The sequence below is a fragment of the Bubalus kerabau genome, chromosome 2, assembly GCF_029407905.1.
Source record: "Bubalus kerabau isolate K-KA32 ecotype Philippines breed swamp buffalo chromosome 2, PCC_UOA_SB_1v2, whole genome shotgun sequence".
Classification (NCBI taxonomy): Eukaryota; Metazoa; Chordata; class Mammalia; order Artiodactyla; family Bovidae; genus Bubalus; species Bubalus kerabau.
This window is the reverse complement of record NC_073625.1, coordinates 162,223,696-162,295,784: the sequence shown is the minus strand read 5'-3', so window position 1 is coordinate 162,295,784 and position 72,089 is coordinate 162,223,696. Positions and strand designations below refer to the sequence as shown.

Genomic DNA, 72,089 nt, shown 5'->3' with positions numbered 1-72,089 from the left:
CTGCAGGTTACATAAGTATGCAATTCATATATAATAAAAGATACTTTAACAAGGTTTATGAGGAGGGTACTGATTATTTTTGTTTTGAAAATTTAAATTTAGTTTATGGGCATCTACTACTAAAATTTACTTAATATTAATATTTTTATTCTTTTACCAACTGTGCAAATTATGTTATATATTTAAGGATTTTTAAATTTAAGAATGACTTTTTCGTTTTGATGTTTGGCAAAACTAATACAGTGTTTCAGGTTTAAAAATAAAATAAAATGAAAAAGAATGCCTTTTTTGCATTGTGTTTTTTTTCCATTAAAATGACTTATACAGTCAACATATCCTAATATTTTTCAGCTCTTAGACGATCCAAATGTAAAGATCAAACTCAAGGTTTGATCTTTATTTTTTTTTAATTTTATTTTATTTTTAAACTTTACATAACTGTATTAGTTTTGCCAAATATCAAAATGAATCCACCACAGGTATACATGTGTTCCCCATCCTGAACCCTCCTCCCTCCTCCCTCCCCATTCCATCCCTCTGGGTCGTCCCAGTGCACCAGCCCCAACTTTAATATATCCCGTTCTTCAGAATTTTCATTTCGATTTACCATTATATTGAGAAAATGCACCTTAACCAGTTCTGTCAAAATCATTCATGTCAGATTCTGGAGTGAATATATTACTACAGATAGATCAGTTAAGAAAGCAATGCTTTCCAAACAACTCATTCCTCTGGAAGCAAGCAATCTGTTCAAATTTGTTAATTGGAGTTCTTTGCTCTCTGAGACGTTTAAGAAAGGTCACATTTATAAGACTCCAACTCATGGTAATTCAGAGCTGGCTAAAAAATATCCAGGGATTCTAGATGTGACACTTCACCTTCGCTAGCTGATAACCACCAGTTGTGTGGTCTACCTCTGACTTATGTTACCACTTGTCAATATGATGTCTTAAGAGATTATGGCCTCATGTATGTTACTCAACTTCAGAATTCTGGAGTTCAAGTGGTCCATAACCACATAGAGGGTGCATTCCATGGAATACTTTCTTTTCTTTTTACTAAAATTGGTTACACTGCAGTCAATCAGTATATTAATTGGCTACATGAAAACCTGTAGTAAAAATCTGATCAATATAAAAAATGTAAACCCTAGCGTTGTAGGAAAAGCCTGCAAAGAATTCACATTAAGAATGTGTGTTTTATAGATCAGTCTTCCTAAATCCACATGCATGTAATTGTTGTTATTGTCAATGAATGTTTTTTATACATTAGTCTCAGAGTGGATTCACTCACTTTTGTTTCTCAGAATATATTATTTTCTTTTTCTGTTATTTTTTTTTTTTAGGCCATGCCACATGGCATGTGGGATTTAGTTCCCTTAGTCCCAACCAGGGATCGAACACACATCCCCTGCATTAAAATTGTGGAGTGTTATCCACTAGACTGCCAGGGAAATGAAGTGAAGTTGCTCAGTCATGTCCAACTCTTTGCAACCCCATGGACTGTAGCCTACAAGGCTCCTCTGTCCATGGAATTTTCCAGGCAAGAGTACTGGAGTGGGTTGCTATTTCCTTCTCCAGTCTGTTATTTTTATCATTTTTAAAAGGCTAGGTTTCTTACATTCCTTTCATTTTCCTTGCTTGATAAATGTTATTTCAGCTAGAAGAAATATGTGCTAGTTTATTACAAAGGATTTACTCAGCATGATTTCAGGTCCTTGGAGAAGATCCATTTATTGCTAGCATGAATGAAGTTGTTGCTGCTGTTGCTGTTTAGTCACTAAGTCATGTCTGACTCTTGTGACCCCATGGATGGTAGCCTGCCAGACTCCTCTGACCATGGGGTTTCCAAGGCAAAAATTTCTGGAGTGGGTTGCCATTTCCTTCTCCAGGGTATCATCCTGGCTCAGGAATCGAATCTCCATCTCCTGCATCGTCAAGCAGATCCTTCACCCTGAGCAACCAGGGAAGCCCAAACACTGTCATTGGATTTCCCTTTGCTGGTGGTCAAGTGGTTAAGAATCTGCCTGCCAGTGCAGGGAACACGAGCTTGGTCCCTGGTCCTGGATGATTCCACATGCTGCCAAGAAACTAAGCTCGTACACTAAAACTATTGAGCCCAAAACAGCAAAGTTAGCTGAGGATGTTTATATAAAACAAGCAAAATCATTGCTAAATAAGTGAATGGATATGACTCTGACAAGAACAGTAGCCCAGAAGCATAATTTATGTATTATTTTTATGTATATTCTCTAAAATTTTTACCTCAGCTCAGTCACTCAGTCGTGTCTGACTCTTTGTGACCCCCATGGACTGCCACATGCCAGGCTTCCCTGTCCATCACCAACTGCCGGAGCTTACTCAAACTTATGTCCATGGAGCTGGTGATGCCAGCCAACCATCTTATCCTCTGTCATCCCCTTCTTCTCCCGCCTTCACTCTTTCCAAGCATCAGGGTCTTTTCCAATGAGTCAGTTCTTTGCATCAAGTGGCCAAAGTATTGGAGCTTCAGCATTGGTCCTTCCAATGAATATTCAGGACTGATTTCCTTTACATTTCACTGACTGGATCTCCTTGCAGTCCAAGGAACTCTCAAGGATCTTCCCCAACACCACAGTTCAAAAGCATCAATTCCTCGGCACTCAGCTTTCTTTATAGTCCAAATCTCATATCCATTACTACTAGAAAAACCATAGCTTTGACTAGATGGACCTTTGTTGGCAAGTATGTCTCTGCTTTTTCATATGCTGTCTAGGTTGGTCATAACTTTTCTTCCAAGGAGCAAGTATCTTTTAATTTCATGGCTGCAGTTATGATCTGCAGTGATTTTGGGGTCCAAAAAAAGTCTGTCACTGTTTCCATTGTTTCCCCATCTATTTGCCATGAAATGATGGGAAAAGATGCCATGATCTTAGTTTTCTGAATGTTGAGTTTTAAGCCAACTTTTTCACTCTCTTTCACTTTCATCAAGAGGCTCTTTAGTTATTCTTCACTTTCTGCCATGAGGATAATGTCATCTGAATATCTGAGGTTATTGATATTTTTCCCCACAATCTTGATTCCAGCTTGTGCTTCATCCAGCCTGGCATTGCACATGATATACTCTCATGTAAGTTAGATAAGCAAGGTGACTATATACAGCCTTGACATACTCCTTCCCTAATTTGAAACCAGTCTGTTGTTCCATGTCCATGTCCATGTTGCTTCTTGACCTACATACAGATTTCTCAGGAGGCAGGTAAGGTGGTCTGGTATTCCCACCTCTTGAAGAATTTTCCACAGTTTTTTGTGGTCCACACAGTCAAAGGCTTTGGTGTACTCAATAAAGCAGAAGTATATGCTTTTCTGGAACTCTCTTGCTTTTTCCATGATCCAGCAGATGTTGGCAATTTGATCTCTGGTTCCTCTGCCTTTTCTAAATCCAGCTTGAACATCTGGAAGTTCCTGGTTCATGTACTGTCAAAGCCTGGCTTGGAGGATTTTGAGCATTACTGTTCTAGCATGTGAGATGAGTGTAACTGTGTGGTAGTTTGAACATTCTAACAGAAGCAGAAGATATTAAGAGCAGGTGTCAAGAATACACAGAAGAACTATACAAAAAAGATATTGACCCAGATAATCACAATGATATGATCACTCACCTAGGCCAGACATCCTGGACTGCGAAGACAAGTGGGTCTTAAGAAGCATCTCTACGAACAAAGCTAGAGGAGGTGACGGAGTTCCAGTTGATCTATTTCAAATCCTGAAAGATGATGCCGTGAAAATGCTGTACTCAATATGCCAGCAAATTTGGAACACTCAGCACTGGCCACAGGACTGGGAAAGGTCAGTTTTCATTCCAGTCCCAAAGAAAGGCAATGCCAAAAAATGCTCAAACTACCACACAATTGCACTCATCTCACATGCTAGTAAAGTAATGCTCAAAATTCTCCAAGCCAGGCTTCAACAGTACATGAACCGTGAAATTCTAGATGTTCAAAAACTGGTTTTAGAAAAGGCAGAGGAACTAGAGATCAAATTTCCAACATTCATTGGATCACTGAAAAATCAAGAGAGTTCCAGAAAAACATCTATTTCTGCTTTATTGACTACTCCAAAGCCTTTGACTGTGTGGATCACAACAAATTGTGGAAAATTCTGAAAGAGATGGGAATACCAGACCACCTGACTGGCCTCTTGAAAAATCTGTATGCAGCTCAGGAAGTGACAGTTAGAACTGGACATGGAACAGCACACTGGTTCCAAATAGGAAAAGGAGTATTTCAAGGCTGTATATTGTCACCCTGCTTATTTAACTTCTATGCAGAGTACATCATGAGAAACACTGGGCTGGAGGAAGCACAAGCTGGAATCAAGATTGCCAGGAGAAATATCAATAACCTCAGATATGCAGATGACACCACCCATATGGCATAAAGCAAAGAATAACTAAAGCGCCTCTTGATGAAAGTGAAAAAGGAGAGTGAAAAGTTGACTTAAAGCTCAACATTCAGAAAACTAAGATCATGGCATCCAGTCCCATCACTTCATGGCAAATAGATGGGAAACAGTGGAAAGAGAAAGAGACTTTATTTTGGGGGGCTCCAAAATCACTGCAGATGGTACCTGCAGCCATGAAATTAAAAGACACTTGCTCCTTGGAAGAAAAGTTATGACCAACATAGATAGCATATTCAAAAGCAGAGACATTACTTTACCAACAAAGATCTGTCTAGTCAAGGCTATAGCTTTTTCAGCAGTCATGTATGGATGTGAGAGCTGGACTATAAAGAAAGCTGAGCACCAAAGAATTGATACTTTTGAACTGTGGTGTTGGAGAAGACCTTTGAGAGTCACTTGGACTGTGAGGAGATCAAACCAGTCCATTCTAAAGGAAATCAGTGCTGAATATTCATTGGAAGAACTGATGCTGAAGCTGAAACTCCAATACTCTGGCCACCTGATGCGAAGAACTGACTCATTTGAAAAGACCCTGGTGCTGGGAAAGACTGAAGGCGGGAGAGAAGGGGACAACAGAGGATGAGATGGTTGGATGGCATCTCTAACTCAATGGGCATGAGTTTGAGTAAACTCTGGGCGTTGGTGATGGACATGGAGGCCTGACATGCTGTAATCCATGGGGTCGCATAGAGTCGTACACGACTGAGTGACTGAACTGAACTGAAGTGATTTCATATTCCCTGGTTCCCTGGTGGCTCAGATGGTGAAGAGTCTGCCTGCAGTGCGGGAGAATGGGGTTCATTCCCTGTGTTGGAAAGATCCTCTGGAGAAGGAAATAGCAACACACTCCAGTATTCTTGCCTGGAAAATCCCGTGGACAGAGGAGCCTGACAGGCTACCATCCATGGGGTCGCAAAATGTCAGACACGACTGAGAGACTTCACTTTCTTCTTTTCTTCTTATTTTGTATTTAAGGCTGTTACAAATTGCAATAATTTATTTGTAATTTTCATTTTCTTATTATTGATATCAGGAATATAGAAGCACAATTGCTTTTATATATATATAGATAGATAGATAGATCTTATATCTCAATACCTTGCTTTAATTTGCTTAGTAGTCCTAAAACTTCTCAATGAAATATTTATGACTTTCTATGTAGATAATCCTGCCATCTGTGAATAATTATCCTTAAAAATCTGCTTACTTTTTATGCATCTTTCTTGTCTTATTGCACTGCCTAGGACCTCCAGTATAATGTTAGGGAAAGAAAGAGTGGCGAGAAAGGATATTTTTTTTGTTTTTTCCAGTGTTCAGATTTTAATTATTTGATATCAAGTTTACTATTTAAGTGTTTGATATTAGGTCTGTACTTTGGAGTTGCTTTTTACCAGTGTGTATATTCTCTTCTCCTTCAAGTTTCACTGGGACAAGAAAATAATTGCTGAATTTTGTCTAATATGGATGCTACATAAATTGATATGATTGTAAGCTTTTTTTCCCCTTTATTCAGTTTATCTGGTTGTTTAATCTGCAAGGTTAATTTTTGTACTCCAGAGATGAAGTCCATAATGGCATGCAATACTTTATTACTTTCTTTTACTTTTTATTACTTTTATTACTTTTTCTTTCTTTCTTTGTTAAGAACAGATTTTTATTCCAATTAGAGACTCTTAATTGTGTTCCACAAGCATCAGGGTACATAACAGTCAGTAAATGACTTTGTAAATAAAACTCCTCATTTTTATCAACTGCCATCATGACGCCTCTGCTCTCTGCTGAAAAGGAGAAAGCATCAATGCAAAGTTCTGTCAGGTGGGGTAGAAATGCACAACAAAGAACACAGCACAAAGTCCTTTCATATGTGAATTCCCCCCCAGCCCACAAGACCAACACTGTATCATCCCGTTCAATCTATTACCAAGCCTATTATATTGATAAAGGTCTTTGAGAACCTTTGTTTGCAGGGCAGGAATAGAGATTCAGACATAGAGAATGCACACGTGGACACAGAGGAAGGGAGGGAAGGGTGAGACAAAGTGGGAGAATAGGACTGACATACACATGTGGGAACCTCCTGTATAGCACAGGGAACTTAGCTTGGTCACTACTTAGCTTGTAGTGACCTAGAGGGGTCAGATGAGGGTGGGTGGTAGGGAAATTCAAGAGGGAGAGGATATGTGTATACATATAGATGATTCACTTAGTTTTACAACAGAAATTAACACAATGTTGTAAAGCAATTATACTCCAATTTTCAAAAGGTAATGATTTGGAAAATGTGAACATGTAGCAACTAAGAACAGCTATTGGGCCAGAAACTAGTAACATTTTAGAAAATAGATCAGCCATACAGCAGGGATATAGAACATGATAACATGCCTCCCAGAACATGATAACCCTGTCTGAAACACATTTCTAAGTTGCTTTTTTAAAAATATGTGTGTATTTATTTGGTTGCACCAGGGTTAAGAAACAGCACATGGGCTCTAGTTCCCTGAGTAGATTGAACCTGGGTGCCCAGTGTTGGGAGCACAGAGTCTTATTAGACCATGGACCCCAGGAAAGTTCCTCCTAAATTGTTTTTACAGACACCAAACTCCAACACTAGAAAACTGTTAACCACAAGTACATAAACCTCAGACTGGTTGGTACCACAAGGTTGATGATGTTGATCCAAGTATCTCCCTCAGCCAGCAACCAATCAGAAAAAAGATCCAGTCTTATCAGGCACCCTGCAACCCATACCACTAATGTTGCCTTTAAAAACCCTTCCCTGAAAGTCACTGGGGATTTCACGTATTTTGAGCACTGACTGCTCATTCTCCTTGCTTCAATTCAGTTCAGTCACTCAGTCATGTCCCACTCTTTGTGACCCCATGGACTGTAGCACATCAGGCTTCCCTGTCCATCACCAACTCCTGGAATTTATTCAAACTCATGTCCATTGAGTCAGTGATGACATCCAACCATCTCACCCTCTGTCATCCCTTTTTCCTCCCACCTTCAATCTTTCCCAGCATCGGGGTCTTTTCAAATGAGTCAGTTCTTCACATCAGGTGACCAGAGTATTGGAGTTTCAACTTCAACATCAGTCCTTCCAATGAACATTCAGGGCTGATTTCATTTAGGATAGACTGGTTTGATCTCCTTGCAGTCCAAGGGACTCTCAAGAGTCTTCTCCAACAACACAGTTCAAAAGCATCAATTCTTCTGTGCTCAGCTTTCTTTATAGTGCAACTCACATCCTTACATGACTACTGGAAAAATCACAACCTTGATTAGATGGATCTTTGTTAGTCAAGTAATGTCTCTGCTTTTTAATATGCTGTCTAGGTTGGTCATTACTTTTCTTCCAAGAAGCAAGCTTCTTTTAAGGCAAACCATTCAATATCACAGTAATCCAAGTCTATGCCCCAGCCAGTAATGCTGAAGAAGCAGAAATTGAATGGTTTTATGAAGACCTATAAGACCTTTTAGAACTAACACCCCCCCCCCCCCACAAAAAGATGTCCTTTTCATTACAGGAGACTGAAATGCAAAAGTAGGAAGTCAAGAAACACCTGGACTAACAACAAATCTGGCTTTGGAGTACAGAATGAAGCTGGGCAAAGGCAACTAGAATTTTTCTAAGAGAACTCACTGGTCAAAGCAAACAACTTCTTCCAACAACAACAGAGAAGGCTCTACACATGGACTTCATCAGATGATCAACACTGAAACCAGATTGATTATATTCTTTGCAGCCAAAGATGGAAAAGCTGTATAGAGTCAGCGAAAATAAGACCGGGAGCTGACTGTGGCTCAGATCATGAACTCCTTATTGTAAAATTCAGGCTTAAATTGAAGAAAGTAGGGAAAACCACTAGGCCATTCAGGTATGACCTAAATTAAATCCCTTATGATTATACAGTAGAAGTGACAAATAGATTCAAGGGACTAGATCTGATAGACAGAATGCCTGATGAACTATGGATGGAAGTTTGTGACATTGTACAGGAGACAGGGATCAAGACCATCTCCAAGAAAAAGAAATTCAAAAAAGCAAAATGGCTCTCTGAGGAGGCCTTACAAATAGCTTTGAAAAGAAGAGAAGTGAAAAGTAAAGGAAAAAAGGAACAATATACCCATTTGAATGCAGAGTTCCAAAGAACAGCAAGGAGAGATAAGAAAGTCTTCCTCAGTGATCAGTGCAAAGAAATAGAGGAAAACAATAGAATGAGAAAGAGTAGAGATCTCCTTGCTTGGCACCATGCAATAAATGCTGTACTTTCCTTTACCACAATCCAGGGTCAGTTTATTGACTTTGCTATGTGTTGTGTAAGCAGACCCCAATCTATGTTCAGTAACACTAGCAGATGATGTTCTGAGGATGACTAGTGTTGTCCTTTAATTTTATATAGTTCAGTAAGTTCAACTTTTCAATGATGCAGGAACATGTCCAAAACCACATGTACAGTGGCCACCTGGCCCCATTTTGGATGCCTGAACCACAGTTTTATATCTTGTCAAGACAAAGAACAGACATCAAACATGACTCGTACATTCCTTCAAGGTTTCAAAAGAGACAGAATAGCATGTACATAGTAAGACAGCACAACATTTGGGAAGAAAACCTCATCTTCAGTAGTACTAGCATTAGCAAAATAGGAAGGGGAGCATTTATCTCTACCTTCAAATTTGGACATCCTAAACAATCTGGTGACTTCATTCTTTTTTTAAATTGGTTAAAACAGATGGATGTTTGACAGGCCATAAGACAGATTGTTCTATTTGGCAGAAAGTTCAAGCCAAACCATGTATAATCCAGTATGACTTCCGCATATCACAGTATATGAAAATTTCTTCCATCAAAATGATCAACAAGTACATGAAAAGGTACTCAATATGACTAATCATCAGGGAAAGAACAATTCAAGTAATGAGATATCACCGCACACCAGTTTGGATGGTGATTTTTTTAAAAACCATGAGAGGAAGGTGAAGATGTTGAGAAAAGGGAAACCCAATCCCATGTTGGAAGGAATGTAAACTGGTTCCTCCAAGAAAAATGTTATGCATTTTCCTCAAGAATTTATTTTTAATTAGTAGCATGTTAATGTAGAAGTTTAGTTTTCATGTTTCTGTTTTAATCTGAGAAAGGTTTGCTTTTGATAGGCAAGATATTTCTCACAAATTTTATTACTTATACTATTACTACTTCACCTGAATGTCTTTAAAATTAAAGTATGTATTTTAAGAGAGAAACTGTTGAACAAAGCAAGAAGAAAGAGACAGAGGCAGATAGAGAAGTGTAATAGTTGATCTTTAAACATTTCACCCTGAGTCTTAACCTGCTCTTTCATCCTGTCCTATGCCTTTTCCCTGTTGTCAAATAATAAAACAACTATATGAAAATTTGTTTCTTTTTGTTTTAACACTGAGTTAATTGCCAGGCAGAGAACACCTACCAGGTAAGAAATTCAGTGAGTCTTTTTCAGAGGAGGAAAAGCAGACGTTTTTAAGAACTAAAGAGTGAAAGGGCATACTCCACAATGATAATGGTCATTAAGAACTGAAATGCAGCTGTTTATGTAGTACTGATGACTCCATAGGTCAGTATACAAGGCCCCTTGATCAATTGTCAGGAAAGAATTTCTAGTTAAATTCAGGTCAGTCAGTCAGTTCAGTTCAGTCGCTCAGTCATGTCTGACTCTGTGACCCCATGAATTGCAGCATGCGAGGCCTCCCTGTCCATCACCAACTCCTGGAGTTCACTCAAACTTACGTCCATGAAGTCGATGATGTCATCCAGCCATCTCATCCTCTTTCGTCCCCTTCTCCTCCTGCCCCCAATCCCTCCCAGCATCAGAGTCTTTTCCAATGAGTCAACTCTTCACATCAGGTGGCCAACATATTGGAGTTACAGCTTTAGCATCAGTCCTTCCAATGAACACACAGGACTGATCTCCTTTAGAATGGACTGGTTGGACCTCCTTGCAGTCCAAGGGACTCTCAAGAGTCATCTCCAACACCACAGTTCAAAAGCATCAATTCTTCAGTGTTCAGCTTTCTTCACAGTTGAACTCTCTCATCCATACACGACCACTGGAAAAACCATAGCCTTGACTAGACAGACCTTTGTTAGCAAAGTAATGTCTCTGCTTTTGAATATGCTATCTATGTTGGTTATAACTTTCCTTCCAAGGAGTAAGTATCTTTTAATTTCATGGCTGCCATCACCGTCTACAGTGATTTTGGAGCAGAAAAAAATAAAGTCTGCAACTGTTTCCACTGTTTCCCCATCTATTTCCCATGAAGTGATGGGACTGGATGCCATGATCTTAGTTTTCTGAATGTTGAGCTTTAAGCCAACTTTTTCACTCTCCTCTTTTACTTTCATCAAGAAGCTTTTTAGTTCCTCTTCACTTTCTGCCATAAGGGTGGTGTCATCTGCATATCTGAGGTTATTGATATTTCTCCCAGCAATCTTGATTCCAGCTTGTGCTTCTTCCAGCCCAGCGCTTCTCATGATGCACTCTGCAGAGAAGTTAAATAAGCAGGGTGACAAGATACAGCCTTGAAATACTCCTTTTCCTATTTGGAACCAGTCTGTTGTTCCATGTCCAGATCTAACTGTTGCTTCCTGACCTGCATATAGGTTTCTCAAGAGGCAGGTCAGGTGGTCTGGTATTCCCATCTCTTGCAGAATTTTCCACAGTTTATTGTGATCTACATAGTCAACGGCTTTGGCATAGTCAATAAAGAGGAAATAGATGTTTTTCTGGAACTCTCTTGCTTTTTCGATGATCCAGCGCATGTTGGCAATTTGATCTCTGGTTCCTCTGCCTTTTCTAAAACCAGCTTGAACATCTGGACGTTCACAGTTCATGTATTGCTGAAGCCTGGCTTGGAGAATTTTGAGCATTACTTTACTAGTGTGTGAGATGAGTGCAATTGTGCAATAGTTTGAGCATTCTTTGGCATTGCCTTTCTTTGGGATTGGAATGAAAACTGACCTTTTCCAGTCCTGTGGCCACTGCTGAGTTTTCCAAATGTGCTGGCATATTGAGTGCAGCACTTTCACAGCATCATCTTTCAGGATTTGAAATAGCTCAACTGGAATTCCATCACCTCCACTAGCTTTGTTCATAGTGATGCTTTCTAAGGCCCACTTGACTTCACATTCCAGGATGTCTGGCTCTAGGTGAGTGATCACACCATCGTGATTATCTGGGTCGTGAAGATTTTTTTTGTACAGTTCTTCTGTGTATTCTTGCCACCTCTTCTTAATATCTTCTGCTTCTGTTAGGTTCATACCATTTCTGTCCTTTATCGAGCCCATCTTTGCATGAAATGTTCCGTTTATATCTCTAATTTTCTTGAAAAGATCTCTAGTCTTTCCCATTCTGTTGTTTTCCTCTATTTCTTTGCATTGATCGCTGAGGAAGGCTTTCTTATCTCTCCTTGCTATTCTTTGGAACTCTGCATTCAGATGCTTATATCTACTTTGCTTTTCACTTCTCTTCTTTTCACAGCTATTTGTAAGGCCTCCCCAGACAGCCATTTTGCTTTTTTGCATTTCTTTTCCATGGGGATGGTCTTGATCCCTGTCTTCTGTACAATGTCACGAACCTCAGTCCATAGTTCATCAGGCACCCTATCTATCAGATCTAGTCCCTTAAATCTATTTCTCACTTCCACTGTATAATCGTAAGGGGTTTGATTTAGGTCATACCTGAATGGTCTAGTGGTTTTCCCTACTTTCTTCAATTTAAATCTGATTTTGGCAATAAGGAGTTCATGATCTGAGCCACAGTCAGCTCCCGGTCTTGTTTTTGCTGACTCTATAGCACTTCTCCATCTTTGGCTGCAAAGAATATAATCAGTCTGATATTGGTGTTGACCATATGGCGATGTCCATGTATAGAGTCTTCTCTTGTGTTGTTGGAAGAGGGTGTTTGCTATGACCAGTGTGTTCTCTTGGCAAAACTCTATTAGCGTTTGCCCTGCTTCATTCTGTATTCCAAGGCCAAATTTGCCTGTTACCCCAGGTGACTTCCTACTTTTGCATTCCAGTCCCCTTTAAAGAAAAAGACATCTTTTTTTTGGGTGTGAGTTCTAAAAGGTGTTGTAGGTCTTCATAGAACAGTTGAACTTCAGCTTCTTCAGCGTTACTGGTTGGGGCATAGACTTGGATTACTGTGATATTGAATGGTTTGCCTTGGAAATGAACAGAGATCATTCTGTCATTTTTGAGATTGCATCCAAGTACTGCATTTCAGACTCTTTTGTTGACCATGATGGCTACTCCATTTCTTCAAGGGATTCCTGCCCACAGTAGTAGATTCAATGGTCATCTGAGTTAAATTCACCCATTCCAGTTCATTTTAGTTTTCTGATTCCTAGAATGTCGATGCTCACTCTTGCCATCTCTTGTTTGACCACTTCCAATTTGCCTTGATTCATGGCCCTAGCATTCCAGATTCCTATGCAATATTGCTCTTTACAGCATTGGACCTTGCTTTTATCACCAGTCACATCCACAACTGGGTTTTTTTTCTTTCTTTGACTCCATCCCTTCATTCTTTCTGGAGTTATTTCTCCACTGATCTCCAATAGCATATTGGGCACCTACCAACCTGGGCAGTTCCTCTTTCAGTATCCTATCATTTTGCCTTTTCATACTGTTCATGGGGTTCTCAAGGCAAGAATACTGAAGTGGTTTGCCATTCCCTTCTCCAGTGGACCACATTTTGTCAGGGCTACTTAAATTCATGGTTCTTTAAGAAAATTAGCCTCAGAAGTGTTAAACAGAGCATTAAGTTTTGATTCTCTCCTGTAAAAATAGTTCTGAAATTAAAAATTTTTCCTTTTATACTATCCACGGTCTATGCAGAAATTCCCTTAACAACACATAACAGTGTAGTTATCCAAGTTCTTTTTCTTCCTTTCTAGAAAGTGGAACAGTGACAGAATCACACATTTTACATAAATCATCAGAATTAGCTTGGGTGCACATGTATGACATCTTCATTTCCAATATTATTTAGTGGAGTTATGTAACAATTGAGGTTATATATTATCAATCAAGGTTATATATTAACCAAATAGAATTTGAAATAGCAAGTTAATAATAAGCTGAGAAATGCACTTTTAAAATTGGACTTACAAAGTCTACATCAGTGCCTTTCATTTCACAAAGTTCATTATCTTTCCTGGGTTACCCAACAGTGGACCTAAGTCTTGGCTTAGGCTTAGGTGCTGGAAAGTTTTCCATTATTCACTCCAAAACTACTCCAGTCACTACATAGCCATTAAGATGATCAATTTGTATATGACTGACTTTTAATAAAGCTATAATAAAGATATCATTAAAGGTATATCAAACTTTTTTATGGATCTCTTTGTTTTCTTCTCTTTCCTGGTGGCTCAAATGGTAAAGAAACTGCCCACAATGGAGGAGAACCCGGTTCAACCCTTGGGTCAAAAGATCCCCTGTAAAAGATCCCCTGGAATACCCACTCCAGTACTCTCCTGGAGAATTCCATGGACAGTGGAGCCTGGTGGGCTACAGTCCATGAAGTCAAAAAAGTCAGACACAACTGAGCAACTAAGGCACATACACAGAGGGAGTATGTGTCTGTTCTATTTTACAGAATCTTTGAGAATATTATTCTCTAAATTGGTGTTCTATAATTATTTTTCTCATATGTTAATGCAGGGAGATTTGATATGAACTGTCAAAAATGTGAGTGTTATCCTTTACAAACTGCACACTGGAACTTCAGCTGTTATCCTTAGCACTAGCCTTCTGTACCTGCCATGTAACAACCTATTGTGCCAATGAGTGAACTCAATGGCCCAGAAGTTACATAGTAACTAGGTGGTGTTTGCCTCTATTTAGTTTCAGGCACTGAAATGTTGTCTAATACTGTCTTGCTTAAGAAACAGAACAGTTACAACATGGGGAAAAAATATTTTGGCTTTCTGATATTGGGAGTCCTCTTAGCAGGTTATATTTATGTACCTCTTCCAGATAATGTTGAAGAACCATGGAAAATAATGCTGTTAAATACTTTTTTAAAAACTTCATCATATTTGGTAAGTGAAATTATTTATTAATCAAGAAAGTCAAGTTTTATAATATTCTAGCTTTGTTTCATTTTGTTTTTACAAGTTCTTCATAATCTTGGCTTCCTGTTGTCAAATTCTCCTGACTGCTATACTGCTGAGTGATCTCAGAGCAAACTGTAACCAGATGACCAAGGAGGCATTCAGGTTGTATTTCTAAAGTGATCTATTCTGCTAGCAGTAAAAATGTGTGTGTGTGTGCATATGTGTGTGTGACAATCTTGTTTTATTTTTTCTACTCTTGTGTGCTTTTGAGAGGGTAACAGGCAGGAAGGCCAGGGGTCTCCAAATGGAGAAAACAGGCTGCATCTGTCAGACATTTGTGTCTCTCTTAAGCTGCAGGAGGAAACAAACTAGCATATTTTTTTTTCCTTCTCTATACAAATTTAAAAGAAGGTTTCCCTTAAAATACTGTGTTGCCATAATGACACCTGGTCTCACCTGAAGTTCAGATCAGATCAGATCAGATCAGTCGCTCAGTCGTGTCTGACTTTTTGTGACCCCATGAATCACAGCACGCCAGGTCTCCCTGCCCATCACCAACTCCCATAGAAAAGAAACGCAAAAAAGCAAAATGGCTGTCTGGGGAGGCCTTACAAATAGCTGTGAAAAGAAGAAAAGCGAACAGCAAAGGAGAAAAGGAAAGATATAAACATCTGAATGCAGAGTTCCAAAGAATAGCAAGAAGAGATAAGAAAGCCTTCTTCAGCAAAGATATAGAGGAAAACAACAGAATGGGAAAGACTAGGGATCTCTTCAAGAAAATCAGAGATACCAAAGGAACATTTCATGCAAAGATGGGCTCGATAAAGGACAGAAATGGTATGAACCTAACACAAGCAGAAGATATTAAGAAGAGGTGGCAAGAATACACAGAAGAACTACACAAAAAAGATCTTCACGACCCAGATAATCACGATGGTGTGATCACTCACCTAGAGCCAGACATCCTGGAATGTGAAGTCAAGTGGGCCTTAGAAAGCATCACTATGAACAAAGCTAGTGGAGGTGATGGAATTCCAGTTGAGCTATTTCAAATCCTGAAAGATGATGCTGTGAAAGTGCTGCACTCAATATGCCAGCACATTTGGAAAACTCAGCAGTGGCCACAGGACTGGAAAAGGTCAGTTTTCATTCCAATCCCAAAGAAAGGCAATGCCAAAGAATGCTCAAACTACCGCACAATTGCACTCATCTCACACACTAGTAAAGTAATGCTCAAAATTCTCCAAGCCAGGCTTCAGCAATACATGAACTGTGAACGTCCAGATGTTCAAGCTGGTTTTAGAAAAGGCAGAGGAACCAGAGATCAAATTGCCAACATGCGCTGGATCATGGAAAAAGCAAGAGAGTTCCAGAAAAACATCTATTTCTGCTTTATTGACTATGCCAAAGCCTTTGACTTTGTGGCTCACAATAAACTGTGGAAAATTCTGAAAGAGATGGGAATACCAGAACACCTGAAGTTAACTATTCTCAAACCTTGAGTTAACCAATGCATTTTTTCTTATGGAAATGTTTGTCTTAAGCTATGTTAATGTACTATACATTTACCCCAGACTCTGTCTTCAAGTTGGTTCCGCCTTTTGGCTCAGAAACTACTTGACAAACCATTATGTTATACTCAGATATTGTTCCCCTAATCTATGTAAACTAAACTATTTGTTTGGTAATCTGCCCTTCTACAAGATTCAAGTCAATTGTTTTATGGCCTGGGATGAATCGTCTGGTACAGAGATTATTCCAAAATACATTTTATGGATGAAGGGCCTAGTGCCATTCTGACTTTTAAGACATTCCTTTCTTTCATTAACAGACTGTTAATGACTATATAACATCCAGCTGAAGACTAGCAGGGGGATACTCTTTCTGCCCTCTTCTGATGCCTTTGTCAGAAGCTTTCTCTATCTCCTTTATACTTTAATAAAACTTTATTACACAAATGCTCTGAGCGATCAAGCCTCGTCTCTGACCCCGGATTGAATTCTTCTCCTCTGGAGGCCAAGAATTCTGGCATCTTTTCATGGGTCAACAACAAGCTTTCACTTTCAGAATTTCATACAAAATTCAGAAGTCACATGCTTACTCTGTAGTAACCTATGACATTTAAACACTAGTAATGTTTTTGGAACACAATATATGCTGTAGACCTGCAAGTAGGTTCTCATGGTATAGAAAAGCTGACTGTAAATGCCTAATAAAAAACATGAGAGGTTTGTTGGTGGTGGTCAGTTGCCTAGTGGTGTCTGACTCTTTGTGACCCCATGAACTGTAGCACACCAGGCTTTTCTGTCCCTCACAATATCCCTAAGTTTGCCCAAGTGTCCAAGATCCGTATAGTCAAGAATGAGAGGTTTAGTTAGAGGCAATCAGTTATCACCCCTGGATTTGTTATGACTACTTATTTGGAAACCTGATCCAGTTTACTCCTCTAATCTTCTCACTGCAAGATTAGCCTTCTCCCTTTGTCTGTCTCTCTGTCTCTCTCTCTCTGACCCTCTCTGTATAAAAAAGGAATCAGCAAAGATTGTTTGGTGGCAGATTTGAAACTGCTAAAGTCATTCCGTAATATTTTCCACTCCAACCAGCAAGGCATGAAAATATTACAGAATGACTTTGCAATACTTAGCAAAATTCCAATTGGCTCAGCAATTCCATTTCGTGGATTCATCATAGACAAAATGCAACCTCTGGAAGTTTTTCATGTATTGCTATTTTATTGCTTGTAATACCAAAATACTAAAAATAACAAAACTTTGCACCTCAATAGGGCTGAATAAGTGAACTATATTTTTATACACTTACTGAATCCTTTGCATTATGTAAAAGAATGAGGGGACTTTTTATGTGAAGATGTGGACAGATCTATAAGATATATGATTAAATGAGAAATGCAAAAAACCCAACAGAATACTTGTTATGTTGGAGTGACGCTACTATTATGAGACAAGTCTGGGAGTGCTCCAACAAGGCTAAGGAAATAACAAATGTCTTCCTTTTGGTAACTACCAGCTTTGTTTCAGTGTCTATATGTGCACTAGTGTTCATGATAATGGCTGGCATGTGTACTCCATTATGGAAGCAAAATAGTAGTCTAGCCCCAGTTTGTGTATATCAAGTAGAGCTGGCTAAATAATTTTTCGAGCCTGGTGCAAAATGAAAACTCGAGAACCCTTGTTCAAAAGGCAGGGAGAAAAAGGCACAAAGATATTTAATCATAAAGCTTTTCCTTTAAAAGCATCTATTACTCATGATATATAATATATGTGAGCTTCCCAGGTGGCACAATGGAAAAGAATCTACCTGCCGACACAGGAGATGCAAAAGACAAGGGTTCGATCCATGGGTTGGGAAGATCCCCTGAAATAGGAATGGAAATCACTTCAGTATTCATGCCTAAAAAATCCCATGGACAGAGGAGCCTAGAGGGCTACAGTTCAGGGGTTGCAAAAGTCAGACACAACTGATCACACACACACAATGTTGAGCTAGGTATGTTTGGGCTTCTCTGTTTGTTCAGCAGTAAAGAATCTGCCTGCCCATGCAGGAGATGCAGGTTTGATTTCTGGGTTGGGAAGATCCCCTGAAGGAGGAAATGTCAACCTACTTCAGTATTCTTGCCTGGGAAATCCCATGGACAGAGGAGCCTGGCAGACTACAGTCCTTGGGGTCACAAACAGTCAAGCACGACTGAGCAACTAAACAGCAGCAACAAATAATACAGGTAATAGTGAATACATGAATAACAGCATATACAAATTATAAAAATATGTATGTAATTTATGTGTTACAATGAATAATAATAACTTATTAATGTAATGCTTTTTATTTATCAAGTCTTTTCTCATTGTTCTATAAAGTTATTCATCAGGTCAACAAGATCTATACTTATAGCAACTTCATTTTCAATACATATAATTGAAATTGAAACCAATTGCTTATAGCAAACACAAGATCACATTAATTTTTAATAATCTGTATATTTTAGATATTAACCCCTTATCAGTTATATCATTTATATAACATCTGCTCCCATTCAGTAGACAGACTTTTAATTCTGTTGATAGTCTCCTTCACTGTGCAAAAGCTTTTTAATTTGATGTAGTCCCATTTGTTTATTTTTGTTTTTGTTTCCCTTGTCTAAAGAGACATTTCCAAAAACGTATTGCAGAGACTGATGTCAGAGAGCATATTGCCTATTTTTTAAAGAGTTTTATTGATTCAGGTCTTACATTTATGTCTTTAATATATTTTGAGTATATTTTTTAAATGATGTGAGAAGGTAGTCCTGTTTGATTCTTAGCATGTAGCTGTCCAGTTTTCCCAACACCATTTATTGAAGAGGCTGTTTTTTCCCCCATTGTATATTCTTGCCCTTTGTCATAGAGTAATTTCCCATATAAGTGCGAGTTTATTTCTGGTCTTGAGATTCTAATCCATTGATGTCTGGATCTGTTTTTTTCCCGTATCACAATTCTAATCCATTGATGTCTTGGTTTGTTTTTTTCCCAGTATAGTCCTTATTTGATCAATATAGCTTAGTAGTATAGTTTGAAATCAGAGAGCATGATACCTCCAGCATTGTTCTTTTTTATCAGAATTGTTTGGGTTATTCAGAGTCTTTTGCATTTCCATACAATTCTAGAGTTCTTTATTCTAATTCTATGAAACATGCCATTGGTATTTTGACAGAGATTACTTTGACTCTGTAGATTGCCTTGAGGAGTATGGTCATTTTTACAGTAATAATATCAATTCTAATTCATAAGCATTGTATATCTGTCTGTTTGTGTCATCTTCGATTTCTTTCCACATGTCTTACAGTTATCCAAGTCCTAGTCCCAGTTTGCCCTACATGTCACACTCCCTGGGTGGCCAGTCCAGTTGATCTGAGCACACATTGACTGCTGCCTACTGTGTCTATGGGTTTGAGCATTTAAAATTGTGTCCTTTCATTTATTTCTGATACTGGTAAACTGCAACTTCTCTTTCTTTCTGGTTATTCTGACTGGAGGCTGATCAATTTTATGGGATTTTTTTTCAATGAATAAATCTTTAATTTTCTTTATCTATTTTGATTTTATTGATTTCCAGGGTTTTTTCCCCCTTTATTCTTTCCTTCATACTTTAATATGCTAATCTAACTCTAAATTTGTAGTGGAGGAAGCTTAGATCAGTTCCTTCAGACCTTTCTTCTCCTCTAATAATGCATTTAAAGCTAAGAATTTTCCTTCAGTCAATGCTTTTTCTGCACTCTACAAATTTTGATATGCTATAATTTCATTTTCAATTGCTTAAAAATATTTTTTCAATTTGTCTAGAGGTATCTTTTCCTTGGCCAATGAGTTATTTAGGAATATGTTGTTTAATTTCCAAATGTGTAGGGATTCCTCATACACTATTATGTTTCCAGTTTTTATTTCACTTATGCTATGATTGACAACTACTCTGTATGATCTTAATTTATTTGGCTTGTTGAGATATTTTTCCCCCAAAATTTGTCCTGTGGTACATCTTTGTGAAATTTCTTTATGCAGTTGAAAAGAATGTGTATTCTGTTTTCGTTGAGTGGAATGTCCTCAATACATTAATTCTGTTGAGTTGATAGTTTTTTCAAATTTTCTATATGGTTACTATTTTTCTATTTGCTTTTTCTATCAATAAATGGTATAAGAATATCAATTTCCAACTAATAATTTTGGATTTTTTTTTTGTTTCTTCTTTCAATTTTTCAGTTCTCGATTCCTGCATTATTAAGCTCTGTTACTGTTTGCATACACATTTTAGTATTGCTGTGTCTTGGAGAACTAAGCTTTTTGTTATTATGATTCCTAGTATTGTGCCTTTTTTCAGAAGCATATATTATAATACAGTCTTGTTATCAGGGTGGCAGGAGATTGATTGAAGAAACCCCCTCAGAAACCAATATCAGGGCTGAAGTCCCTTATATTAAATGGCACAGACCAATTAATATAGCCAATCCTCCTATCAGTGGATTTTGTATCTGTGGATTCAACCTGTGTGTGCCTGCTAAGTCGCTTGTTATGTCCGACTCTGTGCAACACTATGGACTGTAGACTGCCAGGATCTTCTGTCCGTGAGATTCTCCAGGCAAGAATACTGGAGTGGGTTGCCATGCCCTCATCCAGGGGATCTTCCCTATCCAAGGGATCAAACTGGCCTCTCCTATGTCTCCTGCATTGGCAGGTGGGTTCTTTACCAAAAGCGCCACCTGGGAAACCTGGATTCAACCCACCAGAGATCACAACCCTAGGATATGGAGGGCCAATTGTATTTTGCTTTCATAGCATAACTGTATTAAGATTTTTATTTTACCTTCATTGTAATAAAATTAGAAATGAAAGAAAGTTAAAACAGTGCTTATTCCACCATTTTGTTGTATTTGCCATTCCTTTTGAATTGCATATTTGAAAATTGAGTATTTTTGTTAGACTTAGAGCCTCAGTCATTCTAGACCTTTCATGAAAAAAATGTTGGAATCTTTTGTCTATTGAATTGTTAGTCTATTTCTTACTGTAATCAGTTTGTTATATATTCTAAAGACTATCATTTTCATAATTGCAAGTTTATTATTTACATTGTGCTTTGACTTTTCAACCACTTTACTAGATTTTTTAAATATTATTGTTAAATTTAACAAAACTTAATTTTTCAATATGCCTTTCATAGCCTTTGGGTTTTGTTTGGTTTTTAATATGTATGTGTTGTATATTTTATTAAATTCTTCTTAAGGACTCTTTCCTTTCATTCAACCTCTTGGAGTCTAGAAGTATAGGAATAGCAAACAACCTGTATTTCTCTATCACCACATTTTGTTTTTCTCTAGACTAAGCTTACCTAATCTGACTGAAAGGTTTTCTCTTCAGTTAATCATCAAAACTCTATTTTCCTTTTAAGTCTTAGTTAAAGTAGAAGTTAAAAACCTTTTCCTCACCTTGACAATTATTCCAAAGAATTTTTCCCATATTTATATTACAATGTACTTTTATAACTTGCCTTTCATTAGACTGTGATTTTTTCTTTTCTTTTCTTTTTTTTTTTTTGAGGATGAATAGCTTGCCTAATTCTACTGGGCATTGACAACAGAATTATATATTCCATACTAATATCTATTGGGTGAGTGTATAAGTGAGGATTAGTGTCACTTAGGTTATTCATCATACAGTAGTAAAGCATCTGGGTTTGTATATCTTCTGGTGGTATAATCATTGATTTTTCTGACTATAACTAAGAGTTTTGGGGTCATATTGAATATTTATGTACACCTCTTGACTCAAAACATTTTTTACAGTTAGAGTATATGTGTATTTTTATTTCATTTTAGGCCCTGTTTGGTGAAATATTGGGGCTAAACCATTTCATGAAATTGATGGCACTCTTTTCAAGAATTCAAGGTTTTCCACCAACATCAGATGAGAACATAATTGTGAGAGATACAACATTCAATGATATTCCTGTCCGTATATATGTGCCCCAACAGAAGACAAAATCATTAAGAAGAGGCTTGTTTTATATTCATGGTGGTGGCTGGTGTTTTGGTAGTAATGGTAAGGGTGATACATTGGTAGATTCATTTCATATAATGTAAATGATGATTCTTATATTAGGAGCTACAAATTAAATATCATGCTCTTGCTTCTGAAATTATTTTCAGGAAATAAACAGGAATTAAGTTTTTGAAATCTCAGTCTGAATAAAATGTTATTAACATTCAGCATTTAACACATTTTGTTACAAAAAAAAATTAAGACAGTTTCTGATCTTACCACTCACTGACAGACCCTATAAATTTTGCAGAATGAAGATTAAGCACCTTAGCAAATAAAAACTCTTTTTGTCTTTTGAACTCATTAACATATTGCTGGAAATGTCTTATTTACCCTTCAAGACGCAAATGATTATTTTCAGAGTTCCTAATGCCCCAATATAGATGTGAAAAAGCTTTTCAATTACTTAATTAAATGTTAAGATATAGTCAGCTTTCTTGAAATCATCTCCTGCTTAACAGTATAGGACTAAATAATGAGTTGCATTTTATTATTTTATTTTCCCTTGAAGAACATTTCTATCCTTTCCCAGATCAAGTGGTACTCCAGAAAAACAGTTTAGTTTTTATGTTTGAAAGGAGACATTTAGTACATTTTTTCATGTATGTTATCACAATGGGTAGGACTGTGGATTGAAAGTAGGAAGACGGTGTTCAAGGCCCAAGGTCCAGTGTACTGAGAGTAAGGTTGGCAAGGGTAAGACATGCCACTGTGCTCTGAAAAGGAAAACTGATCAGGGGCAAGTGAAAGGATCACCAGACTTAATGATTCACATTCTACTGACATGTGAATATGTAAACTGATCAACAGGAAGCTAAGTATTAGACTTTTTTCTTTAGGTAATATTTTAAGATAAAGGGAAGAAATATAAAGTCATCACAGTAAACTTTATTCTTGACAGTATCATTTTTCAATTCTTATAGTGGTCCAGTGTTGTGGTCTTTTACAGACCAGGACCTGGGGACCAGAGTCGATGAAAAGAAAGAGAGAAAAAGAGAAGGAGAGAGAGCAGTATCGCTCAGGTTACGTGCAAAACCAATAAAGCCCATGCACAGGACATGTGCCGCTCATGAAGGCACAGGGCGTCCTCTCAAGAGGGTCTTGAAAGCCCGGTGAGAAAGTGAGCTTGGTAGGCATCCACACTCCTAAAAGAATGAAGACAGAAAGAAGGACGTGGGGGACCCAAGTCTCTAGTGGAACAAGGGTATTTTATTAGCAGAAATGCATGCTTATATATCTTCAGTAAAATGATTACTCAGCCATTACAAAGAATGAAATTCTACCAGTTGCAACAAAATGGATAGTCTAATATATACAAGGTCGCTGAAGAGAGTCACTGAAAAGAATCCAAGCAGGTGCCCTTTCCCATGATCTCAGCCCTGAGAACTGCATGCAGCTCTACTCTTTCCTGTATTCCAGGGACTGATAAGAAACAGAGAGTCCTTGAGAAATGGCACACAAAGGAAATTGCAACATATTGGATCCCTTAAAGCTGAACGTCCCCTGACAGTCCAGTACTTTTTCTTTTATTTCAGATTATTATAGCTATGACCTTCTGTCAAGATGGACAGCAGAGAGACTTGATGCAGTTGTCATATCAACCAAGTAAGAGCTGTGTTATTTGATTTTAGGCCATATGCCTTACATATCAGTATACATTCAACTATATAGAGTGTCTTATTATGGCAAAAATAAATCTGTGCCTCTGATGACATTGATTATGGACAGAGAAACCAAATGTCAGAAGCTGTCCAGTCCAGCAGTGGAGAGAAAAGGCATACACCATATTTGAAGGAGGAACAGAGGTCAGAAAGGCAAGGTGTTGTTCAAGTGAAGTTAGCCAACAGTATCACATGGATTTTACTACTACCTCTGGATCTTTCCCTATAATTAGCAGGATATTAAGGAAATTTTTGAGCCAGAGGATTGGGGTTGAATGTCAGCTCTGCAGATTGGTAACTGTGTGATATTTTACAGGATATTGAACTCTAAGTATTAGCGATTTGCATATCTCATCATTGACATGGGGACTACATATTATAATACATGTAACAGTGCTTAGAAAGGTGACTAGAAGTTAGTAATCCATTGATATTACCCATATTTACCATGAAAGTAAGACAAAACCTATCTCAAAGTCCATTCTAATATACACCTTAGAAAGAGTAGGAAAAGGGTTTAAATTTTCTATAGAACACACTCTCTGTGAGAACCTTCTTAAACATAAACTTCAGAAAATTCAGTTAATGGACTAATGGAATAATTATCATATTAAACTGATATATTTTGATAAAATAACAGTAATTCTAGAGAAACAAGTAATAATAATGATATTTTTTTTAAAAAAAAAAGATAGAACATTTACCAAAAATAATCACTCTGCAAATATTTTTTTTCTGGGAAAGGTAGCAGCTAGTAAGCTTTTCTCCAAGACTGAACCAAATTTAACAATTGGACTTTATATTTTGATTATAAAAATAACAATATTTAGAGATTCCCAGTCAAATTTTATGATTAGGAAAAACATGTTTCCAACAAATATGTTGGTAAAAGCAAAATTTTACTCTTGATTTTTGGTCAAGAGTCCAGGAAAATCAATGGTTATAGCACAGGGAACTCTGCTCAATATTCTGTTATACACTATATGGGAAAGGAATCTGAAAAAGAATGGATATATGTATATGTGTAACGGAATCACTTTGCTGTACACGTGAAACTAACACAACAATGTTAATCAAATATGTCAACATAAAGTAAAAGTTAAATAAAAAATTTTAAATGATAAGAAAATCAATGATTAAGAAAGCATTGTTTTCCTATCTACAGCTACAGACTAGCCCCAAAGTACCATTTTCCAGTTCAATTTGAAGATGTGTACACTGCATTAAAATGGTTTTTAGACCCCCAAAATCTTGAAAGCTATGGTGTAGATCCTGGAAGAATCGGTATCTCTGGAGACAGTGCTGGAGGGAATTTAGCTGCAGCAGTGGCACAGCAGGTAAGATGCTCAGCATTTTCACTTATTGTATTTTCTTTATCTTTCATTTACTAATTTTTAACTCATACATCAAGATTATAAATATAATTTGTCACTAATTTTATTTTACTTATTTAAGAACATTGAGAAGAATGATTTCATACTGTGAACTTCTTTATATATAAAATGCTGAGGCAATTTCCTATATAGTCCATTGGCATTTTTAATGAGAGAAAATCAATAAAGGGTAACAATAAGTATAATTAAGAAATCTGAATATTGTATGTAATCTAAGTATATTCATGACATATGTTCAGAATATTGTATATTATAATATACTTTAATATGTGTATATATGCTTGCCAGAAAGAAATATAGGTCATCACTGAGAGAAGTCAACATGATCCTAGTTTCCAGTTTATTCCTAAAACTGATTATTTTTTTTTCAGTAATCAACAGAGAGTTGAAAGTAAGCAGATATACAAAGAGGAAAATAAAAACAAGTTAACAGGAAAAAGATATCACCCAGATTCAGATGTTCTTATTGTTAGAAAAATGTTTTAGTAGAATCTGTTTAAAATAAATAAAAGTGTATTTCAAAATTTGGAAATATGCTCATGAAAGAAACTATGTAAAACTAATAATATAAGATATATGAAAAATAAACAAAATTTCAATAAATAAAAACATTACCCATAAAAATTAGGCTTTCAATGTAGTTGTTTTAAGATTTTATACTTTTTGAGCAATTTTAGATTCATATAAAAATTGAGAAGAAGATGAGAAATTTACAGTCTACCCTCTGCCACACATTCATAGACTCTTTCATTATCAACAACCCCACCCAGAGTGGTACATTTGTTACAGTTAATGAACTTGTATTTACACATTATAATCCTCCAAAGTCCATAGTTTATATTAGGGTTCATTCTAGGTTTTACTATGTAGAAGTGTTAGTATATTGACTGCAATACAGCAATATAGAAAATTGGAAGAGAGATCAGAAAATTGTTTGTAATGTTGAACAGAGAGATTAAAAGATAGAAAATATAAAATAATAATGTCATTAAATATATGGCAAAAAGACTAATATGAATATATCCTTCTAATCTGAGGACAAAATGATGACTATTTTTAGAAATAAAATTCCAGAAAATTCACAACCCAACATACTCTCCCTTTGGATTTTAAAGAGGAGTGTTTCAGGCAGAAGGAAATTAACCACAGAGGGAGGATCAAAAAGATAGGAAAAAATAAAGAGGAGGGAAAAAGGTAAATATATTCACAGACTAAAATGAAAATGAACATGACTCTATAAAACAATAATAATTGTGTCCTGTGATGCAAAAATAGAAATAAATTAATATGAAAAATTATAATAACCCATGCACAGAAGGGCTAATTAGAATATTAAAATATTCCATTAACTTTCTATTCTGTAAGAAGGTAATAAAGATATAATTAACATTCAGTTCAGTCGCTCAGTAGTGTCCAACTCTTTGCGACCCCATGAATTACAGCACACCAGTCCTCCCTGTCCGTCACCAACTCCCGGAGATCACTCAAACTCATGTCCATCGAGTCGGTGATGCCATCCAGCCATCTTCACATTTGATAAAGTAATGAATTTTATGTTTATCCTTAGTGGACATATAAAAAAATTTTATAAAAGTGTACCAATAAAATGATATCAGAGGAAAATTGAATAATAAAAAATATTTCAAAAACTACAAAATGGAAAAAGAATAATAGAATAGATGAGATAAATAGAATGCACAATAATACATAAATTATGAATTTAAACCAAAAATATTAATAAATGTTTTGGTATAGATGTACTAAAAATTCTGGTAGAATACAAAAAATGGAAACAATAAAATTTTAAATTCCAACAGAAGTTGTATGAATAGGATGCTTTAAAACATAGATATAGATAGATGCAAGAAAAAAAGATGGTAAAAGATATGTCAAACAAATACTAATCAGTATACTTATTTTATAATCATATTAAATAATCTTAGAGGAAAAAAACTATTCCTGGAATTAACATGCAACATTCCTAACTATAATTCCATTTACTGGAAGATGAAAAAAAAAAAAAACATCCATTTATATGCAATTAATAACAGTCTGAAAACACAGAGCAAAGCTGATGGGAAATAAAGGAAAAATGAACAAATTAATAGCAAAATTGGAAGAATTTTACTAATCTCTTTCAGTAATAGAATAGCATGGTTGATAAATTTAAACAGTGAACATAAAATAATAAACAGCAGAATGTACATTTCTTTGAAACACACAAAACATTTTTCTTAATCAGGCACATATGCAGGGTTATAAACCAAGTCTCAAACAATTCAAAGAACTGAAATCAAATAGACCCCTGCTATTCATAGCATAGTATGTGAGCTAGCAGTATCAGCAGCATCTGGGCACTTATTGGAGATAGAGAATCATTGGTCTTACCACAGATGTCCTGAATAACACTATGCATATGTAACAAGAATTCTAAGTGATTCTAAGTATGCACAATAAAACTTGAGAAATCAAATTATTTAGATTATATCTCTCTCTGTCCACAGTTAGCATAATGCTTTGAACTACTAATAAAATATCAAGAGAAAACTCTGTATGTTTTGAAAGTAAGATGCTCATTCCTGATTAATCCAAGTGTGAAAATATTTGACCTGCATTATAATAGATATACATTATACTGTGTGAAACACAGATATATCAACATCCAGAGGAAAATATACAGCCTTAACTAAATATAAAAAATTGCTAAAATTAACAGGTCAGTATCCATTTAATGAAATTAAAAAAAGAAAAGAATGCCTAAAAAATAGAAACAAAGACAAAAAAAAAAGGGATAAGAGATAGATGAGAGCATAAAAATGAAATTAAAAATAAACACAATAAGATCAGCAAAGTCAACAGAAATAGTTTCTTGAAAAAAGCAATATAGTTGATTAGTCTGGGTGAGACAGACCAAGAAAAAATGATGGGAATCTTAATAAGCTGATATAAGGAAGAAAAGGAGACTATAGCTGTATATCTTACAGATATTAAAAATACAATAGTATACTTTGAACAGCTTTACTGCAATGCATTCAAATTTACATGAAATAGAAATATTCACTATAAAAAGAATTGACTCTAGGGGAAATATGAAAAAAGGATTATATTATTATCATGAAATAAATGGAACGGTCATTTTTATATTTTTACACACACACTCCAGGATCAAATAGTTTTAAACACAAACTCTAGCAAGTATTTTTAATAGAAATATCTACTTCTAAAAACAAATTCTGAAAGTTGCAAAAGTTGCATTTTGGGAGGCTGACGTATCTTGATTTGTAACCTGACAAGGTCAATTTGAGAAGGAAAAATGATAAACATCTACATTTGTGAACACAGATGCAAAATCCTGAACTAAAATACTATCCAAAAAATTAAACAATACTTTAAATGGTTAGTATATCGTGACTATTTTGAGTTCATTCTTTAGATTGTGATAGGTTTAATATTAAAATACCTTTAATACAATTCTCCAAATTAATAATTTAAAGAAGAAAATAATGATTATCTTAATAAAAGTAAGTTGTTTAAAGATAATATCCAGCATCTATAAATATGAAAAAATTAGGAAACAGTGAATAGAAAAGAATCTCCTTAATTTGAAAAAGTATGTATACAAAATCACTTAGAAGAAACATCATACTTAATAGGTAATTCATAAAAGTTTTCTCTTGAAAATTGGATAAACACTACCTGTACCCGATAAGCAAGCGATACTATTTTTCGGTATGCTAATAATCAGTTTGATTCTTCCTGAGTATGTCATTACTTCAGGCATATACAAGATAAAGTTGGTTCTGAAAATTTTAACTTACCAAATATAACTATGCAGTAAACTAGATACATATTTTATGACTGATAAAATGATCAGTGTGTTCCAGTAACAGAAGCATATTGCAGGAAAATTAGCTTTGAAGAAAACTATAGAATTCTACTGTTTCTGGAAGAAGATGGGGACTATATTTAGAAAAGCACAAAAGTTCTAATTTTATTTGAACTATTAAGTTTAAATATTAAATTTGAGTAATAAGTTGAAACATCAAATAAGTTCAAATATTAAAAACTTAATAGTTCTGTATAATTTAAACTTATCCAGAATCAAGCATCTCTTTAAAACTCAAGCTATCTCCTTCCCATCTCAATGCTTGCTAACATATTTAGGTATTCAAAAGAATTCTAATAATAGAAAAATATGTTAATCACTCAGTCGTGTCTGACTCTTTGTGACCCCATGGACTATAGCCTGCCAGGCTCCTCTGTCCATGGAATTTTCCAGGCAAGAATACTGGAGTGGATAGCTATTCCTGTCTCCAGGGGATTTTCCCTATCCAGGGTTTGAATCCAGGTCTCTGGCATTGCAGGTGGATTCCTTACCATCTGAGCCACCAGGGAAGCTCAATAATAGAAAAGAGAAGAACAGTACGTGATTATAAACTTATAGAACCTCAGATTATAAATCCAAGTTCCATAAGTATGAAATTACATTTAGTAAAAGATCCTCTTAAAAAAAAAATGATTCTCCTGCACAGTCTATGAGGAGGATATGAATTTATTTTGCTTTGAAAATTAAAACATATTAACTACATGAACATCTAATATACAGGGAGGCCTGACATGCTGGAGTTTGTGGGGTTGCAAAGAGTCAGACACGACTGAGCAACTGAACTGAACTGAACTGAATACTAAAATTTACTTGATATTAAGATTTTTATTTTTTATCAAACTGTGTTATTGAATTGTATTTTTAAGAACCTTAATAATACATTGTTTTAACATTTTGGTTACTTTTTTCATTAAAAGGACTTATTAAAACAATATATTATATTTTTTTTCAGCTCTTAGAAGATCCAGATGTCAAGATCAAGCTCAAGGTTCAAACTTTAATATATCCTGCCCTTCAGAATTTTGATTTCGATTTACCATCATATCGAGAAAATGCACATTATCCAGTTCTGTCGAAATCACTCATGGTCAGATTCTGGAGTGAATATTTCACTACAGATAGATCACTTGAGAAAGCAATGCTTTCCAACCAACACATTCCTCTGGAATCAAGCCATCTGTTCAAATTTGTTAATTGGAGTTCTTTGCTCCCTGAGAAGTTTAAGAAAGGTCACATTTATAAGACTCCAACTCATGGTAGTTCAGAGCTCGCTAAGAAATACACAGGGATTCTAGATGTGAAAGCTTCACCATTGCTAGCTGATGACAGCAAGTTGCGTGGTTTACCCCTGACCTATGTCATCACTTGTCAATATGATGTCTTAAGAGATGATGGACTCATGTATGTTACTCGACTTCAGAAGTCTGGAGTTCGAGTGATCCATAACCACGTAGAGGGTGCATTCCATGGAACACTTGCTTTTCTTTTTACTAAAGTTGGTTATAGAGCAGCCAATCAGTATATTAATTGGCTACATGAAAACCTGTAATAAAAATCTGATCAATATAGAAAAAAGTTAGCCCCAGAATTTCAGGAAAAAAGGACAAACACTGAGAGTATTCACATTAGGAATACATGTTTTATAGACTACAGTCTTTCTAAATCTGCATGTAGGTAATTATTGTTATTGTCAAGGAATGATTTTTATAGGTTAGTGTCACTCACTTTTGTTTCTCAGAGTATATTAGATTTTATTTTTCACTTTTAGCTATCACTTTGAAGCATCTAGTTTTCTTACATTCTTTTCATTTTACTTGTTTCATAAATTATTTCAGTTAGAATAAATGTCTGCTTGTTTAATACCAACCATTAACTCTGCGTGGTTTCAGGTCCTTGGATAAGATCCATTTAATGCTGGTATGAAAGAAATTGTTATTCTTTCTATGTATTTTTGTCCCAGTTCTATATCAACTGTCCACCACTGCAAAATTTATTTTCTAATGCCCAACTCCTTAGTCAAGGAAAACAAAATATAAATAATTGAGATATAAAAAATCTCAGTCTCTTGATATTTTGATGATAGGTGCTGACAGATTATTTTAGCCAAACAAAAGCAACATTTACTTTTGGATAATCTGAATCCTTGAAACTGGCAAGGAGTCAGCTAAGAAAATAGCTCCAAATATGAATAGCTGAGCAGTAACAGGAGAAGCACAAGGAAACAAAAATGCATATGTGTGTGTGCATATATGTTTGCACATATGCTCATATACCAATGTATTTAATCTACATCTACATATATATATATATATATACATCTGTATATACGCACACATACATATATACATGTCCTCAAATGTATACCAAACCACACTATAACATTATAAATTTAAAAATAGTTTTAGGAAAATAAATTATTAAGAAGTGAGATAGGTAAGTTTGAAGATGTTTTATATGAAATAAATTTATTTTTAAAAATTTTATGTGTGCCTCTAAATAAAGACTTTATAAAACATAATGAATTCAATTATTTGAAAAAAGTGCTGTAAAAATCTTTTTGTTGAATACTTCTGTTACTGGTGTTTGTCATTATCCTCTGCCTACCTCAAAGTATTCTGCAGTGGAAAACTTTACAAATAAAGACAGTCCAGTGTTCACGTTCAGCATACTAAAAAATATTTCCTTAACTGAGTTAGTGTATTCAAAATAAAACAAGCAAAAACACTGCTGAATAAGTGAATGGATGTGAATTAGACAAGAACAGAAGTCCAGAAATAATTCATGTATTATTATGTTATTTTCTTAAATTTATACCTGACTTTTTTCATATTTAAACCTGTTCAAAAGTACAATATTTTCTTGTAATTTTTATTTTCTAGTTGTTGACATCAGGGATATAGAAGCCAGTTGCTTTTATATATTGACCTTGTATCCTAAGCCCTTGCTTAATTCACTTAGTAGTTCAGAAAGCTCTACACTGAATGATTTATGATTTTCTGTGTAGATAATTGTTTCAACTGTGAATAAGGGTTTTATCAATAATTATTAATTAACAGCCTTCATGCCTTTTATGTCTCTTTCTTGTCATATTGCTCTGTCTAGGATCTGCAGTAGTGTTAGGGAAAGAAAGAGGGGCAAGAATGGATACTCTTGTGTTTTTTCCAGTGTTCAGATTTTAATTATTTGATATTAAGTGTATTATCTAACAGCTTGATATTAGGTCTACATTTTAGGGTTGCTTTTTACCAAATGTGTTTATTCTCTTCTCCTTCAAGTTTGCTTGTTGAATTTTGGACAAGAAAATAATTGTTGAATTTGTCTAATTTAGTTGCTACATAAATTGAAATAATTACATGCTATTTTCTCTGTATTCAGTTTATCTGGTTGTTTAATCTACAAGGTCAATCAATTTTTGTACTCCAGAGATGAATTCCACAAAGTCATACAATTCTTTATATTTATTACTTTTTTCTTTCTTCATTTTTTAAAGAACAGATTTTTATTACAAGTAGAGACTCTTAATTGTGCTTCTTAAGCGTCAGGGTACATGACAGTCAGTGAATGACTATGTAAATTAAACTCCTCATTTTTGTCAACTTTCCATCATGATGCCTTTGCTCTTTGCTGAAGAAAAACAGAAAACATCAATAAAAGTTCTGTTGGGTGGGGTAGAAATGCACAACAAAGAATACCACACAAAGCGCTTTCATGTGTGTGTCCCTACCACAAGACAGACACTGTCACCTTCCATTCAATCTATTGCCAAGCATATTTGTTTTGATAGAAGTTTTTGAGAAATTCTGTTTGCAGTGCTGGAATAGAGATGTACACATAGGGTATGGACATGTGGACATGGTGGGAAAGGGGAGAGTGGGACGAATTGAGAGAGTAGGGTTGATGTATAAAAGGAGATAGCTAGTGGAAAGTTGCTGTTTAACACAGGGAGCTCAGCGTGGTACTCTGTGATGACACAGAGTGTTTGGATATGGGGGAGGGGAGGAAGACTCAAGAGGGAGGGGATATATGTGTAAATATAGCTGATTTACTTCATCATACAACAGAAACTAAGACAACGTTGTAAAAGCAATTATACTCCAATTTTTAGAATGCTGATGATTAAGAAAATGTGAACATGTACCAACAAAGAATAGTGATAGGGCCAGGAAACTGATAACACTTTAAACAATAGATCAATCATATAGCAGAGACACAGGACCTCCCAATAGAACATTGATAACAGTGTCTGAAGCACGTTCCTAATGTACTTAAAAAAAAAAAAGTGTTTATATATTTATTTGGCTGCACCAGTCGTAGTTGGGGGCCATGGGCTCTTTCATCTTCATTGTTGCATGGGGCATCTAGCTCCCTGAGCAGGGTTCAAAGCCGGACTCCATGGATTGGGAGGGCAGAGTCTTCCAATGCTGGAAGGAATGTAAACTGGTACTGCCACTCTGAAAAATGGTATGAAGATTCCTCAAGAACTTTTGTTATGTAAAGTTTAAAAATAAAATAAAATTAAAAAAAAAAAAAAAGATAGCATCTTAAGGGTGAAGTTTAATTTCTACATATCTATTTTAACCTGAGAAAGATTTGCCTTTGGTTAAGAAAATTATTCCCCACAATTTCTATTACTTATATCTATTACTTGACTTATTACTAATTTCACCTGAATGCTTTTCAAATTAAAGTATATATTTTAAGAAAAGAGATAGTTGAACAAATCAAAATGAGAGAGACACAGAGAGAAGAGTGATAGGTAATCTTTAAACGTTTCCCCCTGAGTCTTAACCTGTTATTTAATCCTGTCTTTACCTTCTCCCTACTGTCAAATAATAAAGCAGACTATATGAAAAGTTTATATGTTTTTGTTTTAATGCTAAGCTAATTGCCAGGCAAGGACTGCATACCAGACAAGAAATTCACTGAGTCATTTTTGAAGGAGGAAAAGCAGACTTTTTGAGAACTGAAAAGTGAAAGGGCATCTGCCACATTGGCTGTGGTCATTAAGAACTGAAAGGTAGTGTCCATGCAGTACTTCTGGGTCCATAGGTCTGTATACAAATGCCCTTAATCATTAGTCATGAAAGACTCTCCAGTTAGATTCAGGTCAGGGGTATTTAAAGTTCATAGTTTGTTAAGAAAATGAGTGTCAGAAGTGTTCTTGTGAAAATATAGCATTAAGTTTTGATTCTCTCTCTCCTGGGCAAGTAGATCTGTGCGCTAAAATTTTTCCTTTTATACCAACCAACCTCAATGCAGGAATTCCTTTGAAAACATAGAAAAAGTAGTTATCCAAATTCTTTTTCTTGTTCTCTAGAAAGTAGAATCATGACAAAGAAAACACTCATTTTACCTTAAAGTCAGCAGAGTTAGCTTAAGGACCCATGTAAGACGTCTTCACTTCCAATATTTTATAGTGGAGTTATTTAACAACCTATAAGTCAAGGTTATATATTAACCAATATAGAATTTGAAATAGCAAGTTATATATTAAACCCAGAAATGAACTTTAAAAATGGGACTTACAAAGTCTACATCAGTGCTTTTTATTTTACACAGTCCTTTACCTTTCTCTTGTTTATCAAACAGCTGGGGCTTGGGTACAGCAAAGTTTTCCATCATTCTCTCGAAAACTATTCCAATCACTACATATCTCTTATGGTACTCTATTTGCATATAATTACTTGGCTTTTATTAAAGATATAGTAAAGATATATCAAAACTTTTTAATGGACTCCTTCACTTACTACTCTCAGGGGGGGAATGTGATTCTATTTTCCAGAATCTTTGAGAAGGAATATTCTTTTCTATCTTGGAGTTCCACAAATATTTTTCTCCTGTGCTAAAGCTGGAAGATTTGACCTGGCCTTTATGAGAATGCATTTTTTTTTTTATACAAACACCAAAAACTGCCCTGTGGCAACTTATTGTGCTAGTGAGAAATCTCCTTGACTCAGAAGTTATGTAATAATTTTGGGCAGGGTTTTCCCCAAGACCATTTCAGGCATTTAAATGAGGTATCATACTGTCTTGCTTAGGAAAGAAACAGTTACAATATGGGGAAAACATCCTTAGGCTTTCTGATATTGGGAATCTTCCTAGCAGCTTATATTTATAAATCCCTCCCAGACAATGTTGAAGAACCATGGAAAATAATGCTGTTAGATACTTCTTTACAAACATCAAGATATTTGGTAAGTGAAAACATGTGCTAATCAAAAAAGGCAAATTTTCTAAGTTCCCAATTTGTTTGTTTTGTTTCTGCAAGTTCTACATAGCCTTAGCTTCCTATTGTCAAATTCTGCTGATGTTGTGAAATGCTATACCTCTGAACGATCTCAGAGCAGACTGCTAACACGATGACCAAGGAGACACTCAGGTTGTAATTTTAAAGTGATCTATTCTGTTAGCAGTAGAGTAAAAATGTGATCATTTGTGTGCATGCATGTGTGTGTTTGTGTGACAATCGTGTTTTACTTTCTCTACTTTTACTTTTGCGTGATTTTTAAATTCCCTTCAAAACTCAGAAATCAGGTGCTTGAGATCTTCTAGTTAACTGTGACACTTAAACACTAATAATGGATTCGGAGTACAGTGTATACAGTAGGCATGTTAATAGGTTCTAATGGTAATGGTGAATGGTAATGGTTAATGGTTCTAATGGTTCTGACTGCAAATGCCTAATAAAAAGCATGAGATGTGTAGTTAGTGGCAATGGATTATTGCCACTGGATCTTTTCTTTCTATTATGACGACTTCATTGGGAACCTAATCTAGTTTATTCCTCTAACACTCTCCCTGAAAACTTAGCCTTCTCATTCTGTCCCTGTCTCCTTCTTTCACTATATACTAAAAAGAGTAATCAACAAAGACTGTTTGGTGGTAGAGACTGGAGGCTGCTAGAGGTCCAACCATTAGAAATCTCTAAACTCCACAGGCATATTTCCAGGAATGGAGAGTTCGCTACTGTTTTATGTAGTCCACTCCAGTAAAAAGAATTTTTTTAAACACATTTTATTTTTTGAATAGTAATGCATCCATATGGGTATCCCCAGTGGATCAGCAGTAAAGAATCTGCCTGCAATATAGAAGACGCTGGAAATGTGGGTTCCCTCCCTGGGTTGGGAAGATCCCCAGAGGAGGGTATGGCAACCCATTCCAGTGTTCTTGCCTGGAGAATCCCATGGACAGAGAAGCCTGTCAGGCTGCAGTCCATAGGGTTGCAAAGAGTCAGACAAGACTGACATGACTGAACAGGCACACACACATCCATATAGTTCAAAAATCAAATCAATATGAAAAAAGTAAACATTGAGAATTCCTGCTCCTATTCCTGTCTTCATCCATTCTATTCTCAGCCCAGGCCTCTGAAGAAAGCCAGTTTATTAGCCTCTTGTGATTCATCCTGGGGCTTCTTTATACAAATAATACCTATAATACAGTAATAAAAAGCATATATTCTTATCCTCTTTTCATTTTTACATGAGAAAAAGCATAGCAAGTATTCTATTGTGTTTTTTACATTCTTCATTTTGGTATATATCCTGTAGATGTTTCCACAGCTTCACATACAAAGCCCCCTCATTCACTTACATACTGCAAAGGATTTAGTATGAATATAAACCATAGTTCATTTAATCAGGCCAATTGAAGTTCAAGCTTTTTATCTTTTGGGGATTTTGTTATTATGAATAATAAAATGATAATACATGAAAAACATTCAGAGGCTGAGTTTTGTCCATGATAAATCCATGAAGTGGGATTGTTGAGCATTTTGGAATTTTGCTAATCATTGCAAAATTGCCCTGTTTATATTTTCCACACCAACCAACAAGACATGAGAATATCCATGCTCTGTCAGTTTCTCAACAAAGTATGTTGTAATTTTTCTCAATTTTGTTTTATCAACATAATGATAAGTTGTATCTTAGTATAATTTTATTTTGTGTTTCTCTTAGATTCTGCCTAAGAAGCTCAGGAAATAAATTTTCCAACAGTTAGTCCCTTAAGCTGAGTCATAATGCTGCTATTGTGTGACAAGTCTGGGAGTGCTTGCATCAGGCTAAGCAAATATCAAATACCTTCACCTTTGTAACTACCAGCTTTGTTGCAGTTTTAATAGGTGCATTTAGTGTACATGACAATGGCTGACATAAATACTACATTATGGAAACAAAAGAGTAGTCCATCCCTCGTCTGTGCATCTATATTCGTCCATAATATTCATATCAAGTGTACATCAAGAGGAGCTGACTACATTATTTGTAGAGCCTGATTCAAAATAAAAAGGCAAGAACCCTTGTTCAAAAGTTAGAAAAGCACAAAGGCATTAAAACATAAAACATTTCTTTTAAAAACATTTTATTACTAATAAAATATGGGTAATAGTGAATACATGAATAGCAAAAGTTACAAATTGTAAAACTATAGTTTGATATAACTTGTGTGTTATAATGAAAAATAATAATTTATTAATGTTATGTTTTTGATTGATCACAAGATTTTTCTGGCTTTCTTTTCTATTAATTTATTCATCAGGTCAACAAAATATGTACTTAGTCAAATTCATTTTCAGTTCTTATCATTAAAAGTGAAGTCAGCTGCTTTTGGCAAATGCAAGGTCATGATTAATTTTTAATGATCTTTGTATATTTTGGATATTAACCTTTTATCAGTTATATAATTTGCAAATGTCTTCTTCCATTCAGTAGACAGCCTTTTCATTTTATTGATAGTTTTCCTCACCATGCAAAAGCTTTTTAATTTGATATAGCCCTATTTGTTTATTTTTTCTTCTGTCTCCCTTGCCTCAGAGACATATTCAAAAAGAATTACTAATATTGATATCAAAGAACATATTGCCTAATTTTTAAGAATTTTATGGTTTCAGATATTACATTAAGTCTTTAAAATATTTTAAATTTCTTTTTATATGTTGTGAGAAAGTAGTCTAGTTTGATTCTTAGCATGTAGCTGTCCAGTTTTTCCAATAGCATTTATTGAAGAGTCCATCTTTTCCCCATTTTATATTTTTGCCTCCTTTGACATAGATTAATTACCCATATAAGTGTGGGTTTATTTTTGGGCTCTCAATTCTATTACATTAATGTATAGGTCTATTTTATTCTCATATACTGTTTGATTACTGTAGCTTTGTAGAATAGTTTGAAATCAGAGAGCATGTTACAGCCAGCATTGTTCTTTTTTCTCTAGATTGTTTTGGCTTTTGGAGTCTTTTGTGTTTTCATACATATTTTAGAATTCTTTTTTCTAGTCTGTGAAAAATGTCATTGGTATTTTGATAGAGATTGCATTGACTCTATAGATTGCTTTGGGGAGTACAGTCATTTTAGCAATACTGATTCTTCTCATTCATAATCATTGTATATCTTTCCATATTTTTGTTTCTTCTTCAATTTCTTTCCTCAATGCCTTATACTTTTCCAAGCACTAGTCTCACTATGCCTTACACTGCACACTCACTGAGTGGCCAGGCCAATTGATCTGAGCACAGACTGATTGCTGCCTATGAGTCCAAGCATCTAAAATGATGTCCTTTCACTTATTTCTGATATTGGTAAGCAGCATCTTCTCTTTTGTTTCTGACCAGTCTGATCTGAGGCTGATCAATTTTATAGTTTCTTTTCAAGGAATAAATCTTTGGTTTTATTTATCTATTTTGACTTTATTGATTTCTGGGGTTTTGTTTGCCCTACGTCCTTTCTCCATACTTATGGTTTAATTTGATAATCTAACAGTAAATTCTTAGTGGAGGAAGCTTAGCTCACTGGATTACACCTTTCTTCTCTTCTAATATATGCATTTAAAGCTATGAATTTTCCTTCAGTCAATGTTTCACCTGTACGCTATAAATTTTGATATGGAATAATTTCATTTTCAATTGCTTCAAAATTTTTTTTTTTCAATTTGTCTAGAGGTATCTCTTGGAGAAGGAAATGGCAACCCACTCCAGTGTTCTTGCCTGGAGAATCCCAGGGACAGCGGAGTCTGGTGGGCTGCTTTCTATGGAGTCACACAGAGTCGGACACGACTGAAGCGACTTAGCAGCAGCTGCAGCAGCAGAGGTATCTCTTCCTTGACTTATGAATTATTTAGGAGTATGTTGTTTAATTTCCAAATATATGGGGATTTCTCATAAATCATTGTTTCAGATTTTTATTTTAATTATACAATGGACAGACAACATACTCTGTATTACTTTAATCCTTTTTAACTTGTTGATTTTTTCCCAAAATATGTCATATGGTACATATACGTCTGCTTTTCACCTTTGACTGTGTAGATCCCACCAACTGTGGAAAATTCTTAAAGAGATAGGAATACCAGACCATCTTACTTGTCTCCTGAGAAACCTGTATACAGATCAAGAAACAACAGTTAGAACCTTACGTGAAAAAATTGGTTCAAAATTGGGAAAGCAGTGTGACAGGCTGTATATTGTCACCCTGCTTACCTAAAGTACATGCAGAGTATATCATGCAAAATGCCAGGCAGGATGTATCAGAAGCTGGACTCAATATTTCCAGGATAAATATCTATAATCTCAGAAGTGCAGATGATACTACTCTAATGGCAGAAAGTGAAGAGGAACTAAAGAGCCTCTTGATGAAGGTGGAAGCAGAGAGTGAAAAAACTGGCTTAAAATTCAACATTCAAAAAACTAAGATCATGGCAATCTGGACCCATCACTTCTTGGCAAATAGATGGGGATAAAGTAGAAGCAGTGACAGATTTTATTTTCTTAGGCTCCAAAATCACTGCAGATGGTGACTACAGCCATGAAATTAGAAGACACTTGCTCTTGGAAGGAAAGCTATGACAAACCAAGACAGAGTATTAAAAAGCAAAGACATCACTTTGCCAACAAAGGTCTGTATAGTCAAAGCTATGGTTGCACCATAAAGAAGGCTGGGCACCAAAGAATTCATGTTTTTGAACTGTGGTGCTGGAGAAGACTCTTCAGACTGCCAGGATATCAAAGCAGTCCATCCTAAAGGAAATCAGTTCTGAATATTCATTGGAAGGACTGATGCTGAAGTTGAAGCTCCAACATTTTGGCCACCAGATGTGAAGAGCTGAATCATTGGAGAAGACCCTGATATGGGAAAGATTGAAGACAAAAGGAGAGGAGGGTGGCAGATAATGAGATGATTGGATAGCATCACTGACTCAAAGGATATGAACATGGGCAAACTCTTGGAGATAGTGGACAGGGAAGCCTGGAGTGCTGCATTCCATGGAACACAAAGACATGACTTAATAGCTGAACAACAACAACAACATCTTTGTGAAAGTTCTGCATGCAATTGGAAAGAATGTGTATTCTGTTGTCACTGGGTGGAATATCTTCAATATGTCAATTAGTTCTGTTGGGTTCATAGCGTTTTTCAAATTTTCTATATACTATTTTCCTATTTACTTGCTCTATCAATTAATGAGATAGGAGTGTCAATTGCCAACTAGTAATTTCAGATATTTCTGTTTTTCCTTTCAGTTTTTTTCAATTCTTACTCCCTATGTTATGAAGCTCTGTTACTGAATGCAGACACATTTTAGGATTGCTGTGTCTTCCTGGAGAACTAGGTCTTTTGTTATTCTGATTCTTGATAATAATTGCCGGGGACCAGCCCCGGCTGATCCAGGGTATTCGAAGGAGAGACGGCTAGGCGAGGGTCAGGGAATAACTGCTTAATTACACTTTAATTAAGGATACAAAGAGTAATAGAATAAGGATAGCTCAGTGAGGAAATTCAGTGGAGAAAAGCGGCTGAAATAAGGATAGCTCAGTAGGAAAATTCAGTGGAGAAAAGAAGCTGAGTGGCTTGGTTTACGCGGAAAATCAATATAACCCGTGACACCAGGTTAGCTCTGACCATGGAGGCCGCAGGCGCCCTCTCGAATAGCGGAAGGTGCCCCACCTTAGACACCTTCTCGAGTGGGTCTTAGAAGCCCAGGCAAATAAATGGTCGCAGAGGACATCCGCGCTCCAGATGGACGCTCAGCTGGAAGTTAAAGGGAAGAATGACATGGGGAGACCAAGCGTTGGTGAGCAAGGCCCGCACTTTATTTTCCAAAGTAGTTTTTATACCTAAAGTTGTGCATAGAGGATAATGGGGGAAGGGGTGGAGTCATGCAAGGACAGCAGTTCCTGGTCCTAATCGAAGCCAGGCTTTCAAACTTATCATATGCAAAAGTTCAGGTGATTGACATCATCTTCTTGCCCGGAGGCTTGTTAACATTTTAAGAAACTTATTTTTCTCTAAAGGTGATTATTCCAAAGTCAGGCACCAGCCTTCCAAAAAGCATTAGACAAAGCTGCATTTTACATTTCTATACACCCATTATATCAATCAATACACTGCCAAGGACACAGTAGGTAAGGAGTATGGAGACTTAGCAGCAAACTGGCTCAACAAGTGAAAAAACCCTTCACCAATACAATTTCTAATTAATCTTTTAACTACTCAAAGGAATCTGTGTTTAGGCAGTTTAGAACATCTCCTGCCTCTCACAGTTGGGAGGCTCTGAACAATCACATGTGGCCGGAAAAACCCATTCAGGCAGGCTAGAGGATTTCCAAAGGAGTTTGTAGGTTGAAACACTGTCACATCCAAGAATTATTAACTGGAGCTGTAAGCTAACTCTCTTTTCAGAGAGAGGTAGTGGGGGACAGCCCCCCGTAAAGTCAGAGGTGTAGGTGAAAGCACAAAGCAGAAAGTAGGCAGACTCTGGTTTTGGGGGTAGATGCTCGAGAATTTCCAGGGGGACTCCTGAGGCTCGATCCCGCCTTTGCGTATGCCGAGCCTCCTTCCTCATGACCTTTGTCATGGGCGGAGTGCCTCACGCTGGCTCCCGGCAGTGATAGAATTCCAGTTGAGCTATTCCAGATCCTCACTCAATATGCAATATGCCGGCTCCCAGCAAATAATCAAGAATCATCTATAAGAGGTATATAAAGAATCACCTTTTTAAGAGGTATAGATGATAATACAGTTGTCCCTCATTATCAGAGCTGGAAGGAGATTGGTAACAAATCAGATAACAAATCTGTGGATTTTCAGGCCCCTTATATAAAACAGTACAGAACAATGAACACAGTCAATTGTCCTATCAGTGAATTTTAAATTCATGGATTCAACCAACCACAGATCAAATCCCTAAACTATGGAGGGCAAATTGTATTTTGCTTCCTTAGCATAATTGTATTAATATTAAGATTTATTTTTTACCATCATTTTTATAAAATGAGGAGAAATGAAGGAAGGTTAAAACAATGCTTATTCCACCATTGTTTTGTGTGTGCCATTTCTTTTAAATTATATATTTGAAAATGAATATTTTTGTTCCTTAGAACCCCAATCATTCTATACCTTTGATGAAACAGGTACTGAAGTCTTTTGTGTATTGAAGTGTTAGTCTGTTTCTTATTTTTATGAGTCTGTTATATATCTCCAGTCAAGAATACTGGAGTGGTAGCCATTCCCTTCTCCAGGGGATCTTACTGACCCTGGGGTTTAAGTCAGATTTCCCACATTACAGGCAGATTTTCTACCATCTGAGACACCAGGGAAGCCCATTCTAAAGAATAGTATTTTCATAATTAAAATAATGCAAGTATCATTATTCACATTGTGGTTGTATTTTCAAATACTTCATAACTTTTTTTAAAATAAATTCTTAATATATGTATCATAGCTTCTTGGGTTTTGTTTTGCTTTTAATAAGTGTGTATATATTTTATACAATACTTCTTAAGGATTTTTTCCTCTTACTTAACCTCATGAAGTCTGGAAGTATAAGAATAGCAAATGACCTGTATTTCTCTAACACCACAATTTTGTTTTTCTCTAGGTTAAGCTAATTTTATCTGACTGAAAGGCTTTCTGTTCAGTTGATCATCCAAACTTTACTTTCCCATTAAAGTTTCTGTTCAAATATAAGTCAAAAACCTTTTCCTTCCCCAGCATCTTCACAACTATTTCAAAGAATTATACATATTTTATGTTCAGTTCAGTTAAGTTCAGTCACTCAGTGGTGTCCGACTCTTTGCGACCCCATGAATTGCAGCATGCCAGGCCTCCCTGTCCATCACCAACTCCCGGACTTCACTCAAACTCAGGTCCATCGAGTCAGTGATGCCATCCAGCCATCTCATCCTCTGTCGTCCCCTTCTCCTCCTGCCCCCAGTCCCTCCCAGCATCAGAGTCTTTTCCAATGAGTCAACTCTTCGCATGAGGTGGCCAGAGTACTGGAGTTTCAGCTTTAGCATCAGTCCTTCCAAAGAAATCCCAGGGCTGATCTCCTTCAGAATGGACTGGTTGGATCTCCTTGCAGTCTAAGGGACTCTCAAGAGTCTTCTCCAACACCACAGTTCAAAGCATCAATTCTTCGGTGCTCAGCCTTCTTCACAGTCCAATTCTCACATCCATACATGACCACAGGAAAAACCATAGCCTTGACTAGATGGACCTTAATTGGCAAAGTAATGTCTCTGCTTTTGAATATGCTATCTAGGTTGGTCATAATTGGGATGTCCTTTTATAACAAGTTTTCCATCTGACTCTGATTTTTCTTTTCTTTCTTTCTTTCTTTTTTTTTTTTTTTTTGAGAAAGAAGAGTTTGCCTGGATCTGCAGGATATTGATAGTATTTAACACAGAATTATATATTTCACATTAATATTACTATTGGGTAAATGTATAAGAAGGATTGATGTCACTCATGCTCATTCATCATATGGTAAAAAAGCATTTGGGTTCATATATCTTCTGGTGGTATCATGGCTGATTTTTCTGAGACTGCATAACTAACACTTATGATCATGTTGAAGATTAATGTGCAATTCTTGGCTCAAAAGCTCTTTACATTTAGAATACACATGTATGTGAATGTGTTTCATTTTAGGCCTTGATTGCTGAAACGTTGGGACTAAGCCACTTCATGGAAGCCATCCTATTCTTTTCAAGTATTCAATGTGTTTCACCAACATCAGATAAAAATATAACTGTGAGAGATACAACATTTAACAACATTCCTGTCCGCATATATGTGCCCCAATGGAGACAAAACCATTAAGAAGAGGCTTGTTTTATGTTCATGGTGGTGGCTGGTGTTTGGGTAGCAATGGTAAGGATGATATGTTGAAAGATTCACTTCATATAATGTATATGATTACTATCATATTATGATCTAAAAATTAAATATCATGTTCCTGTTTGTGAAGTTCATTTCATTCAAGCAATGTGAATTAATGGAGTTCTTGAAATCTCAGTCAAAATAAAAGTTTATTAACATATGGAATTTAAAACACTTTTGTTACAAAAATTATGACAGCTTCTGATCCTATCACTCACTGACAGAACTTACAAGTTTTACAGAATGGAGATTAAGCTACTTAGGAAATAAAATCTTTAATCCAATTTTCTGTTGATGGGCAGGGCTGTGTTCCCTCCCTGTTGTTTGACTGAGGCCAGACTATTATGGAGGTGATGAATATAATGGCAACCTCCTTCAAAAGGTCTTGTACATGTATTGCACACTTAGTGCCCCCAGCCCTGCAGCAGGCCACCATCAATCCACACCCCCGCCAGAGACTCCTGGACACTCATGGACAAGTCTGGGTCAGTCTCTTGTGGGGTCACTGATCCTTTCTCCTGGGTCCTGATGGGCACAAAGTTTTGTTTGTGTCCTCCAAGAGTCTGTTTCCCCAGTCCTGTGTAAGATCTGATGGCTCTATAGTGGGGTAATAGTGACCTCCTCCAAGAGGTCTTATGCCATATCCAGGTCTGCTGCACCCAGAGCCCCTGCCCTGCGGAAGGCCACTGTTGACCCATACCTCTGCAGAAGACACACAAACACTCAAAGGCAGGTCTGACTCAGTCTCTCTGGGTTCTCCTGATGTGCATGAGGTTTTATTTGAGCCCTCCAAGCATCTCTGAGGAGTATGGAGTTTGATTCTAAATCCAATTTCACTCCTCCTACTGTCTTGTTGGGACTTTTCCTTTGCCCTCAGACATGGGATATCTATTTTTGGTGGGATCCAACATTCTCCTGTCGACAGTTGTTCAGCAGCAAGTTGTTAATTTTGGAGTTCTTGCAGGAGAAGTTGAGTGCATGTTCTTCTACTCCTCCATCTTGGATATATATAACTCAACATTCAGAAAACTAAGATCGTGGTATCCAGGCCCATCACTTCATGGCAAATAGATGGGGAAACAATGGAAACACTGACAGACTTTATTTTTGGGGGGTTCCAAAATCACTACAGATGGTGACTGCAGCCATGAAAGTAAAAGACCTTTGCTCCTTGGGAGAAAAGTTATGACAAACCTAGACAGCACATTAAAAAATAGAGACATTGCTTTGCCAACAAAGGTCTATCTAGTCAAAGCTATGGTTTTTCCAGTAGTCATGTATGGATATGAGAGTTGGACTATAAAGAAGGCTGAGCACCAAAGAATTGATGCTTTTGAACTGTGGTGTTTGAGACGACACTTGGGAGTCTCTTGGACTACAAGGAGATCAAACCAGTCAATCCTAAAGGAAATCAATCCTGAATATTCATTGGAAAGACTGATGCTAAAGCTGAAACTCCAATTCTTTGGCCACCTGATGTGAAGAACTGACTCATAAGAAAAGACCCTGATGCTTAGAAAGATTTAAGGCAGGAGGAAAAAGGGATGATAGAGGATGAGATGGTTTTATGGCATCACCAACTCGATGGACATAAGTTTGAGTAAGCTCCAGGAGTTGGTGATGGACAGGGAAGACTGGTGTGCTACACTCCATGGGATCGCAAAGAATCAGACACAACTGAGTGACTGAACTGAACTGAGGAAATAAAAAAACCTTTTTGTCTTTTGAACTCATTAACATACTGCTGGAAACTTCTGATTTATTCTTCAAGACTAAAATGATTATTTTCCAAGTATCCATAGGGGTTCATATACAGGTAGAAAAAATTCCCAGTTAGTTAAATTAAATGTTAAGGTGTAGTCTACTTTCTTGAAATCATCTACTGCTTAAGAGCATAGGACTAAGTGATAGGTTGTGTTTTCTTTTTTCTTTATTTCCAAGAGAATTTCTATCCCTTCCCCATATCAAGATGTACACCAGAAAAATAGATGACTCTGTATGTTGAAAGTTGACATTTAGTACCATTTTTCGTGTAGAATATCACCATAGATAGGATTGTGGATTAAAAGTAAAAAGACTCTGTTCAAGACCCAAGGTCCAGGGTATGAGAGTATAGTTTGCAAGGGTAAGACATGCCACTTTTCTCTGTTGGGTCTATACCTTATTGTGAAGCAGGCAACCAGAAAAATCCGAACAGTTCTTCAAAATGCAGGGCCCAGAGCAGGGCCTCAGCTCTCTAGGTCAGAAGTGGATTCTGATTGCCAATGTTCGAGGTTGTGTGAGTGTTGGCATGAAACCATTTTTCAATGGTGAAGGAAAAGATGACAGTCATTCCATGGGACAAAGAATGGTTAGAAATAGAAGAGAAAAGTAGAGAGAAGAAAATATAAGGAATGAGGGTGTTTTAGTACCAAATGCTGAAGGAATCTTGAAATGTTAAAAGGAAGCCTCATGGACAATTTCATGGATTCTATGAGGCCAGGAACTGTAGAATGGTAGGATGTTAACTCAGTTACGATGGGTGAATACTGAAAGAGATACAAGGGCAAAGTTTTGCCAGCAAACAGAAGGAGGATCACGTCTTGCTATGAGAGGGAAGAAAAGGAAGACTCAGTGGAGAAGTTGCCTGCTGGCAGAGGGAGCATAAAAAGTAATTGAGGGAGTGCTAATTAATGATTACCATGAATAGGTGATATTGTTTATCACTACTGATAAAGTTATGTTTTTAAACAATTTTTTTTTTTACTATGGTGGGTTTGTCTTTCAAATGGCCCCAACTGCTCAAAGCTTTGATCCTTAAACTATTTTGCTAAATTCGTACCTGCATGAGTGCCAATTCTCAAAACACGCACACATACTCACACACCTATATATACAGACTTCTCATAGAAAACATTTATACAAACTTGCAGTCTCTAGTCTGCTGCTGCTGCTGCTGCTAAGTCACATCAGTCGTGTCCGACTCTGCAACCCCATAGACGGCAGCCCAACAGGCTCCCCTGTCCCTGGGATTCTCCAGGCAAGAATACTGGAGTGGGTTGCCATTTCCTTCTCCAAAGCATGAAAGTGAAGAGTGAAAGTGAAGTCGCTCAGTCATGTCTGACTCTTAGCAACCCCACGGTCTGTCTACTCAAATCCTTTCTAAATTCTTCTCAGAACTAGTGGAAAGATTAATGAGAGATTTCCCTCCTATATCTTAGCATATATTTCTACCCACCTCAATTAAAGCAGCTATCTTTTTGCTTGTTTTTATTGTTGCCCCTATACCCCATAGATTTGAGTTCCTTAACATATCTCTTAATATAACATATGATATGAAAACATATCTCTTCAAATTTTCATTACCAGCCTGTAATCACATAGAGCCAAAATCACATAATAGGCAGCTACACAAAGCTCATTAGACTAGCCCATTGAAAACTTTGGCAAATGGACAGGAAAGCTGACCAGGGACAAGTGAAAGGATCACTGAAGGAAATGATTCACATTCTATTGAGATGAATATGTGCATTAATCAACATGATCCTAGAGTTAGATTCTTTAGGTAGTATTTCAAGAAGTAATCATAAAGCCGCAATAGCAAACATTATTCTTAAAAGTATCATTTTTCAATTCTTATAGTTCATAGTTAGTTCAGTTGCTCAGTCGTCTCCGACTCTTGTGACCCCATGATTTGCAGCACGCCAGGCCTCCCTGTCCATCACCAACTCCCGGAGTTCACCCAGACTCACGTCCATTGAGTCAGTGATGCCATCCAGCCATCTCATCCTCTGTCGTCCTCTACTCCTCCTGCTCCCAATCCCTCCCAGTATCAGAGTCTTTTCCAATCAGTCAGCTCTTTCCATGAGGTGGCCAAAGTACTGGAGTTTCAGCTTTAGCATCATTCCTTCCAAAGAAATCCCAGGGCTGATCTCCTTCAGAATGGATTGGTTGGATCTCCTTATAGTCCAAGGGACTCTCAAGAGTCTTCTCCAACACCACAGTTCAAAAGCATGAATTCTTCAGTGCTCAGCTTTCTTCACAGCCCAACTCTCACATCCATACATGACTACTGGAAAAACCATAGCCTTGACTAGATGGACCTTTGTTGGCAAAGTAATGTCTCTGCTCTTCAATATGCTATCTACGTTGGTCATAACTTTTCTTCCAAGGAGTAAGTGTCTTTTAATTTCATGGCTGCAGTACTCTCGCCTGGAAAATCCCATGGACGAAGGAGCCTGGTAGGCTGCAGTCCATGGGATCACTAAAAGTCAGACACAGCTGGGTGACTTTACTTTCACTTTTCACTTTCATGCATTGGAGAAGGAAATGGCAACCCACTCCAGTGTTCTTGCCTGGAGAATCCCAGGGATCGGGGAGCCTGGTGGACTGCCGTCTCTGGGGTCACACAGAGTTGGACACGACTGAAGTGACGTAGCAGCAGCAGCAGTCACCATCTGCAGTGATTTTGGAGCCCCAAAAAATAAAGTCTGACACTGTTTCCACTGTTTTCCCATCTAATTCCCATGAAGTGATGGGACTGGATGCCATGATCTTCGTGTTCTGAATGTTGAGCTTTAAGTCAACTTTTTCACTCTCCACTTTCACTTTCATCAAGAGGCTTTTGAGTTCCTCTTCATTTTCTGCCATAAGGGTGGTGTCATCTGCATATCTGAGGTTATTGATATTTCTCCCAGCAATCTTGATTCCAGCTTGTGCTTCTTCCAGGCGAACGTTTCTCATGATGTACTCTGCATAGAAGTTAAATAAGCAGGGTGACAATATAGAGCCTTGATGTACTCCTTTTCCTATTTGGAACCTGTCTGTTGTTCCATGTCCAGTTCTAACTGTTGCTTCCTGACCTGCATATAGGTTTCTTAAGAGGCAGCTCAGGTGGTCTGGTATTCCCATCTCTTTCAGAATTTTCCACAGTTTCTAGTGATCCACACAGTCAAAGGCTTTGGCATAGTCAATAAAGCAGAAATAGATGTTTTTCTGGAACTCTCTTGCTTTTTCCATGATCCAGCGCATGTTGGCAATTTAATCTCTGGTTCCTCTGCCTTTTCTAAAACCAGCTTGAACATCAGGAAGTTCACAGTTCATGTATTGCTGAAGCCTGGCTTGGAGAATTTTGAGCATTATTTTACTAGCGTGTGAGATGAGTGCAATTGTGTGGTAGTTTGAGCATTCTTTGGCATTGCCTTTCTTTGGGATTGGAATGAAAACTGACCTTTTCCAGTCCTGTGGCCACTGCTGTGTTTTCCAAATGTGCTGGCATATAGTGTGCAGCACTTTCACAGCATCATCTTTCAGGATTTGAAATAGCTCAACTGGAATTCCATCACCTCCACTAGCTTTGTTCATAGTGATGCTTCCTAAGGCCCACTTAACTTCACATTCCAGGATGTCTGGCTCCAGGTGAGTGATCACACCATCGTGATTATCTTGGTCATGAAGATCTTTTTTGTGTAGTTCTTCTGTGTATTCCTGCCACCTCTTCTTAATATCTTCTGCTTCTGTTAGGTCCATATCATTTCTGTCCTTATCCTTGCATGAAATGTTCCCTTGGTAGCTCTAATTTTCTTGAAGAGATCGCTAGTCTTTCCCATTCTGTTGTTTTCCTCTATTTTTTTGCATTGATTGCTGAGGAAGGCTTTCTTATGTCTTCTTGCTATTCTTTGGAACTCTGCATTCAGATGCTTATATCTTTCCTTTTCTCCTTTGCTTTTCACTTCTCTTCTTTTCACGGCTATTTGTAAGGCCTCCCCAGACAGCCATGTTGCTTTTTTGCATTTCTTTTCCATGGGGATGGTCTTGATCCCTGTCTCCTGTACAGAAAACTAGTCAATCTAATCACACTAGGACCACAGTCTTGTCTAACTCAATGTAACTAAGCCATGCCCGTGGGGCCACCCAAGATGGGCGGGTCATGGTAGAGAGGTCTGACAGAATGTGGTCCACTGGAGAATGGAATGGCAAACCACTTCAGCGTGGGCATCTGCAATGGTGCCCAGAGCCTGGGCGGCTGTGACAGCGCACAGAGTGCAGCCGAGAGGAGCTACCCCATGTCCGAGGTCAGGGGTAGAAGCCGGGAGGACCTCATTCTCAAGGGGCGGTGGCCAAGAGGAGTTACCCCACTTCTGAGGTCAGGGGCAGCGGCCGCGAGTGCCAGGTTGTGATGGTGCAGGAATGGCCGAGAGGAGCTACCAGGAGTCCGAGGTCAGGAGCGGTGGCCAGGAGCTCCAGGCTGCGCCGGAGCAGGAGCAGCTGAGAGGAGTTACCCCACGTCTGAATTCAGGGGCAGAGGCCGGGAGGAGCTACCCCCCACCCAAGGCCAGGGGCGGCGGCCGGGAGGAGCAACCCCACATCCAAGGAGCAGTGGCTGTGCGGGCATAGGAAGGCCTGCTGCTGCTGCGTCGCTTTAGTCGTGTCCGACTCTGTGTGACCCCATAGGCGGCAGCCAACCAGGCTTCCCGTCCCTGGGATTCTCCAGGCAAGAACACCGGAATGGGTTGCCATTTCCTTCTCCAATGCATGAAAGTGAAAAGTGAAAGTGAAGTCGCTCAGTCGTGTCCAACTCTAGCAACCCCATGGACTGCAGCCTACCAGGCTCCTCCGTCCATGGGATTTTCTAGGCAAAAGTACTGGAGTGGAGTGCCATTGCCCTCTCCTAGGAGGGCCTAGAGGAGCTATTCCATGTCAAGGTCAGGAGGGGCAGTGGTGAGGAGATACCCCTCGTCCAAGGTAAGGAGCAGCCATGAAGAGATACCCCATGTCCAAGGTAAGAGAAACCCAAGTAAGACAGTAGGTGTTGCAAGAGGGCATCAGAGGGCAGACACTGAAACCATCATCACAGAAAACTAGTCAATTCTTATAAGTGGTCCAATATTTTTTCTTTTATTCAGATTATTATACCTATGACCTTCTGTCAAGATGGACAGCAGACAGACTTGATGCAGTCATCATATCAACCAAGTAAGAGCTGTGTTCATTTGATTTTAGGTCATATGCCTTATATATCAAAATACACTCAACTCTAGAGTGTCTAATTAGGGCCAAATTTAATCCATGCCTCTGATGACATTAACTATGGACAGAGAAACCTACCTACTATCAGAGGCTGTCCAGTCCAGCATCAGAGAGAAAACACATGTACACATATTTCAAGAGGGGACAAAAACTATAGAGTCAAGAAATAGTTCAAGTGAAATTAACCAACAGTATCACATGGACTTGGGCTTCCCAGATGTCACTAGTGGTAAAGAATCTGCCTGCCAAGGCAGGAGGCATAAGAGACCCAAGTTCACTCCCTTGAGAAGAGCATGGCAAACCACTCCAGTATTCTTGACTGGAGAATCCCATGGGCAGAGGAGCCTAATGGGTAACAGTCCATAGGGTTGTAAAGAGTCAGACACAACTGAAGCAACAGCATGCATGCACACACACACACACACACACACACACATATATATATATATATATATATATATATATATATATATCACATGGACCTAACCATCACCTCTGGATTTTTTCCCTATAATTAGCAGAGTATTAAGGATAAGGACTTTGAAGCCAGAGGACTGGGATTGAATGTAGGCTCTGCAAATTGGTAACTGTGTGATATTTTAAAGAATATTTAACTCTAAATGATAATTTGCATATCTCAGTATTGATATGGGGCTTAATTGTTATAATACATGTAACAGTGCTTGGAATGGTGCCTGGAAGTTGTATTCCATTGATAAAAGCAACTATTACTCATGTTAAACATGAAAGGTAAGACAGAACCTATCTCAAAGTCCATTCTATCTCACAGTTTAGAAAGACTAGAAAAAGCATTTACATTTTCTATAGAACACATTCCATGTGAGAATCTACTTAAAGTTAAAACTTAGATAATTCAGAATTAATAAACTAATGTAATAATGTCATGTCAAATTGAAATAGTTTGAAAAGTAATCCTGGCTAAACAAGTAATAATAATGACTGATTTTTTAAAAAACAATATGTCAATTATCAAAAATAAGCATTCTGTACACATTTTTAGCTAAGAAAAGAGAGCAGCTAAAAAGGTTTCCCCCTAAGATTGAATCAAATTTAATATTTGAACTTCAAATTTTGATTTTATAGATATGATATTTAGAGATCGTTAAATCTTATGATTAAGAAAAACATGCTTTCCAACAAATATTATGTTGGTAAAAAACAAATTTTTGCATTAGATTTTGGATCAAGAGTCCAGACCTAGTTTTAGTACATGACTTGATGATAGCACAGGGAACTCTACTCAATATTCTTTTATAACATATATGTGGAAAGAATCTGAATAACAATGAAGATGTACATATGTATCATCAGAGCTACTTTGCTGTACACTTGAAACTAACACAACATTGTAAATCAACTATATCTCAAAATAGAATAAAATTTAATTAAAAATAAAATAAATTTAAATGGCCAAAATATCACTGATTGAAGAAATATTGTTTTTCTATCTACAGCTACAGACTGGCCCCAAAGTATCATTTTCCAGTTCAGTTTGAAGATGTGTACATTGCATTAAAATGGTTTTTAGACCCCCAAATTCTTGAAAGCTATGGTGTAGATCCTGAAAGAATCGGTATCTCTGGAGACAGTGCTGGAGGGAATTTAGCTGCAGCCGTGACATAGCAGGTAAGATGCTCAGCATTTTCACTTACTATGTATTCTTTGAAAAGTGAAAAGTGTTAGTTGCTCAGTTGTGTCTGTTTGTGATCCCATGGACTGTAGCCAGGCTCCTCTGTCCATGGAATTCTCCAGGCAAGAATACTGGAGTGGGCTGCCTTCTCCAGGGGATCTTACCAACCCAGAGATGGAACCCAGGTCTCCTGCATTGCAGGCAGATTCTTTACCACCTGAGCCACCATGTTTTATTTATCTTTCATTTAATAATTTTTTATTTGTACATTTATATTATAAATATAATGTGTCATTATTTTTCATTTAGGGAAAATTGTGAAGAGTAATTTCATATTTTAATACTTCTTTTTATGTAAAATCCTGATAACAATTTCCTATATAGTTTACAGGCATTTTTAGTGAGAGGAAATCAATAAATGATAGCAATAACCATAAATAAGAAATCAGAATAAAGTATGTTATCTGAGTATATTCATAATATATGTTATGAATATTGTATATTATGGTATAATATAATATGTGTTTGTAGGCTTACCAGAAACAGGTCATCACTTCAAGAAGGCAATGTCACCTTAGGTTTCAATTTATTCCTAAAACTAACTCTTTTTTCATTTTTAACCCTAAGACTAATTTTTTACTTTAATTATCGATAGAAATCTGAAGGTACGCAGGTACACAGACAAAGAGGAAAATAAGGACTATTTCATAGGAAAATAATCACCCAAATTTAGATACCGTTATCTTAGAAAAATTTCTCAACAGGCAGATCAGGTTGTCTGGTATTCCCATTTCTTTCAGAATTTTCCACAGTTTATTGTGATCCACACAGTCAAAGGCTTTGGCATAGTCAATAAAGCAGAAATAGATGTTTTTCTGGAACTCTCTTGCTTTTTCTATGATCCAGCAGATGTTGGCAATTTGATCTCTGGTTCCTCTGCCTTTTCTAAAACCAGCTTGAACATCAGGAAGTTCACGGTTCACATATTGCTGAAGCCTGGCTTGGAGAATTTTGAGCATTACTTTACTAGTGTGTGAGATGAGTGCAATTGTGCGGTAGTTTGAGCATTCTTTGGCATTGCCTTTCTTTGGGATTGGAATGAAAACTGACCTTTTCCAGTCCTGTGGCCACTGCTGAGTTTTCCAAATTTGCTGGCATATAGAGTGCAGCACTTTCACAGCATCATCTTTCAGGATTTGAAATAGCTCAACTGGAATTCCATCACCTCCACTAACTTTGTTCGTAGTGATGCTTTCTAAGGCCCACTTGACTTCACATTCCAGGATGTCTGGCTCTAGGTGAGTGATCACACCATCGTGATTATCTGGGTCGTGAAGATCTTTTTTGTACAGTTCTTCTGTGTATTCTTGCCATCTCTTCTTAGTATCTTCTGCTTCTGTTAGGTCCATACCATTTCTGTCCTTTATCGAGCCCATCTTTGCATGAAATGTTCTGATCTGCCTCTTGAGAAATTTGTATGCAGGTCAGGAAGCAACAGTTAGAACTGGACATGGAATAACAGACTGGTTCCAAATAGGAAAGGGAGTACGTCAAGGCTGTATATTGTCACCCTGCTTATTTAACTTATATGCAGAGTACATCATGAGAAACGCTGTGCTGGAAGAAACACAAGCTGGAATCAAGATTGCTGGGAGAAATATCAATAACCTCAGATATGCAGATGACACCACCCTTATGGCAGAAAGTGAAGAGGAACTAAAAAGCCTCTTGATGAAGGTGAAAGTGGAGAGTGAAAAAGTTGGCTTAAAGCTCAACATTCAGAAAACGAAGATCATGACATCCGGTTCCATCACTTCATGGGAAATAGATGGGAAACAGTGGAAAGAGTGTCAGACTTTATTTTTGGGGGCTCCAAAATCACTGCAGATGGTGATTGCAGCCATGAAATTAAAAGACGCTTACTCCTTGGAAGGAAAGTTATGACCAACCTAGATAGCATATTCAAAAGCAGAGACATTACTTTGCCAACAAAGGTCTGTCTAGTCAAGGCTATGGTTTTTCCTGTGGTCATGTATGGATGTGAGAGTTGGACTGTGAAGAAGGCTGAGCACTGATGAATTGATGCTTTTGAACTGTGGTGTTGGAGAAGACTCTTGAGAGTCCCTTGGACTGCAAGGAGATCCAACCAGTCCATTCTGAAGGAGATCAGCCCTGGGATTTCTTTGGAAGGAAAGATGCTAAAGCTGAAACTCCAGTACTTTGGTCACCTGATGTGAAGAGTTGACTCATTGGAAAAGACTCTGATGCTGAGAGGGATTGGGGGCAAGAAGAGAAGGGGACGACAGAGGATGAGATGGCTGGATGGCATCACTGACTCGATGGACATGAGTCTGAGTGAACTCTGGGAGTTGGTGATGGACAGGGAGGCCTGGCGTGCTGCGATTCATGGGGTTGCAAAGAGTTGGACACGACTGAACGACTGATCTGATCTGATCTGATCTTAGAAAAAATGTGTTAGTAGAATCTGTTTAATATAAATAAAAATATATTTTAAAACTTGGAAATATGTTCATGGAAGAAGTTATAAAGTAATATGACTTATTTGAAAAATAAACAAGAACTTCAATAAGTAAAAATATTAGCTATCAAATTTAAACATTCAATGTAGGGTTTTTTTTTCAGGAATTTGAACTTTTTAGAGCAGTTTTAGATCCATACAAAAATTGAGAAGATATGAAATTTCCAGGACTTCCCTGGTGGCTCAGGTATAAAGAATCCACCTGCTAATGCAGGATACATGGGCTTGATCCTTGGTCTGGGAAGATCCCACATGCAACAGAGCAACTAAACCCATGCCCTGCAACTATTGATCTTGTGCTATAGAGGCTGGGAACCATAACTAATGAGCCCATGTGCCCTAGAGCCCATGCTTCACAACAAGAGAAGTCACCACAATGAGAAGTCCACACATGAAAACTAGAGAGAGTAGCCCCTGCTCCCCACACTACAGAAAAGTCTTCATAGCAGTGAAGATAAAGCATAGCCTAAACAAATATATATATATTTTTAATTTCCAATATCCCCTGTGCCATGCATAACATAACCTCCTTCATTTTCAATGTTCCCACTCAGAGTAATACATCTGTTACAGTTAATAAATTTGTATTTACACCTCATAATCATCTAAAGTCCATAGTTTATGTTCGAGTTCACTCTTGGTTTTACAATGTAGAAGTTGGTCAATATATTGACTGCAATACAGTATAGAATATTGGGAGAGGTCAGACAAATTGTATTTTGAACAGAGAAATTAAAAGACAGAAAATACAAAATAATGAGAATAGTCATTAAGCATATGGTGAAAGGGCTTCCCATTCAGTACTAGTAGTAAAGAACCTGCCTGCAATGCAAGAACTGCAGGTTCAATCCCTGGGTCAGGAAGATCCCCTGGAGGAGGGCATAGCAACCCACTCCAGTTTTATGCTCTAGAATCCCATGGAAAAAGGAGCCTGGCAGGCTATAGTCCATAGAGTCACAACTAAAGCGACTTAGCACAGAAAAAGCACTAGAAAAAGACTAATATGAATATACTTTTCTAGTCTGAGGACAAAATTAGTACTTTTCTTACAAATAAAATTCAAGAGAGTTCACAACCCAACATAATATCCTTTGGATTTTAAAGAGGATTATTTCAAGCAGAAGAAATTTAACCCCAGATGGAGGGTCAAAAGGCAGGAAAAAATAAAGAACAGGGAAAAAAATTGGTAAATATATTGACAAACCAAAAATGAAAATGAATGTTGATTGTATAAAACATTAATAGCTGTTTCTTATGATTTTAAAAATAGAAAGAAATTAATATTAAAAACTGACAATAACACATGCATGAAGGGACTAAATCACTGCAGATGGTGACTGAAGCCATGAAATTAAAAGACGCTTACTCCTTGGAAGGAAAGTTATGACCAACCTAGACAGCATATTCAGAAGCAGAGGCATTACTTTGCCAACAAAGGTCCATCTAGCCAAGGCTATGGTTTTTCCTGTGGTCATGTATGGATGTGAGAGTTGGACTGTGAAGAAAGCTGAGCGCCGAAGAATTGATGCTTTTGAATTGTGGTGTTGGAGAAGACTCTTGAGAGTCCCTTGGACTGCAAGGAGATCCAACCAGTCCATTCTGAAGGAGATCAGCCCTGGGATTTCTTTGGAAGGAATGATGCTAAAGCTGAAACTCCAGTACTTTGGCCACCTCATGCGAAGAGTTGACTCATTGAAAAAGACTCTGATGCTGGGAGGGATTGGGGGCAAGAGGAGAAGGGGATGACAGAGGATGAGATGGCTGGATGGCATCACTGACTCGATGGACGTGAGTCTGGGTGAACTCCGGGAGTTGGTGATGGACAGGGAGGCCTGGCGTGCTGCCATTCATGGGGTCGCAGAGAGTCAGACATGACTGAGCAACTGAACTGAACTGAATAGCTTTCTATTATCTAAGAAGATAAAAAGAAACAATTCATATTAGACATTGATAAATCAATAAATTTTATTTTAATTCCTAGTGTAACCTATAAAAAAATTTCTTTTAAAAAAGTACAGATGAAAAGATATCACAAGAAAATAGAATGATGAGACAATACATCAAAAAATACAAAAGACAGAAAAAGAATAGGTGAGATAAACAGAATGTACAATAATAGATAAATTTTTTTAATTTAAACCAAATATATTAATAAAGCTTTTAGTGTAGAAGTACTAAAACTTCTGGTAGAATATAAAATAAGGAAATGATAAAATTTTAAAATAACCATAAGTTGTGTGAAAGATGCAATAAAATATAGATAAATAGATAGATGGAAATGAAAAAGTTATTAAAAGATATGTCATGCAAATGCTAATTAGTATGACCATTAATACTTTATAATCAGATTCAGTTCAGTTCAGTTCAGTTGCTCAGTCATGTACGACTCTTTGGGACCCCATGAATTGCAGCATGCCAGGCCTCCCTGTTCATCACCAGTTCCCGGAGTTCACCCAGACTCACGTCCATTGAGTGGGTGATGCCATCCAGCCATCTCATCCTCTGTCATCCCCTTCTCCTCCTGCCCCCAATCCCTCCCAGCATCAGAGTCTTTCCCAGTGAGTCAACTCTTTGTATGAGGTGGCCAAAGTACTGGAGTTTCAGCTTCAGAATCATTCCTTCCAAAGAACACCCAGGACTGATCTCCTTTAGAATGGACTGGATGGATCTCCTTGCAGTCCAAGGGATTAATTAGTCTTAGAAGAAAAACCTATCACTAGAGTTAGCATGCAACATTCCTAATTTTAATTCTGTTCCACTGGAAGATGAAAAAAATCTTATCAACTTATATGCAATTAATAACATAGTCTCCAAATACACAGAGCAAAACTGATAAAAATAAAGGAAAAATTGACAAATTAATAGCAAAATTGGAAGAATTTTACTCACCTCTTTCAGTAATAGAACAGCTTGGCTAATAAATTTAACAGTCAATATAAAATAATAATCATCAGAAAGTACATTCTTTTCAAGCACACAAAATATTTTTTTTCTAATCAAGCATATACAGGGTTATAACCACGTCTCAATCAATTCAAAGAACAGAAACCAAATAGACCTCTGATATTCATAGCATAGTCTGTGGACTAGCAGTATCAGCAGTATCTGGGCACTTATTAGACATGCAGAATTATTGCTCTTATCACAGAGTTCCTGAATAACAATTTTCATATTAGCAAGGGTTCCAAGTGATTTGTATGCATAATAAAATTTGAGAAATCAAGTTATTTTGATTATATCTCTATCCACAGTTAGCATAATACTTTGGATTACCAATAAAATGTCAAGAGAAAAGTCTATGTTTTGATAGTAAAATGCTCATTCCTGATTAATCCAAGTGTGAAAGAAGAAATAACAATGAAAAGGTGAAAATATTTGAACTTCTACCCAGTCCAGTATTCTTGGGCTTCCCTTGTGGCCCAGCTAGTAAAGAATCTGTCTGCAATGAGTGGGACCTGAGTTCAATCCCTGGGTTGGGAAAATCCCCTGGAGAAGGGAAAGGCTACCCACTCCAATATTCTGGCCTGGAGAATTCCATGGACTGTATAGTCCATGGGGTAGCAAAGAGTCAGAGACCACTAAGCAACTTTCACAATACAATGAAAATATTGTTATTATGCTTTATGAAATACATCTATATCCATATCCAGGGGAAAATATACAGCCTTAACTAAATATATAAAAATTATTGAAATGAACCATTCAGCAACTATTTCATGAAATTAAAAAAAAAAGAGTGCCTAAAAATTAGAAGGAAAGATAAAATAATAGAAGTAAGGATATGAGAGATAGAAAACATACAAATGAAGTTGAAAACAAACACAATAGAATCAGCAAAGTCAATAAATGTACTTCCATTGATTAATCTCTGGTGGTGGTTAGTCACTTAAGTTGTGTCTGACTCTTTTGCGTCCCCATGAACTTTAATTGCCAAGCTCCTCTGTCAATGGGATTTTCCAAACAAGAATACTGGTGTGGGTTGCCATTTCCTTCTCCAGGAAATCTTCCCTCCTGCATTGCAGGTAAATACTTTACTACTGAACCATCAGGGAAGCTCTAATCTCTGGTGAGATAGACCAAAACAAAAAAAAAGAGGAGAATCTTAATAAACCAATATAAAGAATGAAGAGGGGACTATAACTACATATCTCACAGATATTAAAAGGGCAATAGTATACTTTGAACACTATTACTGCTATGCTGTTAAATTTGATGAAATGGAAAGATTCACCAAAGGAAGAACTGACTGTAGGAGAAATATAGAACAAGAATTATCCTACTATCATGAAATAAGTAAACTGAATAGTCATTTTAATATTTTTACACACAGACACATACTTAGTGAAGGGTCAAATAGATTTAAACACAAACTCTAACATGTATTTTTAAAACAAATATCTCTACTTCTAAAAAAGAATTCAGAAAATTAACAAATGTTGGATTTTGGGAAGTGGATATGTCATGATTCTTGACCTGACAAGGTCAGTTTAAGAAGGAAAAATTATAGGCATTCACATTTATGAGCATAGATACAAAATCCTGACATGAAATACTAGCCAAAAAATTAAGCAATACATCAAAAAGGTAGCATAGCATGATTATCTTGCATTTATTCCAGGAGAATGTGATAGGTTTAACATTAAAATAGATATTAATACAATTATCCAAGTTAATAATTAAATTTAAAAAATCTTATGATAATCTCAAATTAAACTGTTTAGAGATAATATTCAACATCTTTAAAGATCAAGCAAAATAGTAAACTATTAGTTAATTTATTAATAGTAAGCTATTAATAGTAAAAAGAGAGATTTTTAACTTTGAATGTATATAAACAAAAACTCTTAGAAGAAACATCATACTTAATGATTAGTTATTAAAAATATTCTCTTGGAATTAGATACACACTACCACTACCAAATGGTACCTGAAGTCCTGGCCAGTGCTCTGAATGATGTGTAAGCAATACTGTTTTTCAGCGTGCTAATCAGTCTGACTTCTCTTGAGGAGGCCAGTGCTCCGGGCATATATTAATACAAGATAAAGTTGGTAGTGTTTGAAAAAACAACCTTTTGCAAGTCTGAACATTTTACTTTGCCCAAATATTGTTGTGCAAAATAGAAAACACATGGGTTACTAAATACATATTTTATGACAAATACAATAATTTCTTTGTTTCAGTAGCAGAAGTATATTGCAGGAAAATTAACTTAGAAGGAAACTATAAAATGCTACTGTTCCTGGAAAGATGGGGACTAGCCTAGAAAAGGCAGAGCAATGCTCAAAGAAATAAAAAAATATTCCACATGGTGTAGATTTATGCAAGAACAAACATCTCTTCCGTATTAGAGCCATCTCCTTCCCATCTCAATGATTGTTGACATACTTAGATATGTAAAATATTCTTAATAATGGAAAAGAGAGGATTAAATATGTGCAATGCTTCTAATTAGATATCTAGGTTACATATGTATGAAATTCATATAAAAATAAAAGATCTTATGCAGTCTATCTTACACAATCAAGACTGATTATTTTTGCCTTGGATATTAAAAGTTGCATATAATTTATGAATATCTAATACTAAAATTTGCTTAATATTAATGTTTATTTTTTATCAAAATGTTGTGTTATGTTGTATTTTTAAGAATTTTAAATTTAAGAATACATTTTTTGCATTGTAGTTATTTCTTTTTTTCATTTGAGATTTATTTAAATAACATTCTAATTTTTTTCAGCTCTTAGAAGATCCAGATGTCAAGATCAAGCTCAAGGTTCAAACTTTAATATATCCTGCCCTTCAGAATTTTGATTTCAATTTACCATCATATCGAGAAAATGCACATTATCCAGTTCTGCCCAAGTTACTCATGGTCAGAATCTGGAATGAATATTTTACTACAGATAGATCACTTAAGAAAGCAATGCTTTCCAACCAACACATTCCTCTGGAATCAAGCCATGTGTTCAAATTTGTTAATTGAAGTTCTTTGCTCCCTGAGAAGTTTAAGAAAGGTCACATTTGTAAGACTCCAACTTATGGTAGTTCAGAGCTGATTAAAAAATATTCAGGGATTCTAGATGTGAAAGCTCACCATTGCTAGCTGATGACAGCAAGTTGCATGGTTTACCCCTGACCTATGTCATCACTTGTCAATATGATGTCTTAAGAGATGATGGACTCATGTATGTTACTCGACTTCAGAATTCTGGAGTTCAAGTGATCCATAACCACATAGAGGGTGCATTCCATGGAACACTTTCTTTTCTTTTACTAAAGTTGGTTATAGAGCAGCCAATCAGTATATTAATTGGCTACATGAAAACCTGTAATAAAAATCTGATCAATATAGAAAAAGGTAAGCCCCAAAATTTCAGGAAAAAAGGACAATAACCCAAAGGATTCCTGTTAGGAACACATATTTTATCTACCACAGTCTTCCTAAATCCACATGTACATAACTGTTGTCAAGGAATGATTTTTACAGGTTAGTCTCAGAGTGATTCACTCACTTTTGTTCCTCAGAATAGATAGATATTATTTATCTTTAGCATGAATTAAGTTGTTTCTCTAAGTATTTTTTGTCCCAGTTCAATATTAACTGTTCACCATTGCAAAATACATTTCTTAGTGCGCAACTCATCTCCTTAGTCCAGGAAAATGAAATATAAGTCATTATATATTAAAGATATCTGGATCTCTTGAATTTTGATAAGACAGTAGGGAGAACTTACTTTAACCAGACAAAAGCAGTATATACATTTGGTTAATCTGGGTCCTTGAGAAAGTCAATGTAAGTAATAATTCCAAATATGTGTGGCCAATCAGTAATAGGAGAAACACAAGTAAACAAAAAAAATATGTATGTATATATACATATATGTGTGTGACATATGCTTGTATATGTATATATGTATAAGTGAAGGAGGATAGCGAAAGAGTTGGCTTAAAGCTCAATATTCATAAAACTAAGATCAGGGCATTTGGTCCCATCACTTTATGGGAAATACATGGGGAAACAGTGTCAGACTTTATTTTTGGGGGCTCCAAAATCACTGCAGATGGTGACTGCTGCCATGAAATTAAAAGATGCTTACTCCTTGGAAGGAAAGTTAGGACCAACCTAGATAGCATAATGAAAAGCAGAGACATTACTTTGCCAACAAAGGTCCATCTAGTCAAGGCTATGGTTTTTCCAATGGTCATATGTGGATGTGAGAGTTGGACAGTGAAGAAAGCTGAGCAATGAAGAATTGATGCTTTTGAACTGTGGTGTTGGAGAAGACTCTTGAGAATCCCTTGGACTGCAAGAAGATCCAACAAGTCCATCCTAAAGGAGATCAGTCCTGGGTGTTCATTGGAAGGACTGATGTTGAAGCTGAAACTCCAGTACTTTGGCCACCTCATGCGAAGAGTTGACTCATTGGAAAAGACCCTAATTCTGGGAGGGATTGGGGGCAGGAGGAGAAGGGGAGGACAGAGGATGAGATGGTTGGATGGCATCACCGACTCAATGGACATGGGTTTGGGTAGACTCTGGGAGTTGATGATGGACAGGGAGGCCTGGTGTACTGCGATTCATGGGGTCGCAAAGAGTCGGACAGGACTGAGTGACAGAACTGAACTGAACTGTGTGTGTATATATGTGTAAACACACACACCATACATATATCCATATCCACAGACCAAACCTCAATATAGTAATATGTTTTCTAAAATCTGGGAAAATAAATTATTGAGGAATGAAATAGATAAATTTGAAGATGTTTTACATGAAATAAATTGATTTTAAAAAATTATGTGTGTGCCTCTAAATGGAGACTTCCTGAAACATTATGAATTCAATAATTTGAAAAATGTATTTCAGAAATCTTTGTGGAATACTTGTGTTTGCCATTATCCTCTGCCGGCCTCAAAGGGTGCTGCAACAGAGAAATTTAGCTAATAAAGATGGTCCAGTGTTACTCAGACCCCACTCCAGTACTCTCACCTGGAATATCCTGTGGATGGAGGAGCCTGGTAGGCTGCAGTCCATGGGGTCGCTAAGAGTCAGATACGACTAAGCTACTTCACTTTCACTTTTCACTTTCATGCATTGGAGAAGGAAATGGCAACCTACTCCAGTGTTCTTGCCTGGAGAATCCCAGGGACAGGGGAGCCTGGTGGGCTGCCGTCTATGGGGTTCGGACACGACTGAAGTGACTTAGCAGCAGCAGAGCAGCAGTATTACTCAGAGTTCAGTGTACTAAAAATTAGTGCTTAACTGAATCAGTGTATTATTACATGTGATACTTTAACATAAAACAAGCAAAATCACAGCCAAATACGTGAATGAACATGAAAGGAGTTGGTAAGGGACAGGGAAGCCTGGTGTGCTGCAGTCCATGGGATCACAAAGAGTCGGACAGGACTGAGCAACTGAACTGACTGATAAATTTGACAAGAACAGAGGTACAGTTGTGTAATTCCTATATGATTATTATTTATAGTTTCTTAAGCTTATACCTGGAGAAGGCAATGGCATCCCACTCCAGTACTCTTGCCTGGAAAATCCCATGGATGGAGGAGCTTGGTGGGCTGCAGTCCATGGGGTAGCTAAGAGTCGGACACGACTGAACAACTTCACTTTCACTTTTTCACTTTCATGCATTGGAGAAGGAAATGGCAACCCACTCCAGTGTTCTTGCCTGGAGAATCCCAGGGGCTGGAGAGCCTGGTGGGCTGACATCTATGGGGTCACACAGAGTCAGACACAACTGAAGTGACTAAGCAGCAGCAGCAGCAGCAAGCTTACACCTGATTATTTTATATTTAAGGCCATTGCAAATTTCAGTGTTTTATTTTTGTAATTTTCATTTCTAATTGTTGATATCAGGAATATAGAAGCACACTTGTTTTTATATATTGCTCTTATTATAGCCCAAAAGTGAAAGTGAAAGTGAAGTCGCTAAGTTGTGTCCGACTCTTAGCGACCCCATGGACTGCAGCATACCAGGCTCCTCCGTCCATGTGATTTTCCAGGCAAGAGTACTGGAGTGGGGTGCCATTGCCTTCTCCAATTACAGCCCAAGACCTTGCTTAATTTACTTATTAGTTTTAATAGCTTTAGACTAAATGATTTATGATTTACTTTGTAGGTAATCCTGTCATTTGCGAATAAGTGTTGTAATTACTCCTTAAATATATGTATGTCTTTTATGTCTCTTTCTTGTCTTATTGCACTGTCTAGGATCTCCAGTATAATTTTAGGGACAGAAAGATTGATGAGAATGGAGACTATTGTGTTTTTTCTAGTGTTCAGATTTTAACTATTTGGTATTAGGTCTATCATTTAACTGTTTGATATTAGGTCTGTATTTCAGAGCTGGTTTTCACCAAATGTGTGTATTTTCTTTTGACTCAAGTTTTCTTGGTGACTTTGGGACCAGAAAAAATTGTTGGATTTTGTCTAATATGGTTGCTACATAAATTAAGATAAAATATGCTTTTTTAAAATTCAGTTTAGTAGAGCCTGAAGTCAGGTAGGTTGATTCCTCCAGTTCCATTCTTCTTTCTCAAGATCGCTTTGGCTATTCGAGGTTTTTTGTATTTCCATACAAATTGTGAAATTATTTGTTCTAGCTCTGTGAAGAATACTGTTGGTAGCTTGATAGGGATTGCATTGAATCTATAAATTGCTTTGGGTAGTATACTCATTTTCACTATATTGATTCTTCCAATCCATGAACATGGTATATTTCTCCATCTGTTAGTGTCCTCTTTGATTTCTTTCACCAGTGTTTTATAGTTTTCTATATATAGGTCTTTAGTTTCTTTAGGTAGATATATTCCTAAGTATTTTATTCTTTCCATTGCAATGGTGAATGGAATTGTTTCCTTAATTTCTCTTTCTGTTTTCTCATTATTAGTGTATAGGAATGTAAGGGATTTCTGTGTGTTGATTTTATATCCTGCAACTTTACTATAGTCATTGATTAGTTCTAGTAATTTTCTGGTGGAGTCTTTAGGGTTTTCTATGTAGAGGATCATGTCATCTGCAAACAGTGAGAGCTTTACTTCTTCTTTTCCAATTTGGATTCCTTTTATTTCTTTTTCTGCTCTGATTGCTGTGGCCAAAACTTCCAAAACTATGTTGAATAGTAATGGTGAAAGTGGGCACCCTTGTCTTGTTCCTGACTTTAGAGGAAATGCTTTCAATTTTTCACCATTGAGGATAATGTTTGCTGTGGGTTTGTCATATATAGCTTTGATTATGTTGAGGTATGTTCCTTCTATTCCTGCTTTCTGGAGAGTTTTGATCATAAATGGATGTTGAATTTTGTCAAAGGCTTTCTCTGCATCTATTGAGATAATCATATGGTTTTTATTTTTCAATTTGTTAATGTGGTGTATTACATTGATTGATTTGTGGATATTGAGGAATCCTTGCATCCCTGGGATAAAGCCCACTTGGTCATGGTGTATGATCCTTTTAATGTGTTGTTGGATTCTGATTGCTAGAATTTTGTTAAGGATTTTTGCATCTATGTTCATCAGTGATATTGGCCTGTAGTTTTCTTTTTTTGTGGGATCTTTGTCAGGTTTTGGTATTAGGGTGATGGTGGCCTCATAGAATGAGTTTGGAAGTTTACCATCCTCTGCAATTTTCTGGAAGAGTTTGAGCAGGATAGGTGTTAGCTCTTCTCTAAATTTTTGGTAGAATTCAGCTGTGAAGCCGTCTGGACCTGGGCTTTTGTTTGCTGGAAGATTTTTGATTACAGTTTCAATTTCCGTGCTTGTGATGGGTCTGTTAAGATTTTCTATTTCTTCCTGGTCCAGTTTTGGAAAGTTGTACTTTTCTAAGAATTTGTCCATTTCTTCCACGTTGTCCATTTTATTGGCATATAATTGTTGATAGTACTCTCTTATGATCCTTTGTATTTCTGTGTTGTCTGTTGTGATCTCTCCATTTTCATTTCTAATTTTATTGATTTGATTTTTCTCCCTTTGTTTCTTGATGAGTCTGGCTAATGGTTTGTCAATTTTATTTATCCTTTCAAAAAACCAGCTTTTGGTTTTGTTGATTTTTGCTATGATCTCTTTTGTTTCTTTTGCATTTATTTCTGCTCTAAGTTTTAAGATTTCTTTCCTTCTACTAACCCTGGGGTTCTTCATTTCTTTCTTTTCTAGTTGCTTTAGGTGTAGAGTTAGGTTATTTATTTGACTTTTTTCTTGTTTCTTGAGGTGTGCCTGTATTGCTATGAACTTTCCCCTTATGACTGCTTTTACAGTGTCCCACAGGTTTTGGGTTGTTGTGTTTTCATTTTCATTCGTTTCTATGCAAATCAACCTACCTGACTTCAGGCTCTACTACAAAGCCACAGTTATCAAGGCAGTATGGTACTGGCACAAAGACAGAAATATAGATCAATGGAACAAAATAGAAAGCCCAGAGATAAATCCACGCACATATGGACACCTTATCTTTGACAAAGGAGGCAAGAATATACAATGGATTAAAGACAATCTCTTTAACAAGTGGTGCTGGGAAATCTGGTCAACCACTTGTAAAAGAATGAAACTAGAACACTTTCTTACACCATACACAAAAATAAACTCAAAATGGATTAAAGATCTAAACATAAGACCAGAAACTATAAAACTCCTAGAGGAGAACATAGGCAAAACACTCTCTGACATACATCACAGCAGGATCCTCTATGACCCACCTCCCAGAATATTGGCAATAAAAGCAAAAATAAACAAATGGGACCTAATTAACCTTAAAAGCTTCTGCACATCAAAGGAAACTATTAGCAAGGTGAAAAGACAGCCTTCAGAATGGGAGAAGATAATCGCAAATGAAGCAACTGACAAACAACTAATCTCGAGAATATACAAGCAACTCCTACAGCTCAACTCCAGAAAAATAAATGACCCAATCAAAAAATGGGCCAAAGAACTAAATAGACATTTCTCCAAAGAAGACATACAGATGGCTAACAAACACATGAAAAGATGCTCAACATCACTCATTATCAGAGAAATGCAAATCAAAACCACTATGAGGTACCATTTCACACCAGTCAGAATGGCTGCGATCCAAAAGTCTACAAGTAATAAATGCTGGAGAGGGTGTGGAGAAAAGGGAACCCTCTTACACTGTTGGTGGGAATGCAAACTAGTACAGCCACTATGGAGAACAGTGTGGAGATTCCTTAAAAAACTGGAAACAGAACTGCCTTATGATCCAGCAATCCCACTGCTGGGCATACACAGTGAGGAAACCGGAAGGGAAAGAGACACGTGTACCCTAATGTTCATCGCAGCACTGTTTATAATAGCCAGGACATGGAAGCAACCTAGATGTCCATCAGCAGATGAATGGATAAGAAAGCGGTGGTACATATACACAATGGAGTATTACTCAGCCATTAAAAAGAATACATTTGAATCAGTTCTAATGAGGTGGATGAAACTGGAGCCTATTATACAGAGTGAAGTAAGCCAGAAAGAAAAACACCAATACAGTATACTAACGCATATATATGGAATTTAGAAAGATGGTAACAATAACCCTGTGTACAAGACAGCAAAAGAGACACTGATGTATAGAACAGTCTTATGGACTCTGTGGGAGAGGGAGAGGGTGGGAAGATTTGGGAGAATGGCATTGAAACATGTAAAATATCATGTATGAAACGAGTTGCCAGTCCAGGTTCAATGCACGATACTGGATGCTTGGGGCTGGTGCAGTGGGATGACCCAGAGGGATGGAATGGGGAGGGAGGAGGGTTCAGGATGGGGAACACATGTATACCTGTGGTGGATTCATTTTGATATTTGGCAAAACTAATACAATTATGTAAAATTTAAAAATAAAATAAAATTAAAAAAATTCAGTTTATCTAGTTGATTAATTTACAAAGTTGATCAGTTTTTGTATTTAAGACATGAATTCCATAATGGCATACAATACTTTATATAATACTTTTATTCCTTTCTTTTTTTAAAGAACAGATTTTTATTCCAATTAGAGACTCTTAATTGTGCTCCGTCAGCATCAGGGTACATGACAGTCAGTGAATGACTGTAAATTCAGCCCCACATTTTTATCAACTGCCCATCATGACTCGTTTGCTCTCTGCTGAAGAAAAGGAGAAATCATCAATAGAAATTTGCCAGGTGGGATAAAATTGCACAACAAAAAACACAGCACAAAGTGCTCTCATGTGTAATTCCCCACAAGACTGGCACTGTATCATTCCATTCAATCTACTGCCAAGCCCACTTATTTTTTAAAGGTCTTTGAGAGACCCCTGGACTTCCCATAGCATGTGAGGTCTCTTGTTTTCATGCACTTGCCTTCTTACCAGCTTTTGAAGTCGGTGACTTCTTGCTCAGCTTTGACTTTCTACTTTGCCTTTTGCCTTTTCTTTTGACATTCATCATTGATAATTTAATCATAGTTGTTTGTGGCAACCTCTGTGTGCATATCCTCCTTCATCTCTACATTTTGCAACTGCTTAATGCAATCTGAGCTTCTAATTTATCTGGAGATGTAGCATCAGCAGTAGCTACTCTAAAAAGAAATAAAATGAACACAAATATTCTCTACCCCACCTCCTCTTGACAAAACTTTCATTTGGCTGCTATTTTAAATAAATTTACATATTTTAAAATGGAAAGAAAGGAAAATACTGTATGATATCACTTACATGTGGAATCTAAAGTCTACAACAAACTAGTGAATACAACCAAAAGAAGCAGACACAGATATAAAGGACGTACTGGTGATTACGGGGATGGGAGCGATGTGAGAGTGGGGGAGCAGGAGGTACAAACTATTGGGTGTAAGATAGGCTAGAAGGATGTATTGTGCAACATGGGGAATATAGCCAATACTTTGCTGTAGCTGTAAATGGAGTATAACCTTTAAAAATTGTATTAAAAAGCTTTTTAAGGATACAAGTTAGAAAATGTATGTTTTTAGAAAAAACAACTAAAAAATATATGTGGTCAAAAAAGAGAAAACCCAGTTAGTATTTTCATGAGGCCATCTTTTTGAAGATTTGGTAATTTTTTGGTGAACATTCTATTCAGAATGGTTTTCTAAGAAAATCACGTTTTCCTGCAGTATTTTCTCTAAATATTCTGAATTGGCTAGGTTGGGATGATTCAAAAGACCCTGGTCACCATCACACCATAGCATCATATTTGGCTTTATTCCCTCTGCTGAAGACAAGACATTTTAAAAATATTACTTTTTCTGTAAGAGTAATTTGCTAATACTTTGCTCAAGATTTTTATCTATGTCCTTGAAGAACATTGATATGTATTTCTCTTTTTTTGTAATGCCCTGTCTGCTTTAGTATCATTATAATGCTGGTCTCCTAAAATGAGTAGAAATACCACTTTGTGTAGCATTCACAGTATGTCTTCCTTAAATATTTGAAAGAACTCAAATTCAAAGACACCTAGGACTACAGTTTTCTCTGTGAGATTTTTAATTACGAATTTAACTTCTGTGATAGTGAGAGAGTCAGTTCCTAGGCAAGTTGATAGGGAGTCTAGGGGTCCCCAAGGAGAGAGGGGTCTGGAATTCTCAAAGAGGAAGAAAGGACAAACTTTTTTGTCTTTCTCTACATTCCTTAGGATGATATAACAATAATGTATCCTGCCTAAGGACAGTCTTTGGATTCAAGCTTTTGTTATCTTAAAATGTTAATTATGGGAGTAGACCTGGTCTTTACAAGGATGTATCTTGCCTGAGGACAGTGTTACCTTAAGATGTAAATTATGGGAGTGGGTCTGATGAGGTCTTTGCAACCTCCAGACATTCTTTGGATTATATAACCTCATTGTTAACACTAGCAAGCGGGTACTCTTTCTGCCCCCTTCTGATGCCTATGTCAGAAGCTTTCTCTATCTCCTTTATACTTTAATAAAACTTTATTACACAAAAGCTCTGAGCGATCAAGCCTCGTCTCTGGCCCCGGACTGAATTCTTCTCCTCCAGGGGCCAAGAATCCCAGTGTATTCTTGTGATTCAACAACAACCTTTCAATAGGTATATAGGACTGTAGCACCTTATTTTTTTAAATATCAGTGTTAGTACTTTGTATTTTTTAAAAATTTATCTCCTTAGTAGCAGACAGTTTCTAAAATGACTCCCCACACACATACATGTGTGTTATCTTTTCCCTTTCTATGAGCTGGACTTCATATTTTCCCTTTTAGGTACAGAATAGGGCAATAATGAGGACACGGCATTTCCACCCTTAGGTTGTAAAAGACTGTGACTTCTCTTTTTCTGGTGCTCCCACTCTCCCTGTGTTACTCTAATGAAGCCAGATGCCATGTTGTGAGTTGCCCTGTGGAGAAGCTCCCATGGTAAGGGATCTGAAGGCAGGCTTCCCTCAACAACCCAGGAACCCATGACCAAAGGGAAGGGATAGTGGTCATAATCCAGGTGTGCAGAAGAAGAGCAATTGCACACCTTGGTGTTCAGACCTTTCAGAGAGGCCATGTGACTGATGTTGATACTGCAGGTGCTTAAACCTTCAGCAGGCAGTGGTTGGGCTCTTGCTGGTCATTCAGAAAGATGCTGGAGCTGGTATGTCTTTGGCTATTAGAAGGCTGTAAAAAGAAACCAGAAGTAGGAAGAAGAATCATTTTTCTTCTTTCCCATTGTTCAATCTTGTATTAGTGTTTTCTACTTGCAGAAAGTAATCAGTATCCAGAGGACAAGAGTTTGAAAACAGTTTATAGAAGTCCATTCCTAGCCTTACAGAGAAAAATACAGAAAGGTGGGCTATAATCAGAGATACAGTAGTATATTGCTGAATATTTTTGTTGTTGTTGTTGAATTGCTAAATCATGCCCAACTCTGCAACCCCATGGACTGCAGCATGCCAGGCATCCCTGTCCTTCACTATCTCCTGGAGTTTGCTCAAACTCATGTCCGTTGAGTAGAGGACAACCATCTTATCCTCTGTTGCCCGCTTCTTCTCCTGCCTTCAATCTTTCCCAGCATCAGGGTCTTTTCCAATGAGTCAGCTCTTCACATCAGGTGTCCAAAGTATTGGAGCTTCAGTTTCAGTATCAGTCCTTCCAATGAATATTTAGGGTTGATTTCCTTTAAGATTGACTTGTTTGAGCTCCTTGAAGTTCAAGGGACTCTCAAGAGTTTTTTCCATCACCACAATTCAAAAGCATAAATTTTTTGGCCCTCAGCCCTCTTTATGGTCCAATTCTCACATCCATACATGACTACTAGAAAATTCATAGCTTTGACTATACGGATCTTTGTCGGCAAAGTAACACACTGTCTAGGTTTGTCACAGCTTTTCTTTCAAGGAGTGTCTTTTAATTTTGTGGCTACAGTCACTGCAATCACAGTTCACAGTGATTTTGAAGCCCAAGAATATAAAACCTGCCACTGTTTCTACTTTTCCCCCATCTATTTGCCATGAAGTGATAGGACAGAATGCCATGATCTTCATTTCTTGAATGTTGAGCTTTATAAAAATAATTTAGACATAGAATATTGCCACTAATTGAACACAAATGGAAACAAATGAACCTAACCATATTTTATATTGGTAACATTACAAAAGAATGAATTTCTAGTGACTTTATTGTGTAATTGAGGCAAATGGATGAATTCAAGGTAGAAAGTAAAGCAAAGAA

The 72,089-nt window shown here is 37.0% G+C and overlaps 1 protein-coding gene and 2 pseudogenes across 1 annotated transcript; all 3 read left to right on the top strand.

Annotated features, from left to right (window-relative positions):
• LOC129644504 (arylacetamide deacetylase-like) overlaps positions 1-1,117 on the top strand; it is a 16,232-nt pseudogene extending 15,115 nt beyond the window's left edge.
• Positions 1,118-14,387: 13,270 nt separating this feature from the next.
• Positions 14,388-30,613, top strand: LOC129644968 (arylacetamide deacetylase). The gene is made up of 5 exons (XM_055570352.1): positions 14,388-14,525; positions 21,901-22,123; positions 23,659-23,728; positions 24,950-25,121; positions 30,017-30,613. The coding sequence occupies exons 1-5, from the start codon at positions 14,388-14,390 to the stop codon at positions 30,611-30,613; spliced, it is 1,200 nt and encodes a 399-aa protein (XP_055426327.1).
• Positions 30,614-35,120: 4,507 nt separating this feature from the next.
• LOC129644967 (arylacetamide deacetylase-like) lies at positions 35,121-61,750 on the top strand (annotated as a pseudogene).
• The last annotated feature ends 10,339 nt before the right edge of the window (positions 61,751-72,089 follow it).

Coding starts and splice junctions, on each gene's coding strand:
- LOC129644968 (XM_055570352.1), top strand. CDS start 14,388: ATGGGGAAAAAATATTTTGGCTTTCTGATATTGGGAGTCCTCTTAGCA. Junction 14,526..21,900: donor TAAAAACTTCATCATATTTG/GTAAGTGAAATT, acceptor ATTTCATTTTAG/GCCCTGTTTGGTGAAATATT. Junction 23,729..24,949: donor GCAGTTGTCATATCAACCAA/GTAAGAGCTGTG, acceptor TCCTATCTACAG/CTACAGACTAGCCCCAAAGT.